The sequence below is a fragment of the Pyrus communis genome, chromosome 1 (assembly GCF_041283825.1).
Source record: "Pyrus communis isolate YQ-2024b chromosome 1, ASM4128382v1, whole genome shotgun sequence".
Taxonomy (NCBI): domain Eukaryota; kingdom Viridiplantae; phylum Streptophyta; class Magnoliopsida; order Rosales; family Rosaceae; genus Pyrus; species Pyrus communis.
In genome coordinates this window covers 19,407,004-19,479,092 of record NC_142565.1, presented here as the reverse complement: position 1 = coordinate 19,479,092, position 72,089 = coordinate 19,407,004, and the positions used below count along the sequence as shown (strand labels likewise).

The 72,089-nt window shown below is 39.2% G+C and overlaps 1 protein-coding gene, 1 long non-coding RNA gene and 1 pseudogene across 2 annotated transcripts; 2 read left to right on the top strand and 1 right to left on the bottom strand.

Moving 5' to 3' along the window:
* The first annotated feature begins 13,591 nt into the window (after positions 1-13,591).
* Positions 13,592-14,563, top strand: LOC137719381 (RING-H2 finger protein ATL78). The gene has a single exon (XM_068458424.2). It carries the CDS (start codon positions 13,690-13,692, stop codon positions 14,386-14,388), a length of 699 nt encoding a protein of 232 aa, XP_068314525.2. The 5' UTR covers positions 13,592-13,689; the 3' UTR covers positions 14,389-14,563.
* Positions 14,564-29,665: 15,102 nt separating this feature from the next.
* On the top strand, positions 29,666-31,591 carry LOC137743281 (uncharacterized). The gene is made up of 2 exons (XR_015966262.1): positions 29,666-30,106; positions 31,062-31,591. It is a non-coding gene; the product is annotated as an uncharacterized LOC137743281 (long non-coding RNA).
* Positions 31,592-36,644: 5,053 nt separating this feature from the next.
* Positions 36,645-69,463, bottom strand: LOC137719931 (uncharacterized; annotated as a pseudogene).
* Between the last annotated feature and the right edge of the window lie 2,626 nt (positions 69,464-72,089).

Below are 72,089 nucleotides of genomic sequence, written 5' to 3'. Positions count from 1 at the left end.
AGGTTTTAGGTTCGATTCTTACCAAAGGCAAATTTAGACTACAATATTATTACTAGTCTATTGTGAGACTAAACCCATTAAAGGTAGCTTAGAGTCGTTAGCTAGCTAGCTAAAAGCTAACCACTTGCCAAAAGGACTCTCAACTACCTTATTCCCAGCTACCATTAAGCTTAGCTCAGTTCAATCACATCTACGTCTGTGAGAGGCACAAACCTTGTTATTTTGTTTGACTGATATGATAAAGAAATAAGAGTAAACTGCCGATATGCCTCCTGAATTATCACCTAACTTTTGATTTCTTCCCTAAACATTTTAATTGGAAAATTAAGGACTTAAACTAATTTTTTTTGGCCGATTTACCCCCTGTTGTTAATTTTTCATTCATGCCATCCAAATTTCTGTTAAATGGAAGCATGTGTATAACAAGTGTGGATAGTTCGGTCGCTTCATTCTTTAAAATAATTGAAAACCTTATATTTCTAAAATATAAACCTATGTAAATATGTGTGATTCTATACCTTTTGTGTCTAAAGGTCTAGTGAAGTGACGCTTTTGTCCACAAAGGAGAGTTACGTGGTGTGCACATGATAATAGTTAACGTTAATTTGGATGAAATCTATGAAAAACTAATAGTAGGGGGGAAATCGGCCAAAAAAATTAGTTTAAGTCCTTAATTTTCCAATTAAAAAGTTCCCGGGGGGAGAGAATCGAAAATTGAGTGATAGTTCAAGGGGCAAATTGACAGTTTAGCCAAGAAATAATACGAATTTGAGACCTCTTTCAGATCGAAAAAGAGAAAGACAAAAGAAACACAATCAAGTTGGGGGATTTGAGAATCTCGGTGGAAGATTTCCCACATTAGCCTTAATTACTATTTTAAACTATCTCCAAATTGGTTAGTTAATTTACATGGGAAAAGAATATTCCTAGTGCTGCTTTAAGAGCTATAACGTGATTACACAGTGCATTAAAGTTCAAGTAGATTGCGGTCGGGCTACTTGCATGGCAAAAAAGATCATTCTTGATCCGGCCGGGGCCATTTTTTAGCAAGAGGATCCTCGTAGGATTCTCTTTATGAGGATTTCGGAGATTCTCAAATCACATCTGTTCATCGTACATCGTGCGGTCAGAACTTAGTAAAATTTTTTATATTTTAAATTGAATATAAACGGTACCTAACAAAAACTGGTTGCCCAATGTACAATGAACTGATGTGATTGGAAGATTCCTGGGATCCTCACAAAGAGAATCCGGCGAGGATCATCTCTCTCATTTTTTTTATTTAACTTCACACAGCACTCAGCAGCTGGCTCTTGATAGTCTGATTTCATAGTCAGACTAGCAGTGTACTACTAATTACATTGATACTGTCTCAATTTAATCACATGCACTACCTAACATGTGTTAGATTTTATCACAAAAGATCTAACCGACCAACATTCTTATACATGCACATGCAAAGTTTAGCTACTTCCACATGCAAGCTTAAGCAAAACTCAAAGACTTAAAGATAAGGTTGACAGTAGCAAATACATGCAAGGGCAAGCATCAACGAAAAACAGGGAAACATACCTCTGTATGTTTCCCTTCCACCTGAACATCATCATTCAAAAATCCATCGACTTCGTCAAGATCAACATTCTCTGCTGCTTTGCTGTCATCCTTGTTGCTTAGTTCTCTACCACTGTTTTCACCTTCCGTGTCCTTCTGTAAGGAAGCCTGAGGATGTCTTCCACACTTAGGGTCAAACTTGACGATTGTATTACTACTTTCCTCAGTGATCAAGCCTTCGCCAACTACCTCATCGTCGTGAGTTTCCCCAATGCTTTGTTCTTTCTCACTCGTAATAGTAATATCGAGGAACTCATGTGGCTTGGGAGTGCCAGAAGAAGCGGATACTCGAGCACTCCAGGTCTTATGAGCAGAGCCAATAGAAGCTACTTCTTTGGCTGTAACAAAAGCCATGTTTAGCATACAACCACAAAGCAATAGAAGCTAGGAATAAAGGAATAAGATCTATTACCAATCCTTGGCTTTGCTGAGGAACCTTCACTCTTAGTTTATTTGGAGTTGGGGAAGCATCAAGCTTGCTGCTGGGAAGAGCATCATTCACCACTCGAGGCATGAAATGCTTCATTGCATCATTTGAGGAGCAACATATAAAGCACTATGGAAAAGCATGCCAAGGGAAAATTAGCAAAAGAAGTTAAGCCAAGAAATGTACCCGAAGTTGCTTTCTTCCCTTGACCTGCAAGCTTTCCTTCACCAACATCTAATGCTTTACTCTTTTTGGTGTTCTGGGAAGAATCATACTAAGCATTTCTTTTTTCTGCTGTAGTAGGGCATCGGTGCTTCGAACCAGAAGCGGCAACTATAGGCTCTAACACCAGTCTAGGATGGCTTACAATGTTGGGGGATAACCACAGCTGCTTGTGACCATGGAACTTAGTGATGGCAATGAAACACTTCAACCAATAAGCAACGTAGCCTTTGGAGATACTACCTACCCGGGTCCGGCTCGTGACATAATGGAAAGGGCGAAGACATTCCAAAGGCGCATATATAGAACTCTAAAACAAATTATTAAAAGAAGCCTCAACTTCAGCTGGGGAAGATCAATGGGACCTCTTGGTCAAAGCCTAGCTAACGTCACACTCAGAAGGGGGAGTAAACAGCACTCATTTCCTCGCTATCCTTTCCTAGGAAGGGGACTGACGAAGCTAGTAAAGCCAACAATTTTTCAATAAGCGAAGGAAAATCTAGATTCTCAAATAGAGGAATTGATGTCACACTTGAATATCATCAAAGGCAACATCAGTAAAGAACATCACGGAGGCAAAACCTTTGGGGACTGACATGTACGAATGGAAAACAAAGCTATTCACATCATCTAAAAGCTCTAAGAAGTCCTGTTTCTTTGCCGAAATCTTCTCGAACCAATGTCAAGCTAGCGAGAGCTTTTTGGGCAAGTAAGAGGAGGAGTTAATAACATAATGGCACTTCGTTGCACCGGAAGAGAAATGGGTTATCTTCAAGCCCTTGACATGCTCCCACGTGAAGATTTGCAAAAAACTGGCATAAAGGAAGCTCTTCAGCGGAGCACTACTTGCAACATGCTCCTCAACAACAAAACCAGCTGGACCACATGGCCACACGTAATCCCCATGGCCTAGAGAATCACTTGGCGGCTGAAGGTGTCCTTGCTATTACAAAAGATGAAATGGCCCAACCACAAATACAACATGGCCTCAAACCGATAGTTTAGTTCTTGTTTCTTCTGCCAAAAATGCGAGCCTTACTTGAAGGGGCACTTTTTTCAAAATATTAAAAGTATCAGCGTCTGCATGAGGAATAACATAACGGAACAGATTCCATATTACCTGCAATTAGAAGATGCATAATATTGGCAACATCTTCCAGAGTGGGAGTAAACTCTCCCTATGCACAAATGAAGGTACGGGTCTCTATGCTTAACCTCCAAAACATTGGCCCTTGTCAGGGTCGCGCACTGGTCATAAAGACAACATCCAAAACATTGGCCCTTGTCAGGGTCGCGCACTGGTTTGCAAAGCCAAGCTCAGTATCCACCCAATCTACCCAACCAATGGCCTCACTACAGGAGAACTCAAAGTGGATCAGCATAGCAGGAAACAACCCACTCTCAATGCAACACCAGGAAATGCGTCTAGGATCAATATGAGGGACCAAGTTTAAGGAGGGATCATCCTCCTTGAAAGCCTTGTTCTGAGAACCGAAATGGGGCAGCAGCCTGCCTTATTGAAAACGGTCCTCAGTAGTGAAAGACCCATCCACTGCAGTTAAGCACTTGGGTGATTCCGTAGCCATAGCACACCTATGGAAAGCAAGCACTAAACCATAGATATTACAAGCCAGTGCAACATGCAAGAAGAAACATGCAAGCATACAAAGTAAAACACGACAAGGAATCTACCTTGGGAAAGCAAGCAAGCTCACCCTGGGAAAGGAAGCAAGTGCCCTCGGAAAAGCAAAAAAGTACATTCATAAAATTCAAAGCCTTTCATGAAAAAGTCTAAAACTTTAACATGGGACTATTTTCCCTACATGCTATCACACAAAACACATGCATCTTTCCCTATACATGCCACGCTATCAAAGCCTTACAAGATCTAGTCAAGGAAAGTATGTTATGTGCATATCTAAGCAAAAACAGGCTATATACAGTCAAGCTAATCATGCCAAGCAAATCAATACAATCAATCGATCGATCCCGCTTAAGCATGCATCAACATGTAAGCAAGCTAAGCTCGATAACAATTATACAGTATAGATGAAAAGCAGGAAAGAAATCACAGAAAGCAAACGCACGAGATTTCAAAGAAACAAGACTGTCCAAGGAGTGGAGTTCAATTTCCCGAAAGAAAAAGCTGCACCACTTGTGCGCCCATGCTAAAATCCAAAAATCTGTGGAACACATAATCACATAGAGATGACGCATGCCTAAGTTCATCACCAGGGAAAACGAAAAAGGCAAAAAGAAGAAGAAAATTTCAATAAAGAGTCAAGGGAAGAATTTCCTTACCTGAAGAAAACCTTGTCGCAGAGCATGGAAAAGCACAAACGAGATCAGAAATTTGAAAGAAAAGTAGTTATGGGAAATTTGAAAAAGAAGAAGAAGAAAAAGGGAAAACAAGGACAAATTAAATACTTGTCCTGGGGAGAAGAGCAGTTTGTAACGGTTACCAAGTGGAGGCCGGGGAAAACACAAGTTTTTCTATATGATGGGACGTGCATGGGAAATAAGGGAGCACAACGGCAGCGAGTTATCAACTGCCATGTAGGAAGAGGAAGAGTCTTATCAGGAAGCCCACGTTCAGAAAGGAATTCCTTGGGCATAGGGTTGATTATTCATCCTACTCAAGGTGTCTCATAGCCCAAATAATTAAGGGGGCTAATGTTAGGGCCCAAAAATGTCACACACCAATCCAACCAAGTCTCAAGGCCCAATTGTCATGCAAAGCCTACAGCCAAGCCCAAAAACATGACAAGGCACATGATCGATGAGGAATATATTTACCAACATGCCATGCCACGGTGATTAAGTCGGATATTCACGCCATGTTCATGCCTATTCATCACGCCATGTTTCCTTAGTCAATATCCATGCTAAGCCCAAGACACATATTCGAGGCTTATCAAGTGGATTGTGGTATGGATGATTATGGAACGTTATCAAGTTTACGTGGACTCGAGGTCATGGAAGACATTAGGTTACTTAAGGGCCCAAAAATCCAAGCCCATACCTATTTATTTCACACAGGCATCATTGAGAAAGAATTAGCCTAGTTTACCCCCTTCCCTAGCAAACCAACTCCCTTAGTTAGGACCAAACTAGTTTCTTGCATTAAATGCATGTTAAACCCAACAAGTTAGGCTTTTAATGCTGACTTTCCCTTCCCAGCTTGCACATACAACCAACGCATGAAAGCAATGAGGCGGTTTACCAAAAGTAGCACCTACGGAAGGCCGTCCTGGTAAAGCCGCGCCTTGGGAAGAAGCAGACTGTTGGTCTCAACAGTACATCTACCTTACACCAAAAGGGAAATAATAGGAAGGCTAAGGAGAAGGGAAGGGAAGACCAAGCCACAAGGGGAGATTCCCTTAAAGCATAAAGAAGAAAGCCATTACAGAGGAGGAAGAGGAACACACAGAGAGATAGGAGAAACGCAGAAAGAGAGAACCACCCAAGAAATAAGCCCAGAGAGTTCCAGTTAACCCAAAAGCATACTCCAAGCCTCAAGCATCACCATCTATGCAACCTTAGTAATTCCCACAGCCTTCAATCAAACATCTTAACCATAAGAAGACTTGTTATCACCCTAGGAAAGCCCAAATCATGTAGCTAAGAATGCCATACAACCATGCAAATCCCTTCGCTCTCATGTAAACTGATAATCTTCTAGCTTCCACACCACGCTCACTTGAGCAAGTCATTATCTTGATCAATCATGCTATCTTTGAGCCGTTCATATTACCGAGATATTTCATAAGACAAGTTAACTCTTTCGAGATATCCCATGACTTATTACTAATCCATACCAAGGCAGACAATAGGACATCCTCAAAGCCCAAGTCCACCTCAACCTAAAAGTCCCCTAACACCTTCCACCGATCATAAACACCACCAATTTCCTTTTGGCCTGTGTCAGAGTTTTCTTTGAACTTATCAACGATTTTACCAACAAAATCTTTTTATTTTGATTCGTGCCAAAGACACTATCTTCACTAATAGAAACCCATGCCAATCATAAAGCAACATCTTCCTCAAAGGACCAATTACGACCTCTAATATGATCTTTTGCCATCCTGAAAAATTGTGAAATGGGAAGAAATGGTTTTGGAAGATGGTAGAAAGAAAAATTGGAAGAATTGTAGGAGAAAAGTGAGTTTTATGTGGATGTTTGAATAAATACATAGGTATTTATAAAGTTTTTGGGTGAATTTGAGTTTAATAATTTTTCTTACTTATTTTAGCGTTGGATTTAAATTTCGTCCTTTTTTTACCGTGGGCCAAGGAACATGAGGCGGGCTATCACGTACGGGCCGTGCACACGTCTGGGCTGGGCAAGTCTAGTTCACTCCCCTTGTTCTACTCTCACATGTGGGCTCCACCTCTAATTTTGGGATAAATCTTGGCTGGAATTTGGTTTTTTTTTTTTTTTTTAGTTCTAACACTTAAACCCTTTTTAGCACAAGGGTCGGAATGAAGTGGGGTGGGAGAGGGGAATAGAAGGGAGATTTTAGGACTTATTCCTAGGGTTGAAGTTGGTCATAGGTAAATAAGGGAAACATATTAAGAAGAAAAACATATTAAAAGAGAGAGAGAGAGAGAGAGAGAGAGAGAGAGAGAGAGAGAGAGAGAGAGAGAACATATGTAGTCTATTTTGTGAGAAGAATTCTTGCAAAAATATATAAAATAAAGTTGAGTACGTACAAATTTTATAAAAAAGTAAAGCTACGTACAAATTATCTTGTTTAGACATCGAAAGCAATTTCTAAGTTTTAAGATTATTTTTAGTGTCATGTTATTTTGTAAGGAAAAATAATGCAAAGGGCTTGAAAACTTTGAGTTTTAATGATAAGGATAAAATAAAGGGTAAAGTGAATAGTACTAGGATTGACTTTTTAGTATAAAAATGTGGGTTTTCGTTAAAATGAACAATACCAAAAGCTTTTCGTTAAAGTTCCCTTTTTTGTATGGACATCAAATTATCAAATGCATTACATGATAAGTATTACAGGGAATACTTAAAAATTTCTCAAATTTCTCCAAATTTTTATTTTGTTAAGTAAATAATATATTAAAAGGGCAAAAGCCCAAAGAGAACAACAAATGAAAACTGGGCAAAGAAGAAAACTCTAGGCACCAGCAAACAAAAAGGAAAACCTAAACGCCAAAGCCAAAACCACATAGGGAAAGGCAATAAACAACTTAGAGACTAAGGAGCAACAACATTCCAGTTATAGAAAGCTCCTATGTTAATGGTGGAAGGCTTAACTTTCAAAGTACACATTCAACACCGAATCATATTGCTGATCAACTGAAGAACTGTAGCAGGAGGTTTCCTGCAATTGTTAAAGATGTGGTTATTCCGCTCACACCATATGTAGTAAACAGTGACTGCCAACAAAAGTTTCCTAACCACCATGGGAAGGGATTTCCCCACCATTGGGCTGCTACATACTCCACAAAAGAAGGCCATGAAGGGTGGAGCCAATGAACCACACACCTCATTAGCACATGTCGCCAAAGTCTTTCACTATAAAGGCACTCAAAGAAAAGGTGAGAGTGAGATTCCAACTTAGAGTCACACAACACACAATTAAGGTTGGCACGAGGAGCATATTGACCAATGCGATCAAGCGTAGTAAGCTTACTTGCATGTGGAATAGACACATTGTGCCACACCAAGTGGTTCCAAGAAATTTTAGGTGCCACAGGACAAATGCAATTCCACATAGAAAACGATGAGAACATACCGTCTTTGCTAGGAGCCCAAAAGAAAGAATCCAAGTTTTGAGAAGAAGGCATAATGTTGTAGGAATCTGATTGAATGTTTAAAAAAAAAAAAAAAAGTTTAGTTGGTAGTAAATGGCCAACTCCACTCAGATGCCCTAAGCACATAAGAAAGCTTGGAATTTATATGAAGACCAAAGGCCAACACAACCTCGTAGCCCCAAACATCTAAGAGAGAACCATAAGGGTGCCAGTTATCATGCCACATAAAAGTAGATGACACATCTCCCACTGAAACATGAATAAAGGGCTTAATAAGTTCCCGACGCTTTAAGAGTTTCCTCCAATTCCATGAGCAAGTAGACGGCACTTTTAGGCTCCAAAAGCACTTGTCTTGAAGGAAATATGCTTTGACCCATTTAGACCACACATTACCACCTCCATGACTGAACAAAAACCAAATATGGCGAGCCATAAAAACTAAATTCCAAGAGTGTAAACCTTTAATCCCCAATCCTCTTTCATCTTTGGGTCAACAGACCTCCCTCTAAGACATTTTAGCAAAATAATTCCCTGATGCCTTGCTGGACCATAGAAATCGATGAAAAAACTACTCAATGTCTTTCGTAATCTTTTTGGGCAAGAAAACGTGAGAAGCCCAAAAAACCTGGAGGCTACCTAAGATTGAAATCACCAATTGTAGACGACTAGCAAAAGACAATGTTTTATGCTCCCAGCTGCAAATACGATTATCAACATTCTCAAGTAAAGGCACACAATCTACATAGGTCAACTTAGAACTGATCAAAGGCACCCTAAGATACTTAAAAGGAAGACACCCCTCTTGAAACCCAAAGCAGCTTACCATTCTAGTCATGTCTTTAGTTTTGACTCTAGCAAGAAAAATATTACTCTTAGAAACATTAGGAGTTAAACCAGAAATGTGAGAGAAGTAATCCAAAGCTTCTTTTAAAACCCTTGCAGAGAGTAAGTCTCCATGGAAAAAAAACAAGCAAATCATCAGCAAAGGCCATATGAGTAAGTCTGATCTTATCACATAATGGAACAGAAAGTGAGGGGAAACAACCACTTTAGCATGCATAATTAAGGAAAAGACCTCCATGGCAATAACAAAAAGGAAAGGGGACAAAGGATCCCCTTATCTAAGACAACGCTTCCCCGAAAAGAAAAAAAAACCAACCAGTTCACCATTAACCGCGACGAAGAAATAAGCGGTGGAGATACAACATCGGATCCATTGAACAAACCTTGAATGAAAGTTAAAAGCTAACAAAACACCAAGCAAAAACTTCCAATCCAAAGTATCATTTGTGAATATCCACCTTGATTGCACACCTGGGAGTTCCATTATTCATATGGTAACCACGAAAAAGCTCTTGGACAAGAAGAATATTATCTCCGATACAACGACCTCCCACAAAGGCAGATTGCGTATCACTAATGATGGTAGGCAGAACACCTTTAATTCTATTAGCCATAATCTTAGAGATGATTTTATAAAGAGTGTTGCAACAAGAATTAGGCTGAAAATCCCCTGAGGGGTTAAGGATTTTAAGCACAAGGATAATTATAGTGGTGTTAAGCTCACGAAGTAACCGGTTGGAGTTGAAGAATTCCTGGACTGCAAGAATAATTTGAACACCAATAATAGGCCAAGGTTTTTGAAAGAAAATGGCATTAAAGCCATATGGGCCTGGGGCTTTATTAGGCTTCAAACTGAAACAAACTTTATGAATTTCTTCACCAAAAACCTCTTTTACCATAGCAGCGGCCATATCAGAAGAAATAGGACTTGTGACAAGGGTACAAGCAGCAAGATTGACTTCAGAGATCAGAATAGCAAAATCATTGCCAATAAGACTTTGGAAAAACCCCATAGCTTCATCTTTGATCTCCCTTTCAACAGTAGTAATAAACCCATCACTTCTACAAATAGAGGCAATACTGTTTCGATTAGCCCGCTTCTTAATAGAATTGTAGAAAAAATGGTGTTCCTATCGCCATTAGCCATCCATTGGACACAAGATTTCTGCTTGACAAAGCTCTCCTCCCTCAAAAGGCAATCAGAGTAGTTCTTTAATAAGGTGTTCTCCAGCTTAGCCAAAGACCAGTTAGTAGGCATAGACGCTAAACTAACTTGGCAGGAATCAAGAGCAGCTTTAACGTTCTTAACTGCAAGAAAGACATCAAGGGAGGGAGCACAATTTAACTTTTTCAACTCAAACGTAACAAGCTTTAGCTTCTTCGCTACTTGGAATTGATGGCAACCTTGAATATGAGTACTAAAAGCTTGTGCAACAATAGCTAAAAAATTCTCATGGTCAGCGTAGAAATTGAAGAATTTAAAAGGTGCCTTTCTTTGAGTTTGGTAAAAACCCCACAGAAACTACCCCTGGGCAGTGATCAGAGGCACCAGCAGGCAAAAAAAAAAATAGTAGAGCTATTAGGAAACATAGATAACCAACCACTGTTGAGAAGGACATGGTCCAACTTGCGATAGATAACTATGCCATTAAATTGCTTATTGCATCAAGTAACAAGTTGACCACAGAATCTCAAATCATCAAGGCCAACATCAAGTAAACAATCCCCAAACTCAATAATAGCATTAGACCTCAAATTAGAGCCCCCATCAGTTTCTCCAATGGATCGGACAACATTGAAGTCACCAAGGACAATCCAAGGGGCATCACCAATTGAGTGCTTAAAGGAGCAAAGGTGAGCCCAAAGAGCCTTGCACATATTTTCATCATTGGAGCCGTAAACAAAGGAAGCATAAAAACTTTGCCCCATTAGAAGAATTTGAATCTGACAATGGATAGCTTGATCAATCTCCACCAAGTGAGAAACATGAAGAATGGTGGAATTTTAACCCACCAAAATTCTGCCATTAACATGGCAATTGTAATTGTTGATGGTTATCCAATTACGAAAGACAGATTAAGCAACAACATCAATAATATTCACACGAACTCTGGTCTCAACCAGACCAACCAAACAAAGCTTATTTGTATCGATGAAATAATGAACCTTGAGCTACTTAGGAAGCCCATTTAACCCTCTGACATTCCAGCAAGCGAGATTAATCATTTGAGTTTGAACAAGATCAGTCTTGGGCACTACAACCCTTACCACCAGCCTTAGTTGTACCTTTACTTCTTCTTTTAATGAAATCTCTGGGATGGGAGAGCATCAATATCCTTACCCAAAATATGGTGATTTTTCAGTATTCGGAAAAGCAGTGGTTGAATTTCTAAGTCAGAGATATTCTCCAAAAAATCAGGTGCTTTTTCAGAGACATTCTCCAAAAATTCAAGGGCTTCAAACAGATTTGACACCGCCATAACAATCTTTGCAGGCAGGAGAGTTCCAACGGGACTAAAAGGGGAAGAAAAGGGTTGAATAGCAGAAGTATCGGCCAAGGCCTTCCCAATCCTACGCCATTTTTTTAACTTAGGGGTACTGAAAATTTCATGGTCAACAGTAGGCGATTTTTCAGATGTTGGAATGGTGGGAATTTCAATGGGAGTAGGTTTAGGTTTGTGGGGACAAGAGGGTTCCAAATGACCAAACGTTTTACAATGAAGACAAATACGGTGTTTACACTGAAACTCAACACTTACTTCCACAAAATAGGGAATTTCCCCTTCCTTATCAGGTTGGACCACAAGATCAAAGGAATCAATAAGAGGCTCAGAAGCATCAACTTCCACGCAGATTCTCATGAAGGAAATTTGTTTCTTCGATTCACTGAGAGAATCCACGTAAAGTGGTTTATCGACAGCACTATCAACATGACAAAAACCCTTATGGTTCCAGTGCTCAAGGGGAACATTGAAAAACTTAACCCATATAGGAACAGTAACAGGAAAAGCCATGGAGAGGACCATCCCAGGTCTCCAACGAGTAAGAAATAACATTCTCCCTAAGCGATGCCAAGGACCGGATTCAAGCACACTAACATAGCTTAAATCATCCCTAAACTTAAGGAAAAAGAAACCACTGTCATTAGCAAGAACATCCACCAAAACTTTTTTAGTCCACAACTTCTTAGTTAAAATGCATACTGCAGAGAATGAGAGTTGTTTATCAATAAAGTACCCAACGAGACAGTGGCACCATTCTCTAGCCGTTGCAACTACCGTGCTACAGGGATGACTCACCACTTTACGGCCACCCACCAGTTTTGGTTTGCAGTAATGGAGATTCAAAGATCCGGTTGAAGCACTACCGTTACCACTAACAGCGTTCAAATAGCTGCCTTTGAGATTTTCCACAGATGTATGAAGAGTCCTGATCGAACTAGTGACATGACTATGTTCATGGGAAGGAGAAGAACAATCAGGCCTGATTCATTGAACAATGGGATTATCATCCACTGGGACCGAGGTATATATCCCACTGTGAGAATGGGAATTATTTTGCTGCATATTGGAAGAGCTTTACACGTTTTACAGATTAAGGGAACTGCTCAACGTTTCAGCTGACACAAAGGGGCCCACCACTCGGGGTTGCTGCAAATCCAAACCAGAACCAAACAAAATATCTAGCGAGGGGCCCACTCTAAGAGAGCACATTTCGTTAGTAGACAGCAAACTACCGTTACATACCAAGCTCGACTCATGAGGTTGAATGACCAAGCTCGACTCCTGAGGTTGAACGATAGATGGGCATGCCGGAGCAACATCTTTGTGAAGAAAAATTCCATTCACTACATGGCCATTCACAAGTCTAGAACTATACTGCAAATTTTCCAAATGGGGACTGGAGTTTCTCAAAGCAAACAAAGCATTTGAAGAGGGTGGTGCGAGTGAGGAAGGTTGAATATGGGACGATGGGGTTGTGGATTTAGTGTGAGGAAGGGGAATTAGGGATTTTGGGGCAGCAATTTTGGGATTAAGGGAAGGTGATCGAAGAGTGGGGTTGGAATGGCCATGGGGTCTAAGATTGAGGGTTTGATTGGGGGCGAGTGCAGGAGATGCAGCGGGTGCAAGAGATTGGGGACGGGTGCATGGAATCATTGGTGGCGGAGGCGGTTAAATAACAAAGAGGTAAGGGGGGGGAAGCTTTTTGACCCTTTTGTTATTTGGGGTTGTGGGTCCCAAGTATAACTTTGTTTTCCTTTTAATTTCTAGGTTAGGGTCCCTGAAATTGGACTAGGATTCTCTTCCCTCCTCTTTCTATCCCATTTTATTCCCTCCTCTCACACTCTTTATTTTGTCTTTCTGTTTTTATAAAAAATTAATATAAGATGTTGACGTGGCTTAACCGTGACTTTTCAAATAAAAAGGAAAAAAAGGGAAGGAAAAAAAAAAAAAAAAAGAGGGGAATAATCCTTGTCTCCCAAAATTTTACTTGAAGATATGATTCATGCAGACCTAGTAGCCACGTGGTATCTCAAGTGCCTAGAAAGTGGGGTGGGGTCATCTTGATTAGAAAGCCCATTAATCTACAAGATGTTTAAGTAAAGGATCCATAATGTTGAAATCTATTATCTACAAGTTTTTATGCGGGTTATAACCCTCGGAATATTCTCACTAAATAATACAGTGACTAATTATACAATTTAGAAAGAAAAACAAAGAATAGGCACCACTTTATGACTAAAATTTTCATATATATACGATCCGTTTGAGCAGCCATTTGAGCACTCGGAACAATTTCAGAGAAACATGCCTGCTTCTACTTCCTCTACTCATCAGCTCCTTCAGGACGTCCTTGGAGGCTTCAATTCCAGAAGATTACTCCTACAAAACCCACTTTACCAATCACCAAACACCGCCACTTCTCCAGTTTCCACAAACAGAATCGACTCACCGTCAGCAGACCAATACCCTGGAGACAACAGCTTCGATGCTAACGTTGTTATGGTCCTCTCAGTCCTCCTGTGTGCCCTAATTTGCTCGCTAGGGTTGAACTCCATCATCAAGTGTGCTTTGAGGTGCTCAAGTTTTGGATCCTCCTCAGAGTCCAGATCATTGGGCAACAACAACGCCACCTTAGCTAGGTTAGCCAACACAGGAGTCAAGAAAAAAGCCCTAAAAACTTTCCCGACAGTGAATTACTCAGCTGAGTTAAAACTGCCTGGGTTGGAGACAGAGTGTGCGATCTGTCTATCGGAGTTTACGACCGACGAGCGCGTACGCCTTCTGCCAAAGTGTAACCATGGATTCCATGTACGCTGCATTGATAAGTGGTTGAGTTCGCACTCTTCATGCCCAATATGCAGGCACAACTTGATCAAGACGTGTCAGAAGATTGTAGGCTACAGTACTCAAGCTAGCTCATCGGAACCAGTTCGAGAAACCATTGTAAGCATTGCACCACTTGAACCCGAAGGTTTCTTGCGTAGTTATAGGGGTATTAGCTAGCTGAGTTTATGATCTTTTGTTAATTCGTTGTTATTTAGTTAATATTAATATGCTTAACTTTCTGGGTTTGAGCTTTGTGCCTCGGGGTTTTGAGCCTTCATTTCACTTAGCCAACCCAACAGCCAATACAAAGTGTAGTTGTTGCTTCTTGTGAATTTGTGTAGTGTTTGCAATTTGTGAATTGTTCAATTCTTTACAATAATAAATTGTTCAATCCATTTTTAATTAGGTTAAAAAAAAAAACCAAGTTCTACCAACTAGCTTTTAATTTAATAGTACTTCATCTCAACGCTAAAAAATATCTCAAATTCGAATATATCTTTCTCCATCAATTAAAGAAAAAACATGGGCTGACTCAACATGGCTAGAAGATTTGTCCAAAGTGTCTGGCTACAGGATTTCTGTTAATGGAATCACTTGATACCCCAGCTAGATTTGAAATCTTGAAAGGGAATCCCCCAATCAGCGGGGACAACTAATCAATTTCTTTTAATTTTTTATTTCAATCAACATTCTAAAAGCAATTCTTTTAACCTTTCCCAATAATATGCTACTATACATTACGAAAGGCATCGCTAGTACCATATTAAAAACGCTCAAAGAAATAATTGTCAAGGGGTGCGCTTGGCTGTGACAAATAATTAAGTTCAATCATCTAGAATTCGTGGCCTATAGATAGGCCTGACAATTTCTTAAACGACCGGTTAACCTGACTCAAAATCACATGAAATTAACAAGTTTTGAATCGACACAATAACGAATCGGGTCGTTATCGAGTAACCTAATAAGCACCTTTTAAGATAATAGATCGGTCTAGGTATACACGCAGTGTAACGACCCATCCCCAATTATTATGATTTTTATAATTTTAAAAAGTGAATTTACAAAGATGTCCTTCGAGACAAAGCGTTGACTTTTGTTAACTGCCGTGCCGTGTCATGTAAGGTTTATTTTCTTGGTACTACGGACGCGTGGGTGCAAACGGAATGCAATTTGGAGTTATACCGAAGGAGAAATTAATCTTTAAAGCTGGGGGCATTTTAGTAAATTGGTTATCTTCTGGAATGCTCCAGATTTCTAGAGCCAAATCATGAAGGCCACGTGTGTGGCCCATATTAAAAGGAAGAAAGTTAGGCGGTGGAGATGGAGGATAAAGGAGAGAAAGGAGGGAGAGGTGAGGCGAATCAGAAGAGGAGAGATGTGAGGGTGACCAATTAGGGAAGAGAGAAAGGAGAGAAAGGAGAGAAGAAGAAAAGGAGGAGGACCGCCGGGTTCACCATGACCCGTACCTAACTCGGCAGAAATACATGAAATCCGATGCTTTCTCTGGTCAAATTCGCACGAATTGCACCGGCCCACTACTTGGGAACTTCTCATCGATCATTCCTCTTTGATTTTCTGCACAAATTAGACAAGATTTGGTCTTGGTTTCATGGCAAGAGCGTCGGCGGCACCGTGGTGTTCTTAGTGGCAATCCGCCATTTCTGTAAAGATTTCTCTCGATTGCCACCATCAGTATACTTCCCTTGAGCCTAGAAACAATGCCCAATCATTGGTTGGAGCGTCAGAGTCGATTTGAGGACGAATCAAGAGACACCCTTTTATAGGGTTTCCAACGGATCGAGGGGAATTTGAGATGTTTTCCGGCCAAATTAGCATTAGTCACAGGTATGAAAGTTGCTCCACTCACTGAGATCTTCATTTCTGTGAAGTTTGAGAATTTTTAGAAATAGTTGAATTTTCCAGTGAGACGAGGGCGGCCGACCACCACCGACGGTGGCACGTGTGGCAGCACGTGGCCAATGGGCCGCCAATACTATTTGACACTAAATTGATATGATGATCTCATATTTGATATCCATATGATGTTATTTGCGTATTGTGAATCTAGTTTGATTAAGGTGCGTTACTTGATAATTATATGAATCAACGATCCGACTGTTAGATCGTCATCAAACTTTGATACATTATAACACGTAATATTTGAGGATATTAGAAACTAACTGATCGGGAATCTGGCGTACGGATCTTCCCAATTAGGACATGTAAGTTATATGTTCTATCGATAAGAATTCTAAGATATGATTTGATAATTGTTCTAGGTGGAAATCGTTCGTGACGCCTTGATATTTGTGCTAGGGAGTTGTGGCGCGAACTCCAGGTGAGTGGGCTTTTCGGTTTTCTATATATACGTATATATGTTTCCCATTTTTCCCAGAAATGGTTTTAAGTGAAGTTTCATTTAAAATGCCATGTCATGGTTGCTTCACATTTTAGCCTATCCATTAGTATAGCTTTGCATAATGTTGCATGATGTCGCGGAACCCAGGTAAGCTACAAGTGAGTACATTATGATGTGAGTGGTTGTGATGTATATGGTTATGCCTAGATGCATTTGGTTCTCATTATCCTGCACCCTGGTGTCAGTACTCCGCCTGAGGTCAGGGCCTAGCCTTCACGTGATTGTTCACCTCCGGCACCACTCGCTCACCTTGGATCCAAGGCAGGTGCCATCCTGTCATACATACCACATTAGGTGGTTCCGACTCGTAAGTGACTTGCGATACTTCGCACAGCCTTCACATGATCGTAGCACCTAAGCGTACTTATTTACACCCAGCCTGTCATACATACCACATTAGGTGGTTCCGACTCGTGTGCGCGTTTAAAGCCGTATATGTCACCTTAGGTGACTCCGGCTGGCATAACATTTTACATTGATTTATTTCACCTGGCTTACTTATTTCATTGCTGAGATACTTCACATGGCATATACTTGGTTTTCACTACTCTCAAGCAGGATTTCTATATACGTATGTATTATTATTTTTTGGGAAATTATATGGGTTTTACGGCGAGGGGTTATAACGTTTTCAAAAGGTTTTTATTAAAAACTTTATTTTCAGGCCCACTCACCCTTGTTTTTGCACCTTCCAGGTTTTAGTTGCTGAAAGTCTGTATTGACGAGGATTTGTGGTGGATCTCAGTATAGGTAGCTACCTCTGAGGGTATGATCCTTACCCACACTACGGTACTTTACTTATGCTCTGACGTCACATGTGAAATCGGTTCATTCCCGTTCACAGCGCACTCTTGTCTTTAGGTACTTTTAGGTTTAAATTTATTCATATTTTCCACATCAATATACTTTATGGCTTCATCACCTTCCAGGTGTCGGCCAACACAGCTCAATTCGGAGTCCTAGTGAACATTCCGAGTCGGGGTGTGTCACGCAGGTAACTCGAAACATGATAACAAAATATTAATTTTATAATTTTATACCAATAAAAAAAAATACTATAATTAAGAGCACTAGGATTTAATTCCAATTAACCCAGCAGTACAGACACACAACTTAATTCTTAGTCACAATTTTCACCTTCTATTCTATCTCCCAATTCGATTCTATATCTTCGCCTTCTCCCTGCCTCGATCGAGTTCTTTTCCTTCATGGATTCCATTACTACCAAAACTCAAAACCTAATTCCCTATTTGGAAAAGGAGGTAATATATTTTTATGTGATATAGTTAACACACCCAGACCTGGAATGTCAATTAGGACTCCAAATCAAGTTGTCTTGGCTGACACCAAGAAGGTGATGAAGCCATAAAGTGTAGTGTTGTGGAAAGTGTGAATAAATTTAAACCTAAAAGTGCCTAAATACAATAGTGCGTTGTGAGCGGGAATGAACCCAATTCACACATGATGACAGAGTATAAGTACAATACAGTAAAATACGGTGAGAATTATACCATCAATGATAATCGTCTACACCAAGATTTGCCAATAATCCTCGTCGGTACAAAAACTCTACTACTAACACCTGAAGGAGTTGAAAAATAAGGGTGAGTGGGCTTGAAAATAAAGTTTTAACAAAAAAACTTTTGAAAGCGTTATAACCCCTCCTCGTAAAACCCGTATAGTTTCTAGAAAATAATACTACATAAGTACAAAGACAAATGCATGAGTGATGTGAAAATAGAAGCATGCCATGCCTCAATATCTCAGCAATACTAGGTGTAAGCCAAGTGTGAAACCAATATAAAATAATATGTCAGTCGGAATCACCTAATGTGACCTGTACGACTGGACCTATAACTCATCAATCTAGGCTAGCACACGAGTCGGAGTCACCTACTGTGACCTATACGACAGGCTGGGTATAAATATGCACGTTCAGGTGCTACAATTGCTTGAAGGCTGTGCGATAATTCACGGGTCACCTACAAGTCGGAACCACCTATTATTGTCTATACGACAGGCTAGCACAAGACTTGGATCCAAGGTGAGCGTGCGATGCGGGAGGTGAATAATCACGTGAAGGTTGGTCCTAGCCGCAGGCGGGAGCACTAATACCGGGGTGCAACCATGATAAGCTCTAAATAAATGTGTCCATACCAATGCAATACAACCCATTCATTCACATAATACTCACCTGAAGCTTACCTGAGTCTCCACAGCATAACACAATACAATTCACAAGTGTAACAATGCAATATTTAAAATATAACTTATTTATGACATGGCAAGCAAAGCATAGTTCCATATAAAAACGTTTCTGGAAACTGTATAAATATATATATATATATATATATATATATATATATAGAAAATAAACGCCCACTCACCTGAGGTCCGTGTTATAACTCCCTAGCACGAATATCTAGGCATCACGAACGATCGTCGCCTAGAACAAATATTCAGTCACGTCTCAAAATTCTTATCGATATAACACGTAACTTACATAAAACACATCGCCAAGGATGTTCTAGAATGATTTAAGACCCATTGACCAAATGTCAACCGTCGGTCAAAGATCAACAGTAGGGTCCACAACCCTAGGTAACTCGATCCGGAAGATCCGCATCATAAATTTCTGATCCATAACTTCCAAAGATCCACATTATGCTTCTAAAATATCATACTAAAGTTTCATTACGATCCAACGGTCGGATCTCTGCCAATTGTAAATTCAAGTGGCGGTCAACATTTTATTTTACGAACTTAGGAATCCAATTCGGGAAGATCAGCATGTCGGATTCCTGATCCGTTAGTTCCTATTGTCCTCAAATATTATGAATAATAACCAACTAAAGTTTGGTAACGATCGAACAGTTGGATCGTCGATTCAAATAAGGATCAAGTGGCAGACCTTAGCGAAATTGTACCCAAAAAATGGAATTTCGTTAATCAGACTTCACCTATGCAATTGGAGTATCAGACTTAGCATAGGAAGGTTAGGTTGGATCTTGGTCCACATGCCGTCGCACACGGCAGTCGACCGCCCCGACTCGCCGGAAAAATCAAATATTTCTAAAAATTCTCAAATTACACGAAAATGAAGATCTCAATGAGTAGAGCAAATTTCATACCTGTGGCCAAGTCCAATTTGATCGGTAAAAGCCTCAAGTTGCCACGAACCTGTCGAAAACCCTAGAAATTGGTGGTTTTGATTTGACTCCAAACAAGCTCTGACGCCCTCAACCAATGCATGGGCCTTGTTCCTAAGGTTAAGAAAAGTCTATTGGTGGTGGTGGTTGGCTGAGTTTGCTTCAGGAATGGCAGATCACCACCATGAGACCTTTCGCACCTACTGGTGCTATTCTCCACCGAATGAAACCAAATCTCATCGAGTTTGGGGTGGAATTCATAGCAAGGATATCGTAGTGATGTTTACAGGTGATGGTTGGCCGTGAAAAGCTAGGAAAACACAGTGAAAGGCGTCAGAAAAGCCGTGGAATACCAGGTCAGAGGCCGAGCCGTGACATGGAAACGGGTCGGGGGTCTGATCGGCTACCCCCTCAACTCTCTCCTTTCTTTTCCTTTTTCTCCTCTCCCATTGGTGCTCTCATTTTCTCCCTTTCTTAATTGGTTTGGTTCCCCTTTCCTTTCTCTCCTTTATCTTCCATCTCCACTGCCCATCTTTTCTTTCCTTTAATCTGGGCCACACACGTGGCTTTCCAGATTTTGCTCAAAAAATATGGAGCATTCCAGAAAATAATAAATTTACAATTTTTCCCTCGATTTCATTTCTTAATAGCTCCTTCATTATAACTCCAAATTACTTTCCGTTTGTGCCCATGCATTCGTAGCGACAAGTACTATGAGGATACGCCAAGAAAATAGATCTTACGTGACTCGACAAAGCGGTCAACAAAAGTCAATGCATTTGCCTTGAAGGACATTTTCGAAATTTCACATTTTAAAATTATAAAAACTATAGTTTTTTGGGACAAGTCGCTACAATCTACCCTCTTTAAGAAAATTTCGTCCCTAAAATTTAAAATAACTTGTTATACAAGAAAAGTGAAAAGACAATAGAAAAACAGCTATGTAAAGAAGATATCAAGTTAGAGTGGTTCAAGTTCTAAGAAAGATTCCACAACCTTAAAAAGAAAAACTCTTTTATTCTACATATCCTTGCACATTTCATATTTTGGAGGGACGCAAAACAGAAAGCGTGAGTGGGCAAAAACAAAGCTTTTCAAAAATCATTTCATAAACAAAGTTCTAACCCCTCGCTGTAAAACCTGTATACTTCCCAGAAAAATATAATATATACATATATATAAATCATGCTCAGAAATATGCCATGCCAAATGCCTCTAAATAAGATGCAAGTACTCAGGTAATGCCAATCCATGCCATATAATCTTTCAGCCGGAGTCACCTAACTTGACCTGTACGGCTGAAACTAGAGCTCAAATCTCCATCTCACTAACTACACCTGCACACGAGTCGGAACCACCTAAAGTGGTCTTTACGACAGGACTGGGTGTAAAAGAAGTACGCTCAAGTGCTACGATCACGTGAAGACTAGGCAAATAATCGCGTGTCACCTACGAGTCGGAACCACCTAAAGTGGTCTGTACGACAGGACTGTGCACCTAACTTGGATCCAAGATGAGCGTGTGGTGCGGGAGGTGAACATCATGTGAAGGGCTGTGCCCAACTCTAGGCGGGAGCACTAACACCGGGGGTGCAGGTTATGAGCTCTCTATGCATCTCAAATCACTACTAAACGTAAAGATAAACCATAACTTACCTGATACTTACCTGTGCGTCTGCAGCACCAAACATATATATATATATATATATATATGCAACTAATAATGCATAACTAAACAGGCAAACATAATGCATGGCATATAAAACATATAAACGTTTCATTTCACTTTCTGGGAAAAACACAAGTATATAGGTATATATGGAAAACCAAAAGCCCACTCACTGGTATGTAGAAGGGTCATAACCCCCTTACCTCGAGTGACCACGCTCGTCCTTGGGATAGGTCTCACCTATATGCAAAACAACTATAAAAACATAAATTTTAAAGCACATAACCAACATTACGAAATAACTTCTCATACAATGCTCAAATGGGGTGTATGAATACACCAACGTGATCTACTCAACCTCACGAACATCCCCATATTTTTAAAATAATTTTCTGACACCGCACGTGCCTGGCACACTGACGGCGTCAATTAACACCGTCAGGAATATTTCATTAAGTCTAACTGATTCCGTTAACGCCGTTAGGAATATTCCGTCATCTTCTCCATATTTTTAAAATAATTTTCAAAACTTGATATTTCCTTCGTTTTTCATCCAAATTTCACAAAATTGGTACCAAAATGAAGCTTACAACAAGAGGAACAAATCCTTACCACTTTCAAGCACTAAAACCAACGGAATCTCACCGGGAAAACACCACCAACTCCTGCCAAACCTGCAACTCACGATCCCGACGTCCAAAACCTTTAAACGAACCACCCCAAGCCTCCTAAGAACCTCACCAAGCTTCCTACAAGCTTGAAATTCCCAAAAACATAAGAATTAACGTGTGCATAAACGGTACCTTGATTTACACCTCTCGGGTTCGACGTGAAAATGAAGGTTCCCTTACCTGAAATGGGTATGGTTGAACTCCTAAGGACTTCACGAGCACAAATATGTAGTTTGTTTCCTCAGTCTGTGACGATTCCAAGGGTTTTGGGTGTTGTCCGTACGAAGAAGATAGGAAAGGGAGAGAGAGAGGGTCTCGGGACAGGGCAGAGAGAGAGAAATGAGTGTGGGTGTGTGTGTGGTCCAAAATCAACCAACCAAAACCCAAAAACGACCACACAACGAAACAAACATACTAGGGGTAAAACCGTCATTTCACCCCTACGTTACGAAAAGTTTGGGACGGGCTGTCACAATATCTCATGTGCAAATTTAAAAAAAATATATATATATATATATATATATTTTTTTTTTCCGTAACGGGTTAAACGGGTCAAGTCATTTTATCAGTTAATTTTAACAGGTGAAGTGACCCGACCAGTTAATAACCCGTTAAGATAATGGGTGTGACATGACACAACTCATTAAGATAACATGTGTTACATGAAAACCACACGAACACGACTCATTTGCCCATAACGCGATGACATAAAAATTGGAGCATTTTTGTTCACCACCCATAACTATAGGGTATATTATGACATCCCACATCGCCCAGGGGAGCGATCCTTAAATGTATATTCCAATCCCTACCTAGCACGAGGCCTTTTGGGAGCTCACTGGCTTCGGGTTCCGTAGGAACTCTGAAGTTAAGCGAGAAGGGGGCTAGAGCAATCCCATGATGGGTGACCCACTGGGAAGTTGCTCGTGAGTTCCCAAAAACAAAACCGTGAGGGAATAGTAAGCCCAAAGCGGACAATATCGTGCTATGGTGGTGGAGCGGGCCCGGGAAGTGATCCGCCCCGGGCCGGGATGTGACAAATTGGTATCAGAGCCAATCCCTGGCCGGAAATGTGCCGACGAGGACGTCGGCCCCTAAGGGGGGTGGATTATGACATTCCACATCGCCCAGGGGAGCGATCCTTAAATGTATATTCCAATCCCTACCTAGCACGAGGCCTTTTGGGAGCTCACTGGCTTCGGGTTCCGTAGGAACTCCGAAGTTAAACGAGAAGGGGGCTAGAGCAATCCCATGATGGGTGACCCACTGGGAAGTTGCTCGTGAGTTCCCAAAAACAAAACCGTGAGGGAATGGTAAGCCCAAAGCGGACAATATCGTGCTACAGTGGTGGAGCGGGCCTGGGAAGTGATCCGCCCCGGGCCGGGATGTGGCATATATTCACCACCCATTTTATAGTTTGTCATGTGTTCCCACTAACTAACCAAAGTTAATTTTTTAATTTACTAGTACATGCCCACACACAAATCATGTGCAAAATTTTAGTTTTGTTTCTAAAATTGAAGAAGAGAGGAAGAGAGTGAGAAAGAACGTGGGAGTAAGGAGAGAATGAGAGGGGTTTGCTTTTTATTTTATTTTATTTTTTAAAATTAGAGATGATAAAATCACCTATAGGTGAGGTTTAAACTAAAAACAACAAAATTTTGTTTTATAAAATTTACGTTACTGTTCTTAACTTTTTTGTTGTGATAGAAGATAAAAATGTCTTCTCACCTTCTTTTGATTGACAAAAAGGGTTTCATTAATATGTAGGTTAGATTACTATATTTTAATTTAAAACGTATTTAAAATTTAAAACAAAACATAAAATAATTAAAAAAAAATAGGAATTTTAACGAAAAGCTTCCGGTACTGTTCATTTTAATGAAAAATCACATTTTTACACTAAAAAGTCAATCCTGGTACTATTCATTTTACCCTTTATTTTATCATTATCGTTAAAATTCAAAGTTTTCAAGTCTTTTTCATTAGTTTTCCTTAAAAAAAATTCATATTGTGGACCACACCTCTACCAACCCATCACCCTTCTTCACCCTCATCCCCCACCCCTTCCCCACCCCCAACTCTTCCTTCTTCCTCCTTCGGAATGTTTTAATTTTTCACTGGGCAAGCTTTAAATTTCCCACTCTATTTCTGATAGAAGTTGGGTAGTTCACATGATCGAAAACGGATGTCGTTAGACTATCGATCACAATATGGTGTGAAGGATATAAACAGAGAGTGAGTATGAAATTAAATGAATGACAGAAAGGGATTTGACAAATATATAGAGATGGAAGTAACCTTTCTGGAGGAGTTGTGTTCTTCAGGAGAAGTTATAACTTCTCATGTTGAAATACAACTGTTCATATCCTTTAATTAAATAAATAAATAAATAATTATATTATTTCCTTTATTAATTAATTAACTTATTTCACTACAATCATATGTACATTAGTACACCAATGTTATAGTGTACATTCACACATGATTACACATATTGTGAAAATCATGTTATCATAATCATATTCCAACATCTCCCACTTGATTATGATGACATAAATGGTTTCCTATTCTAATTTGTTTTTGTTAAGAGTATTACTCATAAACAAATTGACTGTAACATCAGATATGTGGCTTCTTTACCTGGTGCACACCATTTCACTTAATCTGATAACATTTTACTCTTTAGTAAAATGGCATCATGTCCAAGTAACTAGGAAAAACAATCCATACCCGGTTACAAATGATGACTTAGCACCGCACTATACACCACATTGTAGTCACATGCTCTCTGAATTTTTTTAGAGACAATCCCTTGGTCATCGGATCGGCCACCATCTCTTCGGGGGGTATGTAGTCGACCTTTACCTCTCATTTCTCCACTATATCTTATATATAGTGATATTTAATATCAATGTGTTTTCCCTTGGAACTATTTTCTCCACTCTTTATCAGAAAGATGGCGGACTTATTATCACAAAACACATTGATGTGCTCCTTAGGTATACCTATATTTAAACTATCAATAAATCGTTTAGCCCATACTGTAGTACTTACCACTGTGCTACAAGATATATATTCTGCTTCCATGGTAGACTTTGCAATATAGCCTTGTTTCTTACTTAACCAAGAAACAGCCATTCCACCAAATAAGACAATGTTACCACTTATTGACTTTCTGTCATCCAAGTCGCTTGCGAAATCTGCATCGTAATAACAAACTAAAACCAGATCATTTAATCCGAAACAAAGTCTCATACCTTGGGTGCCTTTTAGATATCTAATAATTCTTTTTACTGCCATCCAATGTTCTTTTCCGGGGTTGGATTGATATCTTCTTACCAATCCAACTGCATGACATATGTCAGGTCTTGTGCTAGTCATAACATACATCAAACTTCCAACTGCTTGGGCATACGGAACATTTTGCATAGCAATGATGTCTTGCTTCTGTACCGGACACATATTTTTGAAAAGCATCATTCCTTTACAAACAGGTATACTAACTGGCTTGCAATCTTGCATATTAAATCTTTTAAATATTTTATCCAGATAATTTTGCTGATCCAAATAAAGTATTTTGGCATCTCTATCCCTAGTAGTTTTAATTCCTAGAACAATAGATGCTTCTCCCATATCTTTCATTTCAAATTTGGATCCCAGATATGACTTAGTCTTTTCAATCATATCTATAGAGTTACCTGCAAGTAAGATGTCATCGACATATAGTGACAACATACAAAAATTATCTTGGCACTTTTAAAAGTAAACACAATGATCCAATAGATTTATTTTGTAGCCCATTTCCATAATGGCTTGGTGGAACTTTAAATACCATTGTCTTGATGATTGTTTAAGGCCGTACAACGACTTTCTTAATTTATAGACTTTGTTTTCATGTCCCTTGACATGATATCCTTCGGGTTGAATCAAATAGATGTCTTCCTTCAAATCTCCATTTAAGAATGCTGCTTTGACATCTAACTGATGGAGTTCTGAATCCATTCTAGCAACAATTGCCATAAGAATACGAATGAATGTAAACTTTGCAACTGGAGAGTAAGTGTCCACAAAATCTATACCGGGTTTCTGAGTATAACTCTTAGCTACAAGTCGAGCCTTAAACTTATCTAGGGTACCATCTGATTTGTACTTCTTACGAAGTACCCACTTACAACCGATGGGCTTTCTTCCATTAGGTAGATCAACCAATTCCTAAACTTCATTTTTCTTTATGGAATCTAGTTCTTCATTCATTGCTTGTTGCCATTGTTCAAACTCAAAACTATCCATTGCTTCTTTATAATTCCTTGGGTCAGGATCTCCCACTGAATGATCTACCTCCTCAAGATTGAAAACAAAGTGATCTTTCAATCTTCTAGATGGTTCCCTTTTTCTTTTACTCCCACTGATTTGATCATTTCTCCCACTATTTATATCTTCCATGATAATATCTTGATCATCTTCCATGTGTGTGTCATGATCAACATTGTTATGATCACCCATATTCATGTCTCCCACTTGATCATTGTCAATGTCATGGTCATGAGACAAGTCTAAATCAAGATGGAATCTTGATCATTCATAGGAGAATTTTCTTCTCCCAAAGATTCCAATTCTTGTATTAGATTAATCAAATTAGTAGTTTCAATAAAAGTAGCATCTCTACTTTCAATCAATCCTTTCTCAGGATGATAAAACCTATATCCATTACTATTATCAGGATATCCAATGAATTTTATTCCAAAGTTTTTGCTTGTAATTTATTTCTTAATGGCTTTGGAATGAGGACATGCGCTTTACAACCCCAAACTTTTAAGTTTGAAAGTTTTCGCCCATGCCATAATTCATAAGGAGTCAGTGGCTTTGCCTTTGTATGAACTTTATTCTATATATATGTTGCAGCAACCAAAGCTTCACCCCAAAAATGTAGAGGTAAGTCAGCATAAGACATCATAGATCGCATCATATCCATTAGAGTTCGATTTCTTCTTTCTGCAGTACCATTTTGTTGCGGTGTATAAGACATAGTATAATTATGCCTTATACCATTCTCTTTGCAGAAATCATCAAAGGCTTCAAATTCTCCACCTCTATCACTATTAAGGGTCTTTATGGATCTTCCTAATTGGTTCTCTATTTCTTCTTTAAACTCTTTAAATTTGTCTAAGGCTTCATTTTTATGCTGTCAGAAGTAGACATGTCCATAACGGGAATAATCATCGATGAAAGTCACAAAATATTGCATTCCTCTATGGGTTTTAGTTCTCATTGGTCCACATAAATCTGTATGCACTATCTCAAGTAAATTTGTAGAAGTCCAATGCTGAGAAAATGATTTTCAAGTCATTTTTCCTTTAAGACATGATTCACATGTATCAAAATCATGTGCATTTACTTGAGGCAACATTCCATTTTTACTCATGCGTATCATTTTATTTTTATTTATGTGACCTAATTGTAAATGCCATAAATATGACAAATTTTGAACAATAGAGACAAAGGCATACTCGGAAGAAATACTTTTATTAATACAAACTGAGTACATATCATCGAATCTTATTCCCTTTACATAAATATAACCCTTTTTTCCCAATAATGACAGCACCATTCATGAACCTTGTCTCAAAACCTTTCTTTTCTAGGACAGAGACAGAGACAAGATTCCTCCTTATATTTAGTGCAAACAGAACATTTTTAAGCACAATGGTAGATTTACTATTGTTGATCTTGCAATCTCCTTCACCCAAAATATCGACATAAGTATTATTGCCCATGTAGAAACGATGTTCACCTAGTACTTTCTCCTTGAAATTGATGTAGCAACTTTTGTCCTTGCATACATGACTAGTTGCTCCTGAGTCTATCCACCGTTATCCTTGATCTTCAACAATGAGTGCTTCGGAGATAGTCAAAATAAGTTCTTTAGGATTTTTGTTGTTCTTGTGTCGTTTTGGGCACTTATACCTATAATGACTAGTCTCTCCACAATTGTAACATGCACTCTCCTTTCCTTTAAATTTGTTCTGCTTGCGGTGTCCAAACTTTTTGAAGTTCAGGCGCTTGTTACTACTATGTGGCTTGTGCATATGTTGCTTGTTTTTCTAAGAATCTTCCGTTATGAGGAGGTTGGCTCTGCCCTGTCCAATTTCTTTTTTCCTATAATTTTTATGAACTTCTTCAATGGCCAACATTGCAGGCAATGTATCCATCATTAATTCAACTTGACCATAAATCATGGACGTAACTACATTTTCCCAAGAATTTGGGAGGCTACCAAGAAGAACACTAACTTGCATTTTATTAGAAACTGGATTGCCAACATTGGCTAAGTCTTTTGCCATTACTTCCATTTTAGTAATATGATCGACCACAGAATCAGTTTCCTCCATTTTTGTCCCATTGTATTTCTCAAGCAATAATTGAATGTACATTTGAGATTTAGGAATCCATGATTTCTTTGGCTAAATCATATTCTTTATAGAGATGTATTAATTTATCTTCCTTGTACTTGAGAATTGTAACCTTAGCCAACTCATTATCTTCCACCCATTTATTATAAACTCAAGAGGGCCCAAGGGGTCTCTCCTCTTTGATAGTGTACAAAGTCTTGTCATGGGTTAAAAGATAGGTGATCATTCTCTTCCATATTCGATAATTAATGTTATTCAACATCTCTATTTTAAAAACTTCAGATTTGGAAGATTTAGTTGCCATAGCTCAGAAAATTACAAAACAAACACAACACTTAATACCAACTGAAATACAAATACAAATACTACTAGTGTACTTTTAATTATTACAAGTCACAAATGCTAAATGTTCTTAATAAATTAAAGTCTAAAAAAAAAAACAAAATAAAATAAAAATAGAGACTTATTTATTCTTAGTAGCAGATACCGCACACACTCACAAAGGCTTTGTCCAATCAGTGAAAGACGAATACTTGTTCAGGCGATCACGTCGATAGAAGGCTTGTGAATTTCTTACTTGTCTACTTGGCCAGGTGTGATCAATTCTTCCTCTATTTTCGTGCACAAAAGCAGCCTCTTCTTGACTATTGGCTTCTCTTTCAATTCTTAGGGATCTTGGCCCCCTTAAATTTTTTGCAGTCTAAATTTCTCTTTATGCCAAATCAAGATATATAAAACTGTAACGGGTATTATGTTGATCCAAATAATTAAGCACGTTTACTCTAGAATTCCAAAAATTAAACCCTTACTTCCACTTTTGATCTTTCTTATTATTATTCAAAGTACTCTACAAATCAACTTCATGAGTGAAATTGTTAGGGTAAACCGGATTAATAAAACCTGGGTTTGAATTGAAGGGAGCTGTCAAGGTTGTAGGAAAAGGTTGCAGGTGGCTCTTCGATTTCGGCTCGCGTGAAGATGAGCCCACCTCTAATCGTATATTGTCCAGACCCAATGAATCTTGAATAATGGAGGAGGTCCTTTTTTGATCGTGACTTTGTGATGGACACCAACAGTTTTCCTCTTCACGTACACTGTCACTGTGCAAAGAACCAAAAGTACTGTTGCCTTCGATTTCGTCCCCACGTGATGCCTTTGAAATATCACCAAAACTTTTGACTTTTGTGTAGTCTCCACGTGAAGTCTCCCCCAAACTAAATTCAACTTTTTTTTTTATTTTCAGAACAATCTTCTTCTCATTTATTTTCAAAACAATTCCTCTGAGAGAAAACCGGTTCCACTGTCTGCTTTCTCTGGAAAAATTTTGTTCCGCAGCCTGGCGGATAATCTCGAACGGCTGAGACAATTCTCCTTGGCGGATAATGGTGTCGTCGGTATTGTGTATTACCGCGAGAGGACGAGATCACGGGGAAAGAACATTACCACGCTGCTGCCTGCTATGGTTCAGTGGGTTGCTGTGGCGAGTCCACGGTGGAGGAAGGCGCGAAAATCGCGGGTTCAGTCTCAGATTTGCAGTAGTTAGCGAAGGACTACGAATCAATCGCGATGTTGCGGGTAAGCCTTTTGGGTTTTGTGACCAAATTGCAGAAAAGGGTTCTGAAATTATGGGTCTAAAAGGACGCTACAGGTCTTCAATTTTCTGTGCAAGTTTCATCTTTGCAGCCAGAAACCCCGATTGAAATGGGTTGTCTGAGGGCCTAATGGGACTGTAAAAACTTTCTGAATTCTGATAATTGTTGGATGAATCTGTATGATAAAATGGTTTATTTTCAGAAAGAATTTTGTTCTCTGTAGAATGAAACGGTGTAGGGGAATAAAGTTCAAATTGTTGGGTTAATTCAGGCCTAGGTTCAAATGGGTTGTAGGATGGGATTTCGAACGATTGGGTATTTTTGTGAGTTTTGGATTATACAGGAAAATTCTCAAATGACGATTTCGAACTTTCGATCAAAATCGGTTCAATATTTTCCTTGGTCACCAACGCCCTCTTCTCTGCAAGTTGAAACTTAGAAGGAACGTTGTTGGATTCGTTACTTGACGAAGAAAAAGTCTCGGATGTAGTTCAAGACATCTTCGGATGAAAAATGGGCAAATTGTTTTGATTCATGAAAACCTGGCTCTGATGCCAATGATAGAAATTGGGAAGTATCGTTCACATGAACAGAGGGTGAGTATGAAATTAAATGAGAGGGTGAGTATGAAATTGAATGAGGATTTGATAAATATATAAAGATGGAAGTAACTTTTCTGGAAGAGTTGTGTTCTTCAATAAAAGTTATAACTTCTAATGTTGAAATACAACTGTTTATATTCTTTCACTAATTAAATAAATAAATAACTATATTATTTCTTTTATTAATTAATTAACTTATTTTATTACAATCATATATATATTAGTAGTTATAATGTACCTTCGCACATGATTATCAATATTGTGAAAATCATGTTATCATAATCATATTCCAACAAATTCTTCTTCTTCCTTCTACTGGTTTCCCATCGGGAAAAGATTCAACGATGACGACAATTGTTCAACTCTACAGCTCCGACGGGGCGAAGCATGAGGATTGGTCTGGGTTTTTTTTCTTTCTTGTTTTGTTGAATTTCTGGGATTGGCAACACGAAATAAGGCATGGAGGAGGGCAACGACGGCGCTGGCATGGAGGGTAGTGGTGGCGGTGGCGACGGCGCCGGTACAGTGCGTGTTAGTTGGGAACTTTGATTGATGTTTACCGTAAAAGCGAGTTTAATTAAAGGGATAGCACTGATAAATTCGACTTATGTAAATTTTTTATTTTTTCACTGCCCGGCAGCACTTTTCCTTCGTCATCTCCATTCCCAAAGCTTTAACCTCCATCTCATCGTATGTTGGGGTTTTTTTTGTTTTTTTATTATGTTTAATTATTTTTTTAAATAGACAACTAACGAAAGATCTCTTAGAGCATTTCCAAATAAGATGTCAAATATAGTATGTCAAAATTTTATTTGATGGCTGATATAGCAAATTAAATACAAGTGCTAAATTCTCTTTTTTTCCAATAGATGTGTCAAATATTTATTTTATTATTTTATTGGGTCTAGTATTACATTAACTATTAAAAAATAATCGAAGTTTGTTTTTGTTTTTATTCTATTGGTTGTTAATGGGACCCATGTACTAAAAATTAAATTAAATATATTTGACTTCTTCTTTGTTTACTGTAAAAAAGGCAATTAGAAAGTAAGGAGTCAAATGACTCACATGCCACATCATATATGACATATCCATTGGAGAACACTTAAATGTCTTTTAATCATATTTGACATATTTGACATCTCCTTTGAAGATGGTCTTAAAACTTTGAGTTTAATCATCAAGACAAAAGATTGTTATAATAATTAAAATAGGCATAAGGAAAAGAAGACAAGTGTAGGCTCCATGGACACAAGGTATGCAACAAGTTCACATGGCCATTATCAAAACAAAAGCAAAAGGAGACAAAGAAAAAAAAAAGACAATAATTTAGTGCACGTTTCAAAAACAGTGTTGACAATTCCAACAGATTCAGAAACAGTTGAAGCAAAGTGACAAATTAAGAAAAAGTTGACAATTACCCAAAGTGACATATACACCATTTATTTTGAAAAGATTTTTTGTACAATCATATTCTCATTCATGTATACAAGAGAGGCTTTCCCTCATTGTAAACACCACACCACACCTCAATCTGCAAACACTTAAGCATAGAGCATATGAAGCTTTCCTAGCATCCTTTGTAAACACTTCTCCTTGTAGACATTTTATATATCAATAAAAGTTTAAGTGTACAGATTCAAGTAATCTCCAAGTCTTAAGTAAGTTTTCTTTCTTTCTTTAGTGTGTTTGTTTAATTAGAATTTCAATCCAAAATAGGAAAACAATATTGTAGTTATATTATTAACTTGTTAAACTGACGATCATACTTTGTTCGAGCACTCTTTCATAATTGAATACTTGCCATGCAAATAACTAGACATTAACCAAGGTACCTCTGAGTTCTTTGTACCTTTGAGTTCAGCCTTTAAGGCCTTATACCTGCATTGTGAGTGGTCGTCATGTTGAAACATGTCGAGTTCCATGTGCAAGGTTTTATGTCTAATTGTTATAATGGTCATCCAACTATTTAACTGGGTTTTTGCTATGAATTTGGTATCATAGCCGAATTTAGCATTTTAATAGTATAATTCTAATAGTAAAGTACCTTGAGAATGGAAGTCATTCACACAACTAATATTACACACTTGCTTAATTTTGTATGAACACTAGATATTATTGTCCTTGTAGACTTTGTCAACCACAACCACCAGATATTTATTCTCCTAGACACCTAACTATAACTAGCATAAATAGAAGATTAGCATATATCTCCAATAGAATTAGCAAGACTTTGAAGAATCAGAAGTTTTATCTTGGTTACCTTGAACACCCTTCATTTATTAGTAAATATAATAACACAGAAGTGCATCATAACTTATTGCAATAAAACGAGCAACATATCATACTTTAGAGACCCTAAGAGAAGAAAGAGAGTTAAAAAAAAACCAATTAGCTGTAACTTTAGAGAAAGGTAGACTATAGTTTATGATAGATTACCTTAATTTAGAAATTAGTGAACCACAAAAAAGAAAAATCAATCTAGATCAAAATAGTTTAGTTTGTTATTTTCCACTGAGAAAGCGTAATCATATTTTGCATAGTGAAGAAAATCCACAAGCTAATAGTATTGTAGATCTTATTATTAGTCAAGTAGAAAATATAAAATTAGAAAATAATAAGCATAATCTTGCTGTGACAGCCCGTCCCGGACATTTCGTACCGTAGGGGTGCAATGACGGTTTTGCCCCTAGTATGTTTGTCTCGTTGTGTGGTCGTTTTTGGGCTTTGGTTGGTTGAATTTGGACAACACACACTCACCCTCATTTCTCTCTCTCTCTGCCCTATCCCGAGACCCTCTCTCTCTCTCTCATTTTTCTTATCCTTTTCGTACGGACAACACCACAAACTCTTGAAATCGTCACGGATTGAGGGAAAAAACTACATATTTGTGTTCGTGAGGTCCTTAGGAGTTCAAGCATACCCATTTTAGGTAAGGATACCTTCGTTTTCACGTCGAACTAGGGATCCCCGATTTGGTCACTGTTCATGCACACGTTAATTCTTGTGTTTTTGGGAATTTTAAGCTTGTAGGAAGCTTGGTGAGGTACTTAGGAGGCACGTGGTGGTTCGTTTGAAGGTTTTGGACGTAGGAATCGTGAGTTGTAGGTTTGGCCGGAGTTGGTGGTGTTTTCCCGGCGAGATTCCGTGGGTTTTAGTGCTTGAAAGTGGTATGGATTTGTTCCTCTTGTTGTAAGCTTCATTTTGGTACCAATTTTGTGAAATTTGGTTGAAAAACAAGTGAGATATCAAGTTTAGAAAGAGTTTGGCCGAAGAAGATGACGGAATATTCCGTCAGTTTGGACGGAATATTCTTAACGGCGTTAACGGAATCAGTTAGATTTAACGGAATATTCCTGACGACGTTAATTAACGCCGTCAGTGTGCCAGGCACGTGCCTGCGTGTGGGCGGCGCGTGTGGCCGCGCCTTGGCTGGCGTGTGCGGTGTCGGAAAATTATTTTAAAAATATGGGGATGCTCGTGAGGTTGAGTAGATCACGTTGGTGTATTCATACACCCCATTTGAGCATTGTATGAGAAATTATTTCGTAATGTTGGTTGTGCTTTAAAATTAACGTATTTATAGTTGTTTCGCATATAGGTGAGACCTATCCGGAGGACGAGCGCGGTCACTCGACGTAAGGGGGTTACGACCCTTCTACATACCAGTGAGTGGGCTTTTGATTTTCCGTATATACTTATATAGTTGTGTTTTTCCCAAAAAGTGAAATGAAACGTTTATACGTTTATATGCCATGCATTATGTTTGCCGTTTATTTATGCATTATTAGTTGCACATATATATATGTTTGGTGCTGCAGACGCACATGTAAATGCTAGGTAAGTTATGGTTTATGTTTATATTCAGTAGTGATTTGAGATGCATAGAGAGCTCATAACCTGCACCCCCGATGTTAGTGCTCCTGCCCAGAGTTGGGCACAGTCCTTCACGTGATGTTCACCTCCCACACCCTATGCTCATCTTGGATCCAAGTTAGGTGCACAGTCCTGTCGTACAGATCACTTTAGGTGGTTCCAACTTGTAGGTGACCCACGATCATTCGCCCAGTCTTCACGTGATCGTAGCACTTGAGCATACTTATTATACACCCAGTCCTATCGTACAGACTACTTTAGGTGGTTCCGACTCGTGTGCAGGTATAGTTAGTGAGTTGGAGATTTGAGCTCTAGATTCAGCCATACAGGTCACGTTAGGTGACTTCGGCTGACAGATTACATGGCATTGTTTAGCATTACTTGAGTACTTGCATTTTATTTCGAGGCATTTGGCATGGCATATTTTCCGAGCATGATTTACATATATGTATATATTCTATTTTCTGGGAAGTATACAGGTTTTACGGCGAGGGGTTAGAACTTTGTTTATGAAATGATTTTTGAAAAGCTTTGTTTTTGCCCACTCACGCTTTCTGTTTTGCGCCCCTCCAGGTTCTAGTTTGGCTAGCGCTTTTGGTGGCTCCCCAGAGGATTTTCCCGGCTTATCTGACAGATTATCACCAGTGTAGGACCACCTTTGGGTGTGTTTAATTAGTGTTGTTTCTCTCGGACTGCACTAGGCCTTCCGTGCTCTGAAATTTATTTTTCACACTTACGCTTGCACATGTATGTTATTTACTTTGTGTATAGCTAGGTTTGTTTTTATTCGTACTTTTATTATTATTTTTTAGCTTCTGCACTGTGCACATGGTTACGTCACTTAGTGACGGCCAGCATGCCCTTATCTCGGTCGAGGTGTGTCAGTTTGGTATCAGAGCCTAGGTTTGGCATTCCTGTACTTTTGTGAGTATTCTAATGGTTTTTGGTGTCTTTTCTCAGAATTATGCCGCCTCGTAGAGAACCCCCTCACTCTGCTGAGGGAAGTTATCGCTACAGCTATTCAGTCAATGCTCCGCCCTCCCCAGAAGACTCATCTGGAGACTATGTACAATTTGAAGTTGGATAAATTTGAGGGCCACGAGGGCTTTGAGGGAGCGGAGCGATGGCTAGAACCTATTGAGAAGACCTTTCGTGTATTGCGTAATAAGGGGAATCTCCTTGTTAAGAAGTGGGTTGAGATGACATCGTGGTTTTTGGGTAAGGATTCTGCATTCTGGTGGGAGCAGAAGGTTCGTCGTTTATCCCCAGAGGAGAGGACTGATTGGGAGGTATTCATAGAGCTGTTCAGGAGAAGATTTGTGCCTCTTGAGTATATTGATCGCAAAAAGCAGGAATTTACTGAGCTGAGACAGGGGAAGTTGACGGCAAACGAGTACTACTGGAGGTTTATTGATCTGTTTCGCTATCATCCAGATGTTGCTGGCAATCCGGCAGAGATGCTTCGTCGTTTCCGTTTGGGCACTAAGAAGAAGTGGCGTTCGATGGTGACCACTACCCCTTGTGATACTTACCAGGAGTTTTATGAGATTCTGTTGAGAATTGAGGATTCCGAGAAATGCCCAGCGAGAGTGACGATGAAGAAAAATATGGTAACCAGAGAAAAGATGACAAGGGCAAGGTTAGGCAACGCTCGGACCTCGCAAGACCCAGAGCTTCAAGAGGGGTGACACTTGTTCTAGCTCTTCTAGAGGTGGTTTTAGCGCCACTGGTCAGGGTTGTGGTGGTAGGTTTGCTGGTGGTGCTAGAGGCTAGAGGCAGGGTGATACTGGTAGAGGTAGGGCCTCAGTTTGACGCAGGTGTAATAATCAACATTTTGGTGAGTGCAGGCGAGGCAGCGGCGGTTGCTTTACTTGTGGGCAGATGGGACATCGGGCTGCAAATTGTCCCAAGAGTCAGCAGAGGCCCCATCAGACTTTCTTGCCACCACTTGCACCAATCCAGCAGGTTCCTGGTCCTGGTAGTTACGGGCAGACAGGTCGAGGTGGTGCCTATTACTTTCAGGGCCATGCTGTTTCTTATGCCTCAGGACAGTATCCATATCCCCAGGATCCATATTCTTAGGGTGGTTATCCCAGTATTATGGTGGCTATATGTCGTATCCTCCAGTTCCAGCAGGCGGGTCTCAGTGGTTTCAGTGATGACATTCTCAGCAGCGGGAGATTGCTGCGAGTAGTGCGGGGTCTTCGACGCAGTCTGGTCAGCCCAGTCAGGGGTGTGGTGCATAGAGTCGTGGTGGCCAGACGAGTAGAGGTTGTGGTGGATGGCAGCAGACCCAGGGGCGTATTCATAATATCTCTCTACAGGACGCTCAAAATAATCCAGACTTGATCATGGGTACGTTAAATATCCTTAGTTATTTTGCTAGAGTATTAATTGACTATGGTGCTACACATTCTGTGATTTCTCATACATTTGCTCAAGTGACGCAACCTCACCCTACACCTCTAGAGTATGATTTAGAGTTTGCTATGCCTAGAGGGAAAAGATGTATTGTAGATCGTGTGTACCCAAGATGTCCAGTGATGGTGGAGGATGTTATTATGCCAGCTGATCTTATCCCGTTGGATATTGTTGACTTTGATGTGATTCTAGGCACAGATTGGTTGCATTTCAATCGTGCCAATATTGATTGTTATGGGAAAATAGTTACTTTCCATCGTCCTGGATTACGTGTGGTTACTTTTGTGGGCAAGCAGAGTGGGCTGAGACATGGCGTTATTTCTGCTGTGCGAGCGAAAGGGTTGTTATCTAAAGGTTGCCAGGGGTACTTAGCTCATGTGGTGTTGGATGATGCTGCTCCTAGTAGTGTGGAGGATGTAAAGGTAGTCAGGCATTTTCCCGATGTTTTTCCTGAGGATTTACCTGGTTTGCCGCCAAACCGAGACTTGGAGTTCACCATTGATTTGCTTCCAGGTACTAATCCTATATCTTTGACTCCTTATCGTATGGCTCCTGCTGAGTTGAGGGAATTGAAAGTTCAGTTGCAGGAATTAGTGGATAAGGTTTTTATTCAGCCTAGTACTTCACCTTGGGGAGCTCCAGTATTGTTTGCGAGAAAGAAAGACGGAACTTTGAGGTTATGTATTGATTATCGGCAATTGAATCAGGTAACGATTAAGAATCGCTATCCATTGCGGCGTATTGATGATTTATTTGATCAGCTTAGAAGTGCTTGTGTATTCTCCAAGATTGACTTGAGGTCTGGATATTATCAGCTGAAGATTAGTAGGGATGATGTTCCTAAAACGGCTTTCAGGACTCGTTATGGCCATTACGAGTTTCTGGTTATGCCATTTAGATTGACGAATGCACCAGCTACTTTTATGGATTTGATGAACCGAGTATTCCAGCCATATTTGGATAGATTTGTTATTGTTTTAATTGACGACATTCTGGTGTACACTAAATCTAAATCGGAGCATGTTCGACATCTTACTTTGGTGTTGAAAAGGTTGAGGGAACACGAATTGTATGCTAAGTTTAGCAAGTGCCAGTTTTGGTTAGACCAAGTTGCATTTTTGGGGCACGTCATTTCAGCTCAGGGTATCTTGGTGGATCTTCAAAAGGTGGCAGTTGTGGAGAAATAGGAGCAACCGCAAACCGTCACTGAGGTGAGGAGTTTCCTTGGTTTAGCAGGGTATTATCGACGGTTTGTTAAGGATTTTCTGTGATTGCTTTACCACTGACGAGATTAACGAGGAAAGATGTTAAATTTGAGTGGGATGATAAGTGTGAGTAGAGTTTCGAGCAGTTGAAGTATTGTCTCACTCATGCACCTGTTTTGGCACTCCTGGACGATAGTGGTGAGGTCTATAGTGATGCTTCTTTGAATGGTATGGGATGTGTGTTGATGCAGCATGGTAGGGTAATTGCTTATGCTTCACGACAATTGAAACCTCATGAGTTGAATTACCCTACGCATGATTTGGAGTTAGCTGCCATTATTTTTGCATTGAAGTTATGGAGACATTACCTTTATGGAGAGAAATGCAAGATCTTTACATATCATAAGAGTCTTCAGTATCTTTTCACGCAGAGGGATCTTAATCTTCGTCAGCGGAAGTGGTTGGAACTGCTTAGTGATTATGACTGCACGATTGATTATCACCCTGGTCATGCAAATGTGGTAGCTGATGCATTTAGCAGGAAGTCTCAGGGCTGTATCAATGCGTTGTACGCTAGTCGCGTTCCTCTTCTGGCAGACTTAAGATCCACGGGAGTGAGGTTGGAGGCAGAAGATCGAGAGGTGGCTTTACTTGCTAATTTTCAAGTTAGGCCAATTTTAGTTGATCGGGTGCTTAAAGCTCAAGTAGCTGATGAGGAAACTCAAGAAATAATCCAAGCTCGAGATCAAGGGAGGAGGAGAGACCTCAGAGTTTGTGAATCGGATGGCATGCTGATGCAGGAGGGTAGGATGTTTGCGCCTAATAATTTGGATTTAAAGAAAGCAATTCTTGATGAAGCACATATCTCGGCTTATGTTATGCATCCAGGAGCTACTAAAATGTATCATACCATTCGACCATTTTATTATTAGCCAGATATGAAGAGGGAAATAGCTGAGTATGTGAGTAGGTATGCTGTTTGCCAGCAAGTTAAAGCGGAAAGGAAGAAGCCGTTTGGGTTGTTGCAGCCGCTTCCCGTTCTAGAGTGGAAATGGGAAAACATTACTATGGATTTTGTGTACAAGCTTCCGCGTCCACATAATGGTTTTGACGGCATTTGGGTGATTGTTGATCGGCTTACTAAGTTAGCACATTTCATTCCAGTGAGGGAGAAGTATTCTTTGGGGCCGATTAACTGAGTTGTTCATCTCGAAGTTCGTGAAGTACCATGGTGTCCCTGTGAGTATTGTCTAGGATTGTGACCCAAGATTTACGTCTAAATTTTGGGTAGCTTTTCAGGAAGCTTTGGGTACGAGACTACTTTATAGTATGGCATATCATCCTCAGACAGACGGATAGTCAAAGAGAACCATTCAGACTTTGGAGGATATGTTGTGATCTTCGGTGTTGCAGTTTGGCGATGCTTGGCACAAGCGGTTGGATTTAATGGAATTTGCCTACAACAACAACTTTCATTCGAGTATCAGCATGGCACCATTTGAGGCGTTGTATGGTAGATCTTGTTGCACACCCTTGTGTTGGTCAGAGGTCGGAGAAAGAGTTTTGGTGGGCCGAAGATTGTTGAGGAGACTACTCAAAATGTTTAGGTAATCAAGTCTAACCTGAAGGCAGCCTAGGATCGGCAAAAGAGTTTAGCAGATCGGCATGCTACTGACAGAGTGTATAAGGTTGGTGATTAGGTATTTCTGAAGCTTTCATCGTGGAGAGACGTTGTATGATTTGGAAAGAAAGGTAAGCTGAGTCCCAGGTATATCGGACCATACATGATCACGGAGCGAGTTGGTGAGGTGGCTTACAGGCTGGAGTTACCTCCTGAGCTAGCTAAAGTACATAACGTTTTTCACGTGTTTATGCTTCAACATTATGTTGCGGATCCATCTCATATGATACCTCCTCAACCTTTGGAAATTAATCCGGATTTGACTTATGATGAGGAACCAGTGACGATTCTAGATTGGAAAGAAAAGGTTCTGAGGAACAAGATTGTGAATTTGGTGAAAGTTTTGTGGAGGAATCATTCTGCGGAGGAGGCTACTTGGGAAATTGAAGATCGGATGAGAGATTTGTATCCTCGGTTGTTCTTTGATCGTTAGTGGTTGCTATGAGTGGTTGTTTTGAATTTCGGGATGAAATTTATTAAGGTGGGTAGGTTGTGACAGCCCGTCCCGGACTTTTCGTATTGTAGGGGTGAAATGACGGTTTTGCCCCTAGTATGTTTGTCTCGTTGTGTGGTCATTTTTGGGCTTTGGTTGGTTGATTTTGGACCACACACACTCACCCTCATTTCTCTCTCTCTCTGCCCTGTCCCAAGACCCTCTCTCTCTGTCTCCCTTTCCTATCCTTTTTGTATGGACAACACCACAAACCCTTGAAATCGTCACGGATCGAAGAAACAAACGACATATTTGTGCTCGTGAGGTCCTTAGGAGTTCAACCATACCCATTTCAGGTAAGGATACCTTCGTTTTCACGTCGAACTCGGGATCCCTGACTAGGTCACTGTTCATGCACACGTTAATGTTGGAAATGTGCCTTAAAACCAATCATATGATAATACTTTACGGACATTTCACAATAGTAAACTAATGTAGTTTAAATGTAAAGGGCAAAGATTATTGTTTGAGCCGTCTCATATAAATGTTATATGCTTAAACGATAAGTCCAAGGAATATGTGATTGGAAGAATGCGATCTAAAGAAGTTAGATTCATGAGACCATTCTTTCGTTGACACATCCTAAACGTTCCTGATCATAGGATTGTCAATTGGGCATTGACATTCCGTTAAGATCAGTACGTGTTATGTCTTCTCTCAGGGAGAGTGACTAGTCTCGAGTCATTGGTGTGTGTGACATCAAGACAAGTACGTAGGTGCTCAATAGAGAATGAGTTCACTGAACACGATCAACGAAGAGTTCTCATATTCATGTCACATGAGAACTCATGGTTGGGATAATGCAAATTAGTCTTTTGACCTGAGGCATCACAGTTGTCTTGTGGTTAGGTCCTTAATCTTTGATTATGTCAAAGTCACTCCATCAGGAGGGTGTCCACGGCATCGTTGGGGTTAAGCCACTTAGCCATGGAGGCAAGTGAATGCGCAACAAGGGATCTCTAACCTTCAAACTGTTTGAAGGAGAATACTCTATGATATGATTAAGAATCTTTGGCCAAAGTATGAATGAGATTTAGGAATGTGTTCCAAATCACATTCAAGGTAATCATATAAGCACAAGACTCACATTGGATAGTAGACATGAATAAACTATCAAACCAAACAATGTGGTCAAGAGTATTGTATTAGAGAAAGACCGTATTGCATTTGTAACCTAAAACTGAATAGGTTCTCCACCTCTTCTGATTAGCTTGGGTAACCATGACATGCTGCTAGGCGTCAACCATGGTTTGTGGAAGCCCTAAAAGTGTATTATCACTAACGGGAGAATTGAAAGTAAGTTTCAATTCACAATCGATTTGAAAGAGTTTGAATCGCCCACTGCCTCGCTAAAAGGAACCTAATGGATCGTACACCGTGTAAGGTAGAGATTGAAGATTCAACGGAGATGAGTAAGAATAATTAAATGGTTTAATTATTTATGGCAAGGATTAATTAATATGATTATTAATCAAACGAATAAGTTCGTTAAAAGACCTCGGGATAGTTTTGGACCTTAAGGCCCAATGGGCTTCGAACGTCAAGTCCATTGACTTAAGTTGTGTGACAACTTAATGAATAATGATTCACAAAGGCCCAAATAGCCCAATGAATACCCTAAGGCCGGCCATTTAGAGAAAGAGTGGGTTTTGGACTTATTTACAAGTTTGCCACTCAAATGAATTAAGGTATAAGTGTGACTTTAGAGCCAAAATTCATTAGGGGTTGTTTTTTGGGGAAATTGGAGAAACACAAACTCTCCTTTCTCTCTAGAAATGGCCGACCACCCTTGAGGAAAACATCTAGCAATCTTACTTCCTCAAGGTCACTCATTTCTTCTCCAATCTTACCTTGGTGTGGAGACTTAGAGGTTCTCAATTTTGGGAACTTGGAGAAACCTTTTCATCCATCCAAATCCATGGATCTAAGATGCAAGGAATGAAGGCCCTCTCTTTGGGTGATTAGCCTTTGCTTATGCAAAGAGGAATCTACAAAGGTATTGATTTCTCAACTCACTTTGTTTTGAGTTGAGTCTTGGTTCACCTATCTACTAGGCTTTGAAGTTCATGGGTTAAGTTTTGTTTTTGAGTGCATATAAACATGATTCCGCCTTTTAATTGTTAATTGCATGTTGTTGATGTTGCTCAAATGAACTTGTTTTTCACAAATATTCCTTCAAGTGGTATCAAGAGCCTAGGTCTAGTAGTTGGTGAATCCTTTTGGGTTTTGTAGTTCATAGTTTGTGATTTGAATGTTGTAATTGTTACAAGCTTTATTCTTGCTTTTTTGAATGTAAATTTTGTTAGAAAATTTGCCATCTCAAATGTTGTAGATGTAGTTCATATGAGCATGAATTTTGGAGCTAAAATTTGGTGCCATGTTTTTTAGGGAAATTCGGCCAAATCCAAAGGGTGGATTTTTGGGTTCTTGTTTGACTTGTTAAAAGTGTTTTAAAGTGACTTTTGGAACCCCTATATACCCTAGTATGGTTGTATGTTATTTCCCTTAAGTTTGAGTGGTTTTGGGATGTTTTTGGGTGAAGAATGTTCATGGAGCTCTTATGGGTTTTTCATGAATGTTCTTCATTGTTCTTGATATGTTCTTGCCAAGAACAAAAGGTTTGGTGTTTTGATTCAAAGTTTTGATTTATTTCATAAAGTTTTTGTTTTGAAATATTTCTTATGTTTAAATATATTAGATATTTATTTTGAAAAATTAAAGAAATTTTAGTGGGTAGGTGTGTAATGATTTATTCCATTTCACACACCCCACTTACAAAAACTTTGAAATTTTTTTTATTACTTTGCTTCAAAACCGGCCACCCTATTCAATTAGGGTCCTTGTGGGGCTTTTATGCAATTACATAAAGTTTTGATACTTTTGTGTATTTGTACTTTGACCGAAAAGTTTACGTTTTTACGTAAAGGTCCAAAATCACTAAAAGGACAAATTGTTTTGCTCCTTTAATGAAGTTTTAGCTTTTGTGGAAATTTTTGGGTTCTAGTTGTAATTACATGAAGTAGTGGACTTTTGTGTTTTTACAAAGTGACCCCAAAAGTTTAAGTTTTTGCAAAATGGCCCAAATTAGGTAGAGAACAAAATTGTTTTGTCTCTTTAAATGAGAATTGGATTTTCATTTCATTTAGCTCCATTTAAATCAATTCTATGGATACAAAAACCAAATGAAAATGTTGCATTCAAGTTTAATTAGTTAAAGCGTTAATTAATTAAAGAAAGGGTGATTATGAACCTAAGCCTACTATAATTGAGCTATGTGAAAGGCCGTTTCAAATTTGTTTGAACCATGGGAATGTGTAGATTAAATTTTGGTTGTAATTTGATATGATCAATTGTTGTAAAAGAGCATAAGCTCTTCTTTACTTTAAAGTAATTTGATTTGATCAATTGTTGTAAAAGAGCATAAGCTCTTATTTACTTTGAAGTACTCCTTTCTTGTTTTATTCGATATGCATGAAATTGGAGTAGTTGGGTCCAACGCCCAATAAGACAACACGCCTTAATGTGATTAAACGCGTAACTAAAATCAATCACCATCCCTAGACCGAGATTCAACACTAGGCTCGTGTTGAATCGAATCAAAGGTTCATAGTCATCCTAAGGCCCTAAGGCAACTATATAGTCCATCAATGAATGCAAATCTTATGTTAGTAGTACCATATAGTCTTGCTTTAAAAACTGTTTTAAAAGCATAGTGGGAGTATTATATACTACTAAATCAATCATATGGACCAATAGTTGTAATAGGACCAAAATGTTTTAATTGGATTAAAATGTATGTTTATATGTGATGAGATTTGGTTGAAAAACGAGTGAGATATCAAGTTTAGAAAATTTTCCGGTTTTCCGGCGCCTGAGTTTGGCCGGAGAAGATGACGGAATATTCCATCAGTTTGGACGGAATATTCCTAACGGCGTTAACGGAATTAGTTAGTTTTAACGGAATATTCCTGACGGCGTTAACTGACGCCGTCAGTGTGCCAAGCACGTGCCTGCGCGTGGGTGGCGCATGTGGCCATGCCTTGGCCTGTGTGTGGGGGCGCATGAGGTGCCGGAAAATTATTTTAAAAATATGGGGATACTCGTGAGGTTGAGTAGATCACGTTGGTGTATTCATACACCCCATTTGAGCATGAGAAGTTATTTCGGAATGTTGGTTATGTGCTTTAAAATTAACGTATTTATAGTTGTTTCGCATATAGGTGAGACCTATCCCGAGGACGAGTGCGGTCACTCGAGGTAATGGGGTTACAACCCTTCTATATACCAGTGAGTGGGCTTTTGGTTTTCCGTATATACCTATATACTTGTGTTTTTCCCAGAAAGTGAAATGAAACGTTTATATGTTTATATGCCATGCATTATGTTTGCCGTTTATTTATGCATTATTAGTTGCACATATATATATGTTTGGTGCTACGGACGCACAGGTAAATGCCAGGTAAGTTATGGTTTATGTTTATGTTCAGTAGTGATTTGAGATGCATAGAGAGCTCATAACCTGCACTCCCAGTGTTAGTGTTCCCGCCCAGGGTTGGGCACAGTCCTTCACGTGATGTTCGCCTCCCGCACCTTACACTCATCTTGGATCCAAGTTAGGTGCACAGTCCTGTCGTACAGACCACTTTAGGTGGTTTCGACTCGTAGGTGACCCGCAATCATTCGCCCAGTCTTCACGTGATAATAGCACTTGAGCATACTTATTATACACCCAGTCCTGTCGTATAGACCACTTTAGGTGGTTCCGACTCGTGTGCAGGTGTAGTTAGTGAGTTGGAGAGTTGAGCTCTAGATTCAGACGTACAGGTCACGTTAGCATTACCTGAGTACTTGCATTTTATTTCGAGGCATTTGACATGGCATATTTTCCGAGCATGATTTACATATATGTATATATTCTATTTTCTGGGAAGTATACAGGTTTTACGGCGAGGGGTTAGAACTTTGTTTATGAAATGATTTTTGAAAAGCTTTGTTTTTGCCCACTCACGCTTTCTGTTTTGCGCCCCTCCAGGTTCTAGTTTGGCTAGCACTTTTGGTGGCTCCCCAGGGGATTTTCCCAGCTCATATGACAGATTATCACCAGTGTAGGACCACCTTTGGGTGTGTTTAATTAGTGTTGTTTCTCCCGGACTGCATTAGGTCTTCCGTGCTCTGAACTTTGTTTTTCACACTTACGCTTGCACATGTATGTTATTTACTTTGTGTATAGCTAGATTTGTTTTTATTCGTACTTTTATTATTATTTTTTAGCTTCCGCACTGTGCACATGGTTACGTCACTTCCATGTGACGGCCAGCATGCCCTAATCTCGGTCGGGATGTGTCACTTGCAGTCCTATTAGATTAGGAATGTGATTGTGTAAATCCTAGTGTATCTAGGGATATCTTGGAATATTCTCTATGGTTAGATACTATCCTATTAGAGTTGTAATCCTATTAGGGTAAGGATTTAACCTTCCCTACTACTATAAATAAAGGCACAATAGGATGGTACAACACACACCTCACAATTACATATCTATATCTTCTCTCTATGTGCCGCACCCCTTCTCTCTTTATGGCCTCCATAATTGTTCAGTAAATTATGCCTACAACACGTTATCTGCACACTCTTAACGCTGCGCTAGAAAGAATTTATTCTTCAATCAGGAGAGTATGACATTTTAATCATTCTTTTTATGATTAGTTTATTCTTTTATTAAATTGATCTACATGTTATTCATTCAATTAATTTTTTATTTGTTGAAAGTGATACAATGCATGGCTTTCTGAGAATGATCTTTTACAAATTCAAAGGCTTTTGTAGTTTGTTGCCAATCAGGTACATTTAAAATAAAGGAAGATATTTGAAATGACCACGAAGCATGAAAACATTCCCCATGATGCATGAACCCCCTACATTTCTATTTTCCTTTCAACATATATATATATATATATATATAAATAATTTTTTATTTTTTTTGTTCATGCAATACGCAATTATGCTATGTGGAATTTGTAAGTCAAAGCATTGAAATTAATTTAGAAGCAATTAGGGTTTTTTAACCCTAGAATTACAAAAAAATCTGAGATTTTTCGCAATTGAGCAGCGGCTCCACACTGCACCGCCAAGCCATGCTGGCTAGCCTGCAGCCACGCCACTGCTAGGACGGCGTCGTTTCGATACCATGGACCTCTCGCAGTAGCCCCATGAGCTTGCTACCACTGCACTACAACCAGGCCTCGCCTTGGGTTGTTTTATGCACGGGCCTAAAGCCTTGAGTCCACTCTAGTAGGCCAGCAAGCCTTTGTTGGGCTCTGTCCTTGTCTCGGCTCATTAAGCCAGCAAGCTTTCCTTGCTGGGCTTTGCCTGCACTCGACCTAGCCCTTCTTAGCAAGCTTTGTGGCTGGGCTTGCCTAGAACCGGCCCACAACGAAGCCAACTCTTGCTGGGCTTCACGCTCACCCTTCCCAAGCTAGCTCCGTCCTGGGCCTGTGCACCTACCCTTTTTGTGGCCTGCAAACCAGCAGCTTTGTTGCTGGGCCTATCCCAGACACACGGCCCATGTCTTGCAACCATGATTGGGCTGCTCCGTAGCCGTGACCATTAAACCCCTTTTGGGGCCTTGCCCCACACACAGCACCCAAGCCCACCGAGATTGGGCTATAATTTGAACCCGCATGTTATTATTATTTTTCCTTCTACGATCGAACCTGAATGGTTACGATCTATTGAATTAATTAAAGTGACCAGCAGTCCATTAATCTGATAATTAATTCAAAATTATTGACCTGAAGTTCAATTTTTGGCAATTAACTATTCAATAAATTATTTCTTTTCTTTGAACCATTGACTCCCTTTCGTTGTCCCGAAGCACTCACACTTGAGTTCCTGAAGCAACCCAAATCCACTACACTTAGTTGTACATTGTATTCTTTGTTCTTACAGGTACCTCCTTTGTATGAACCAAAAGTTCATAACTAGACTCGAACCTATAGTTTCTAATTTAGTGCCTTTGAAAACTGAAGTTTTCATAAAACAATACACCCATGAAAATTCGATTTTTTCATGTAAACCATGTCTTAGAACCCGAATGTTCTAACTTTGATGCTTATAGATATTTTATTTTCTATAGCACCAAGCACAATCTTGTTCCCTCTATTCGGTGGATTATTGTACCATAACAAGTTCGATTTCACTGATTTGGACGTTTCTTGACCCAAACCACTTTATGTGGGGTACAAGATGTGAATCTCCACTTGACTATCAAGAAGCTAAGTAATCATTGAAGCCAACAATGGCATGGAAGAGCTGAATAAGCCTCCACCATGATCTTCATTCGAAGACTTATGCCCGAAGCACTACAAATGGAAGTACCTCCTGAATGAGGATTCCATGGCTCTTTGGTTCACTCCTATGAACTGTCTAATCATGAAAGACATTGCCTGAAGCACACCATGATTATGTTCATGAATGAGTACAATTCTGAAGTTTATAAATCCTATCGAATTTTGACTGAAGAATATTTTTCTCGTCTTTCCATGTTTCTAACTTGGCCCTGAAGCAGCAGTGTAGAAAGCGAAAGTTTACCAAATTCTTGGATCTAATTACTACCATAAATGTGAAAGAAAGGTATAGACCCAGCTTCAGCTGAAGTCTATCGAGCGATATAGACCCAATTTAGCTCAGTTAAGGCCTACCGAATGATGATTCCCAGTTTCAGTTGGGGCCCACCAAATGGTATTGCTCTGCTTTGGCAGAGGTCTACCAAACAAACCCCTCTAACTTCAGCTAGAGCTTACCGAGCCCAAGTCTGGGTCTATCTTTCTCACAATCCAAATTCAAGTTTGTTTTTTACAATGTATGGTAGAATCAGGGCCAGCCAAGGTGTGGCATCATGCCTGAAGCATGATACTTGGCACCTAAGACCTAAAACTTTGAATAAGGGATAGTATTCCTGAACCTCAACCCTGCAGAATCTACTTCTATCTCAATAAAATAGATCATTGGTTATGCACCTGTTTGTGTCCCTACCAATGTCGTTAAAGAGTACTATTCTAGTAGTCAATATGTGAGACAAATTTTGCTCCATCGAATACCGTTGGAAGAGCAGACTTTTGACATGAATGGTCTTATTAGCCGAATCCCCTTAGTAAACCATTTACTTTGTGAACATTTTCCCATGTTTTTTGGATTCAAGTTTGGCATTTGTTTTAGTTATGGATAATCTTATCGATATTATCCTCGAATACAAGTTAATTGAATCATGTTCCTTGTATACATGTGACCGAATTCAATTAAACATGTGATTAGGTACGAATGTGGGAAAGTTAGTTGTCTAGATGAATACGATACTTTATACCTAAATCACATCTCTAGCAACGACTTCAGGTCTATCCAACCTGATTAAGAGCATTAGCACACTCCTTGTTGTATGAATGGTACTAAATTACCATTTAAGAGACCTTATACTCTCCCCGTTTTGGAAGAATGTCATTGAGTCTTAAGGATTTCTAAAGAACCATGATCATGAATGAAACCATTGAAGAAAATAGAGTGTAATATATTTGCACCACCCCCAAAAAGGAGCTTGAAGCTTTGCTTTGGGGCCAATGGGTTGTCTCCCAACTAGGGAACATGCCATATGTGGCTGGATTAGAGCCTAGTGATTCAAGCAGTTTACTTGCCTTTGCATAACCTTTTAGGATACTTAGGTCAAACAATGATGCTACAAGCACACTTTGCCAAGCCCGCTCGTTGGGGGAATATGATTTTCTAAATCATCCCTAGCAAAGATACGAAAAGACCCACTTTTCACAATGGATTCAAGGGAATATATGTGGATTAATCCAACCAAAATGCGGACCATATAAATACTTATGGTTTTGGTTGGTGAATCGACACACTGGTCACATGTGTGTCCACTCACATTGCAAAGTCTGGAAGACTGGATAATGCTAGAGAGTTTATATCGAAGGTTTTCAATAAGTATTGCATTTCTTTTGGGTTTATAATTGAACATCGAATTCCCGGACCTTGAATCATAAAGTGTAATTTAAATTCCCGGGCCTTGTTCATGCCACATAGCCTTACATAGTGATCATAAAGCGTAATTTAAATGCCCGGACCTTAGTGAACGCACCAAGCTTTCAGTTTCTGCCTAGGGCTATGCAATCTTGTACGCAGTTATGTTGGTTCACCCTGAGGCCCATTGCCACCCAACCATTTCGACGTTACAGTTGGTTACTGGGTACGAACCTGACGTTTCATATTTACGCATTTGGGTGTGCATTCCATGTGCCAAGTTGCGCTACCACAATATACCAATATGGGTCCTCACAGAAGGTTGTGAATCTTTGTCGATTATGATTCTCCTTCACACTAGCTCCCTTAGAGCCCTTGCATGCAGTATCTTTACCGCGCATTTGTGGATTATCACTTCAATGAGACAATCTTCCCACCATTGGGAAAGCCGCGCCTCGGGAAGAAGCAAATTGCAGGTTTCAATAATGCAGCTATCTTACATCAAAATGGGAATAATAGGAGGGCTAGGGAGAAAGAAGGGGAAGACCAAGCCACAAAGGAAGATTCCCTTGAAGCCTAAAGGAAACCCTTCACTTATATAAGGAGGCAGAAGCCATTACAGAGTAGGGTGATTTTTAGAGTAACACAGAGAGAGATAGGAGAAACGCAGGAAGAGAGAACCACCTAGAAAATAAGCCTAGAGAGTTCCAATTAGCCTAGAAGCATACTCCAAGCCTCAAGCATCACCATCCATGCAACCTTAGTAATTTGCACAGCCTTCCATTAAGCATCTCAACCATTAGAAGCCTTATTATCACCCTTTAATCTACTCATTTCTTACAAATCAAACTCAACTGTTACTCAAAAAAAAAAATTGGAAATTCAGACGCAGAAATTGAAACAATAAAGTTGAAATTACCGTAAGGCGAAGACGAAGACGATCGAGGCAATGCGAAAAAGACCAAGCTAAACACGAAGACGTTGAAAAAATAAACTCGTTTATTAACTAACATGAAAGCCATATAAAAAAGACCAAGCCGAAGACGGAGATGAAGAAATTGAAAAAGTAAACTCATTTATAAACTAAAATGAAAGCCATATAAATAATATGGTTACGAAAAGGCCACGCCGAAGACGAAGGCTTGGATGTCGCTGTGTTTCTTCAAGGCTGAGTGGTATGATCTGTGATGTACTTAATCACTTAGATTAAGGATTTTAAAATGTAATTTGTTATTTTGTCATGTTCTGAGTTTGTTAGAAGTGTCCAAATTATCAATTAGCCCATGTGGCTAGTTTGTTAGAAGTGTCCCAATTGTCAATTTTAAAATGTAATTTTTTATTTTGGCTACTTCTCCTTCGTCTCGTTCATACCTTCATTGTTGTGGTTAAGGTTGAATCAGACCAGTAAATTGAATACTTATCATTGTTATCATCCATTACAGTCCTAGTTTCCGTTCTGTGCATGCCCCGCCACACTACCACCACTCATTTTTCAACTATGAATGCTCGTGTACTGTCTCCTCTAGAAACCTCTGGCCAATTTGCTGGTCTCCTTCTCCGATACACTTAACGCCAAGATGGCAGTGTATTTTGAGCAATTCCAGCGTGAATTGGCTTATGGAAATGGCTTGGGATGGCAACGGTTTGGTTTTGGGACGGAAATGCTATATTATCCTCATAACCATAAAAATTAACCATATCCGTAACCGCAAATAACCATTGGGGATTATCCATAACCATACCTGTGTAGCGAAAAAAAAATCAAGAAAAATATGGAAGCGACATATGAACTATTGGGTTAAAAAGACAAAATTACCATTGAGGCATACCAGGACTCCCACTCGCATGCAACAGACAATAACGGCTCAATCGAGGTCAAAGATGATTAAAAAGGTATTCTTTTAAACTCTCTCATCACTCCTCATCAAATCTTCACCCACAAAATTAATTACCTAAATTAATTAATTAATTAATTATCTAATTAATAGATTAATTGCCTAAAGTAATTGCAAGATATTATTTCCATAATATCTTGCAATCAATCCCACAATACAACCAAATGTGGCCGGTCCCAATTCTCCTAATAAGGCCGGCCACACCCTTATATACAGCCCCTCATTTTCTCCAAAACCTAAGTCCATTCTTCTCCTAAAATTCTCTAAACATTTTCTCTCTCAAATTCTAACTTTGGCATCAGAGGTTCTTCAGCCAAAACCCCCCAAATTCATCGTGGGCACGTGAGGCCCTTAGCCTTAACCATAAGTGTTAATTATTTTGCATGTGCATTTTCGTCCAAGAAGAAGAAGGCAGAAATTGGCCTTGAGCCCAATGTTCAAATCTTGCCACCTCGTCGAGCACGAAAAATGTGCTAGCTTTTTCTAAGTTTTGAGTGACTTAATCGACTTAATGACCTTTCAGAGGATCGTTTTGGCAGCCACCTCTAAATTTTAAATGAAGAATCTCCCTGCCAAGGAAAAATCCCGAATTGAGACAAGTTAATGGCCCTGAAGCAGGGCTAATGTATTGATAATTGTGTGCCACTAGAGTTTTACCAATCAATCCCACTACCATCTAGTCATTTATACCAACCATTCCAAGTTAGGAACCAAGAATAGTTTTGATTCCTAGGCAGCATCCGATATCACACCATCGGTTAGAATCCCTACGAAGTTTACTTCGTCAAGATTCTAGAATTGCCTTGAGCGACAACTTGGTACGAAAGTGGTAGCACTCAATGAGGGGAACATTTGAGGGAAAATCACTTTTGGTCCCCGATATCACTAATCTTCTCAAGCACACTAGTTATAATTTCGAGTCTTCAGGACGAAGATCGACATATGTTTAAGCCCGTCCTAAAGTAGATTATTAGCAAATTCCTTTTCCAGCCTTAGGACGTACCAACAAATACTAGTTTCCAGAATTTCTTTTGGTGATGTACTCGTCACTTCGACGAGCATATGCACAGGTGTACGAGTTGTTATACCTACAGGCAATAGAAATCCTTGAAGTAGTAAGTTTTTTTTCCTAGAATTAATGAAACCACCTCACTGGACCAGTTCCTTACCAATTGTCCAAAACCATCCACCCGAGTAGACTACACTAGCACTACTAATTAACGACATTAGCCGATATTCTGGAATTGTCAACCGGTATTCAGGCGGTATGATTTCTGATACCAAGCACATGTACTAGTATCTGGGAGTGGTACCCTTATCCCAGAATGCTGGTTTACAATTTCAGGGTAACGAACAATATCAAAATATCATAATTGTGTTAATTAGCGACGCAATTGATACACTGATTAGCAGTGACAACATGAGCTAAAAAAAGTAAAATTGTGCAAACTTAGCAACAAGCCTTGTAGGAGGACCGTAAACTTGTAGTTGTTTTTAACCATAGTTTCCCACTTAGGTAACCAAAACCACTTCAGTCCGCCATCTTTCCGATCACTTCCACAAGCAAATTTTAGTTGAAACACGAATTAGTTTCCACTGTAAAAGCGAATTGAATATATAGAAAGCTGTGAAGATCTATTAGCACGTGGCGTAGTGAAAGGAAATAGTATGGTACGTTTCAAGGATGTACATCTTTGGCATCATTTCTTCAAATTTTACCTGAGATATCACCAAATGTGAAGTGAAGTACACTATCTATCCACTTTCTCGTACCACACCAATTTTCCTTGTATCTTTCAAACAACTCCAACATCATTGAGAGAGCTTAGTTACAAAAGCTTATTGATTAGGAATTTTCCAACCCAACACTTCACCTTAGGGAACCTCAAACCTAACCACGAAGGAGAAAGGCCGAATCTTAGGGTTGTACCTAGATTCTAGCAACTACATCGGGTGACGTTTAAAAACCATTAACCCATACTTCAAAATGATGGTCTACCCAACCACTTTTGGAACTCGAGTTTTCTTCCATAGCTTGTTGAATTCGTTGTAGTCTTACAGAGGACTTTTCCACCTACTTCAGCAACGAGATCAAACTTCCTAAATACCGACAGTTAGCTTTATACCAAATTTCTCAAATGTTAGTTGTTCAAATTGGTACTTTTCCTGGGAGACATGATCTTAGTAGATGATATTCTTTTCTTTTTCCCAAAAGGTTGTAGCGGAAGAAAGTTCAAATTCTCACAAAGTGTTGTGAAATTCGAGATATCTTTGATCTTGTCGATTTTATCGACAATTTGTTAGCGATCTTTCGGCTATAGTGCTTTTCCTCACTCATAGACTGAGGGAAGTTAGCTTGGTTTGGGATGTTGGATATGAATAAAGTTTTTGACAATTGAATTGTTGTCTTATCTCGCCTTTGTTTTACACCTTTCATTGGCATTGATCATTTTCGAAATCCATGATGACGTTTTCTTTGAATGTTTCAGCTGTGTAGGGGTAGCATGACAGAGTATCGCTTATATTTTCCAACAGTTAGAACCATTCAAAATGAACCATCATATACATGACCTAGAGTCAATAGTCATCTTCTTCATTCGAAAACCAGATAACATTTCTCTGTGGAGAAAAATGTCCAGAACCTTCACCAATCTCACAAACTTCTCAAATGCACTTTCTCTTAAAAAGTGTTAAACTTCTAACAGCAATGATGGAAGAACCAAATCAACGACTACGATTGTATGATCATATATTACCCTAGTTGTGCAAACGAAATTGCGGATTATCGCAGCAAAAGACATATCTACCCTTGAATATCATTAGCTTGTCCCATCCCACTCTAGTTGGGATTCAAGAGTATCAATTTTGACGTTACTTCCAAATTTTCAAGAAATAGTTTGAGTGTTTATAATCACTTCTTGTATCCAAATTGAGATGGGGAAATGTCATCATAAACTCTCGGTATGAGACATCTTATACATGTGGAGATTGTGATGATGTTTCAATATTTTTAGGTCGACTTGACAAGTCAACTCACTTTCTGTTGGTCCAGATGACAACATTTTTTATCTCTTGGTAAAATTGCTCATTCTTGAATTTATCGGATTTTTTGGCGTTTCGGTCAACATTTACTCTGACTATGATTCCATATTTACCCCTCTGTGCTGGAAGGCATTCCAATTAACCTTGGGTATGTGTCTACCCTACTACACTTCGTATTATTCTTGAAAAAGAGAAGCCGTCTAAAAGAATTGCTCGAATATTGTGATCAGTAATTCTTCAATCACCTAACAAATACACTACTAAGCGAATTTTTACCGTTGGTGATTGAATATTTTGGAAACTACGTTTGTAGTGAGGTGTTATGCATTCAATCTAGTTATCTTGTACTTTAGATTTGATAGACTTGTTTTCACCCTCATATTCTTGACTGTTCTTTTAGCCTTCTTGACTCAGTTTTTCGCTAAATTCGAGAGGAATTCAAAATAAAGGTGCTCACTAAGGCATTGTGAACTACATTGTTTGACTACTTGGTGTGCTTGTCACTATTGTAACATGCCACATCACCCAGGAGAGTAAATCCTGTAAGCCTTATATGTATATTCCTATCTATACCTAGCATGAGGCCTTTTGGGAGCTCACTGGCTTTAGGTTCTGTAGGAACTCCGAAGTTAAGCGAGTAGCGCGCGAAAGCAATCCCATGATGGGTGACCCACTAGGAAGTTCTTGTGTGAGTTCTCAGAAACAATATCGTGCTACGGTGGAGTCGAGCCCGATTTATGGTGGGGGCCTGGGTGGGGATGTGACAACTATAGTATCTCCCTATAACACTTGTTTTATTTCCAAGTCTTGGGAAGCCTTTTTAAAGGTTATAAGTACTAAGTTTTTGTCCAGTATCATATTTTTTTACGCTCAGACTAACGACCAGTCTGAACGAACTATCCAGACCTTAATGAACGTATTGCATTTTATCCGTTCTACAATTAGCATGGTTATAAAATATAGTTATCTTTATTTTAGTTGCTTGTAACTACGGTTACAATTTTTTATTTTGGGTATGACACTGTTGAGACGTAGTGTGGAGATTTTATGTATAACATATGTTTCATAGAGGAGTATTATGAACAAGCATTCGAATGATCGAGATTATGATATAGAAAATTTTATAATATTGATGATGTTGCCCGAGAGGGTAGTGCATAAGCTCGGTTGAGGCTTTGATCAGGCGTTGTATGCGTATTTCCCAATGGGGGGGCATGCTGGTAATATTGCAGCCTCGGGAATTTGTTGCTTGTTTTTCAAGAAAACAATGAGTTGTCAGTATTGCGGGCTGCAGACCGTAGTATCAATAACTTATTTGTTGGATTCGTTAAGCAAGTGGACAATTAGACTGTTTACGTTAGTTTACTTATTTGTTGTTTAGGCTTAACCCAAAGTTACTACATACATATCTTCGGAGTACGTGACCCGAAGCGTGCTTTGGTGAAATTTTTCTATGTTCAGTTTGGATTTCAGTACAACTAATTTTAAATTTTTCACGATATTATATATGTATTTCGACAACTTGTTATTATATATATATATGACCTTATGCTTTACTAAAGATATTATATTATAGTTTTGTGCTGAAGGAGAAGGAAAGTAGAGTTTGGGGGCATGAAAGATGAATCATTGCACTCCAATCGCGACAAAATGATATTCTCTTTTATGCAACCGCTCTATCTTGATTTCTTCTTTATGTATTTTCCTTCTATTTTGAATATTTTATGTATAGCAAATTATTTCAAATTTCGGGGATGAAATATTTTTAAGGTGGGTAGATTGTGACAACCCGTCCTTAATTTTACGATAATATAAATTTTAAAAGTGTGAATTGATGAAAATGCCCCTAGAGGCAAGGATTTTGACTTCTATTGACCATTGTTTAGAGAGACGTATGACTCATTCTTTTAGCCCATTTGCGTAGTACTCGTCGATACGAGCGAGTGAGCGTAAACAAAACGTAATTTGGAGCTATAATGAAGGAGTTACTAATGTTTAAAGTCGGGGGCATTCTAGTAAATTTAACCTTCACTCTAGAAGGCTCCAGATTTTCTGGAGCTATGTGATGTTCCACGTTTGTGGCTGGGATGAAAGGAAATAAGAGAAAGGAGAGAGATGGATGGCTGGATGAAAGGGAGATGAGAGAAAATGAGGGATTAGGGGGCTACCCAATCATAAACAAGAGAATGGAGGGGAAAGGAGAGAAAAGAAAAAGAAAAAGAAAAAAAAGGCAATCGGATCCCTTTGAAGACCCGCGACCCGATCCGAGTTCCGGTGACTTTCTCGACGGTTTTCCATGCATTTTTCCGGCTTTCCTCTACCTCCCATCACCACCAAACCTCATCACAACATCCCATCATCCCATTCTAGCCAAAATCGACAAGAATTTGTAACGATTTCAAGAAGTTTGAACTTGTGGGTGCCGTGATGCGAGATTTATACGCACACAAATTAAACCCTCTTTTCGTCAAATTGTAGTATATGTATAAGTAGGGATCGTTCTGGACCGGGGATTAGGAGGGATTGTTAATCACTTGGATTTGACTCAAAAACGTAAAATAACAATATGAAACACTATACTAGACTCAAAGAATGCAAAACTAAACTTTAAAACACTAAACCAAACCAAAAGACTCAAACAGTACCCAAAGCACTCGAAACTGCCTTAAAAACACAATCTGGGCAGTTTTGAGCACCTTGAGTACTTTGGACGAATTTGGGAAACAAAATGAATCAAAACACTTATAAACACAAACTAAATGTATTTCTAACTAATCTAACACTTTAAAATAAATGGGGGATTGGTTTTGGATGAATTTAAACTAAAACAGAAACTTGGAATTAAAACAGATTCTAAAAACGAAATTGATGAAATTGAATGATGATAAACTAGTTAGAGGGTTCCTTATCCACACATGAACATAAGCATATAATTTGACTCCCAATTATGACTTCAACAAACGATGAATGACAATGCTCCAAGTTAATTAGGTTCGCTTAAACTAACCTTCAGATTTCCCTAGATTCATTGGATTGAATGGAATACGCATTACAACCAAATTATTCCTAATCAAAGTCCCTAACCATGGAATACGCATGATAGAGACATTCAACAAAGATCATTAAGTTCAACGGAAATCATAAACATCGACTAGGCATTCATAACTATGGAATACGCATGTTAATCCAGCCTAGGGTTTACTAAACACAATCGTGACTAGCGATCTTTACTACTCATGAATATAAGTTCATAACAATTAGGTGAAATTCCCTTATATCCTAGCATCAAGTTTTAGGCATGCAAATTAAGTGTCGACCCTCAACCCACATACATAAACAAGTTCTTAATCAAAACAGAAAAGTAACCCACATCTAAAGTTCATGAATTCATAACTGGAGTAAATCAAATCATAACCAACATATGTCCATGGCTTCAAATTCACCTCTAACTAAAAAATGAAATTAGTTTCACATGTTTAACATAATTGAACAACAAGTTAAATTAAACATGAAAACAGAAACAAGAAAAGAAAGAACAAATTGAATGGATGGAAAGTTAGCTACGGGGTTCATCTCCACATATGTTATACTTGCATAATAAAACGATTTCCAATTGCATTTCAACAAATCATTAATTCTCAACGCTCCAAGTTAATTAGGTCCGCTTAAATTAACCTTCAAATCTTCCTAACGTTATTGAATTGGATGATTGCATACGACAACCCAAAACATTCCCCACAAGTCCCCTACATGATTGCATAATAGAGATACAAGCAAGAATCATTACGCTCTATGAAAATTATAAGTATTGACGAGGCATTCGTTACTATGATTGCATGAAACTTATGCCAAGAATTCGTTTAACGCGATTGTTTATAAGCAACCTCCACTACTTGTGAATATAAGTTCATAACGATTAGGTGAAACTCACTCATATTCTAGCGTCATATTCATGCATGAAAATTAAGCGCGCATTCTCAATAAACATACATAAATAAGTTATCAATCAAACGGTTAAACAAATTGAACCCACAACTTATGAAACGCAATTAGAAGTAATCAAATCAAAATGCAAGCATAAACATATATTTCGAATTACCCCCTAACCAAGGGGGATTTAGTTCCTCATGGTACAAAACAAAGAGAATCAAAGAAACACCTAAACATTCCAACAACTCAAACTTGAATTGTATGAACGTTTAGGTCCTCTTCTCTTCCATTCCTCATTCGTACAAAACAAAGAGTATTGAAATTAAACATTGAAATCAAAGAAACACCTAAACATTCCAACAACTCAAACTTGAATTGTATGAACGTTTAGGCACTCTTCTCTTCCTCTTCGTTGTAGCACAAGGTCTAAGGATAGTTTTATGGTGTGAATGGTTTGGGGAGTGGTGAAAATGGAAGGATGGTGTTTGGATTGTAAGGGAGGGCACGGCACAAGGGAGTTTTGATGTCTACATTCTGAAATGTGGAAGGATGATTGAGAATGAATGCAATGGATGCTTATTTATAGGTGAAATGGGGGGAACATGACAGCTAGGAGGGAATGTGGCTGCATGTTTGAATGATTAAAGGATGCATGTGGGTTGGAATTGCATGTGCAATGAATATGTGGCTGCATGTGCAAGGGGACAATCTGAAAATGCATGTGAAAGCATGTGTTGGCTGCAATGATGAAATGGATGGGAGTGCATGTGGCTTAATTAATTAAAGGGAGTGCATGTGCAATGTTTTAAAGGATGGAATGCATGTGACTTATTTGTGGTGCAATGATGAAGGAATAATCTGGAAATGCAAAGTGAAATGAAGTGGAATGACAATGGCATGTGGAATGGCTAGAAAGTGGAATGGGATCTCACGGCATTGATGGTGTTTGTGTGAATGATGGCAGATTGTGTGGGTGAGTGATTAGGTTGGAAATGCATGTGGAGTGCATGGTTGTGTTGGTTGAATTAAAGAATGGGAATGCAATCTGAAATGCATGTGAATTATGTTGGAAAGAAGGGGAAGTCACGGCACAAAGGTGAATGGGTGATGTGTGAATGTGGTTGAATGATTAAAGTGTAAATGTGGGTTGGAAATGATGAATGAAATGCATGTGAATGACAGCTAGATATGTTGATGAATGCATGTGGCTGATTTAATTGAATAGGAAAGCATGTGGATTTAATGGTTTAAAGGGTGAATGCATGTGGATGCATGTGTTGATGAATGGGATTGTGGAGATGCACGGTTTTGGGAGAGAATGGTGTGAATGCATGGCATGATTGGGATTAAGAAAGGTTTAAATGTCCTAAAACTAAAGGGAACAAGGTTCCAACACTTTGGTCTTCAATTAGGTCTTCAATTTCGTCCAACACTTTGGCTCCAAGCATAAGCTATCCATCCTTAGCCCAAAAGTGCTCCAAAAGTCTCCAAAATGCATCTTTTTGCTCCTTTAGCCCTTTGGACCTACAAACACACGAAAATAGCTTAAAGTACTAAAATAACTAAAGAAACATAACGTAAATGCACGAGAACAAGCCATTTAAGTCGCATGAATATGCTCCTATCATGCCGCGAAAACCCTTGCCCAAGATCCACCAATTTTGAAACAATTTCATTCAATTACCACCACCAAAACACTCCTTTAGAGGTCAAGAACAAAGCCCAAACAAGTTTGAGTGTGGCGGAGCACCAAAGGTGACGGATCGAAGCCACCCATTTCTAGGGTTTCCGGCGAGTTCGAGTTAATTGGGAATTTTCCCGGCGAAATTGGACTTGGCCACAGGTATGAAACTTGCTCTACTCATTGAGATCTTCATTATGTGAAATTTGGTAATTTTTGGAAAGCGAGTCGAGGCGACGCGTGGGCCAAGACCCCACTTGACCATCCTAGGCTAATTTGATGCCCTGATTCCATAATTGACATCCATTTAGTGAAATTCTGATGTTTTAATATAGTTTTGTAGTGGACCGCCTAGTTGGCCGCCACTTGGTTATTATATGAGTGGACGATCCGACTATTGGATCAACACCAAACTTTAATACGTGATAGTACATAATATTTGTGGACATTAGGAACTTATAGATTGGGAATCCGATGTACAAATCTTCCCGAATTGAATTTCTAAAGTTTGTAAAATCCAAAGTTGACTGCCACTTGAATTTTCCATTGGCGGAGATCCAACCGTTGAATTGTAAAGAAGTTTTAGTATGTTGTTCCAGAAGCATAGTGTGGACTTTGAAAAGTTACGGATTGGGAATCCATGGGCGGATGTTCCAGATTGACTTGTGTAGGGTTGTGGACCTCACCTTTGATAGAGACTTGACTTTTGGACAATGTGCTACGAATTGATCTTAAATATTAAAATCAATATTACTAGAGACTATGTAGGGCTTAGTGGGCCTATATTGATTAGTGAGTTGTCCCAGAAAATATATACATCGGTTGACTTTTACGGTTAACCGTTGACTTTTTGTAAAATTTGACGGGAACCCTCCTTAGCGTATTTCGATGCGCTGATTCCGAATCCGCCGTCCGTTTTCCAAAATTCAACAATTTTAGGATAGTTCATTTATTAGCCGTACTTTATATAAAAACGCGTAATTTCATTAGCACGCTATATTTACCTAAATGGTTTCGTTTCTAGGCGCATCGCTAGGTCTCTTGATGCTACTTGGCGACATGAACTGTGAGTGGATCTTTTCTTTATATACACTAGCATTTGCCTACACACTTTGTGTGTATGAACACATTTTTTTAGAAAATAAGGAGAGAAGGAGAGAGGGAAATGAATGGGGGAGTTGGAGGTTTTTGTTTTTGGTTTTTTTTTTTTTTGTTTTTTTTTTTAAAAAAAAAAAATTGGAGGTATTTTAACATCACCTGTAGGCAAGGTTTCAATAAAAAATAGTAAAATTTGGACTTGTGAAATTACATTATTGCCCATTATTTTTTTTGTGTGGTAGAAGACTAATTTGTGTTTTCACCATTTTTGGTTGACAAAGAGGGTTTTATTAGTCAGTAGATATATATATATATATATATATATATATATATATAGGTTAGTTTCCATATATACAAGCAGTGATAAATTCTTTATGAGATTACCATGATTAAATTAATGTTTATAAGAAATACCTTATTGTTGAGAAATGATGAAATAATCCTACGAGATGCACAAGTAAGCTTACTATAAGGAGATGCCTTGATTATATTTATGGTCATGAATAGTACGATATTGATTAGAATTGTTGACTAGATATGGCATGGCCATATTGATGTTATCTGCTCATCGTTTGCTGCACTAGTGTTGGTACTCACTCGGGCCAGGGCCAGTATTTCACGTATATGTGCACATCGCACCGTACACTCACTTTGGATCCATTGTATGTGCCAATCCTATCGTACAGGCTGCCATAGGCAACTCTGACTCGTATGTGCTGCATATAATGTCAGTCTTCACGTGATTGTAGTACTAGAGCATATATTATTATTACACCCAGTCATGTTCATGTCAAAATGCCTCTGCATGAACTTGTGTGTCAGCATGTGTCGATGAGCACCCGATATGATATGCTGCTTATGTGAGATTTTGTGATTATGGATGTCATGCCCTTATTTAGGAGATAGTGTGCTATAATGAATTCTTGAGATTTTGCAGGCTACGGTAAGTATTTTCTTACCATATACGTAGTATATATATTTTGGAAACTATACTGGTTTTACAACGAGGGGTTATTATGTTTTCGAAAATGATTTTTGCAAAGATTGTTTCTAGGCCCACTCCCCCTTGTTTTTGGCCCTTACAGCTTTTATTGCGAAGCATGCATATCGACGATGATTCTTGACAAATCTTGGTGTAGACGATTTGTCACATCCCAGCCCGGGCCCCCACCACATCCCGGACTCGACTTTACCATAGCAAAATTTTGTCCGCTTTGGGCCCCGACCACGCCCTCACGGTTTTGTTTCTGCGAACTCATGCGAGAACTTCCCAGTGGGTCACCCATCATGGGATTGCTCTCGCATGCTACTCGCTTAACTTCGGAGTTTCTACGGAACCCAAAGCCAGTGATCTCCCAAAAGGCCTCATGCTAGGTAGAGATGAGAATATACATATAAGGCTTACAGGATCTACTCCCCTGGGCGTTGTGGGATGTTACACGATTACCTTCGATAGTATAATTCTCACCCTATCTTACTGTACTGTACTTATGCTTTGATATCACATGTGAAATGGGTTCATTCCTGCTCACCACGCACTCTATTACTTAGGCACTTTTAGGTTTAAGTTTATACACATTTTCCACATCACTACACTTTATGGCTTTGTCATCTTCCAAGGGTCGGTCAGCACAGTTCGGTTCGGAGTTCAAGTGGATATTCCGGGTCGGAATGTGTCAAAAATCTCGATTGGTAATTAATGAAAACCAAAACATGAAAACTATTAAATTGGCATTCGATTTTTTGTTATAAAAATAAAAAAAATAAAACACGAAATGGTTTTCAAATCGCTTCTTAGTTTGTGAGCATCTGAATTTTTGAACTAACAGACTCTGTGTAGTGTGTACCTTAGCAATGTTAATATTCTGGAAGAAATCACCCAAGGAGATGAAGGCCCTCAATCTCAGCCTTGTCCTTTTTGAACCTAAAATAGTAATTGTGCTGTACACAAGTTTCTAGCATCCACCCGCCTTCCAATTAAACAAACCAATCAAAATACAAAAATTGTTGTAAAATCGACGATGTGTGTACAGTGGAATAAATAAAACAAGACACAAAATTTACGAGGTTCCTCTACAGTCAGTGTGACTGGAGTACGTCCTCGGGCAGTAGTGGTGCTTTCATTATAATTGGAATAATAGGAGTACAAAGATAACTCTATGTATTCTCTCCTCTCCTCTTCCTCTCTTTCTTTTTCTGCTCTCTTTCTTTTTTCTCTTTTATCTTTTCTGTTACATGAAAACATATGGAGTGCTTTATTTATAGAGCAACTCCATACTGATGCATTAACTGCATGTTGAAATTTGTAACGCGTCTTCTGACAGCACAATTCATTTTCCACTTTCATTTTCTACGAAATGGAACTGTGGGCATTCATTGCCCATGAGACTTTTCAACACTCCCCCTTGGATGCCCACATATCAACATGAGTTGCCTCGTTAAGATCTCGATCTATTTTTGGATGCTCCCCCTTGATGAGTATCTCCCCCTGATTTCAAATTATTTAGGCTGATCATTCATCCTGCTGCTTTAGTCTTTTAGCGGTGATAGTTGCCGAATAAGGTGTTTCACTTGTTGTTAACTTTCCACATACTTGTTCTTGAACTGGGTTGGAGGGCCTTCTGCTAGACTTCCTCCAAAGGTCTGAATTTACCTGTTTTATCTGGAGCTGAATTTGATTCAAGGGTGGTGGACACTTAATCTTGAATCGGACTTGTGATTTCTTCAAAGACCGTCTAGGCTTGATCTTGAATGAAATTGAACCATGAGGAGCTGCATGTGACAAGTGATCTTAGACTTTGTCGGGGATGAACTGACATGTGTTTGTTGTGGTTGTCTCCACATGCTTCAATGTATCATTTTCACTTGCCTTACTTGCTCCCCTTGCAGAAGTGGTATTTTCCTTATGCAGGTTTGGCATCTTCTCGTGTAGTATTTGTCCTCTGATACAGGAGTGGGATGCAAACCTTGTATTTGAATGGACCATCACTTCTTGGTGGCAGCGAAAGTTTGAGTGGAGGTTCCGACATATTGCTTTCTTTATCCTTGTCTTGGCAGGTAAGAACAAGGACAAAGGAAAGGACAGGGAGATTGCATGATATGAGATACTCTTGCTCTCATCCCTGATGATATGAGATACTCTTACTCTGGTGTGACTTGTTTGTAGATGTATTTTCAGAGAGGAAGAAAACTGAGTATTTCGAGATACTTTGTGAAAGATGCATTCTCGGAGATGAGGAAGAGTTAGATATTTTTCAGTTCTGCCTTGCCATGGAGGACAGAGGTTGACATATATATGGATTTCCCAATAGCAGGTAGTAGTGCTGTGCCTTTACTCTTATCAGCAACTGTGGTGTAATTAGAACAGTAAGATTCACGCGTTTTCAACTTTATCAGAGATCTTTGACAAAGTTGCACGTGATATCCAAGAGCTGAGATTGCGTTTGAGAAATGTTGACAGACGTCATGCAGGGAAATCCGGCTTTTGAAATTCGAAAATCGGTGTCTCTTCGATTTTTGAATAAGTGGTCCTGTTGCCCCTCCTTTTATAGAGATATCAATTTTTGTTCAGAAACACTCAGAAAATTGTTGCCTACAGAAATTTCCCTTTCTTGCACTTCTGAGATTTTATCTGACTTCCTTCATCATTTTTGAAAATGGCTTGCCCATCTAACATTTGCTTAGATTTGAGTCTCAGGATTGATACAGACGAGCAGCGTCAGGATAACATATGGCGCCCGTCCTTCTCATCTTCTAATGGTCCTCTTACGGTTGGGGACTCTGTGATGAAGGATAACATAACTGCTACAGTGGTAGCCAGGAATCTTCTCACTCCAAAGGACAACAGAATCCTTTCAAACCGGTCTGATGAGGCAGCCGTTCAAGACTCATTGGCTCTCAGTGTTCAATGTGCGGGCTCTGTATCCAATATGGGCCAGCGCTTACTTGCTCGAACTCACCAAGTTGAATCATTAATGGTTGAGGTGGCAAGTCTTAAACAAGAGATTAGAGGGCTTAAGCATGAGAATAAAGTGTTACACATGCTTGCAAATAATTACTCTACGAGCATGAAAAGAAAGCTCAACCAGCTACTGGAATCCGAAGGTCGGACTCAAAATGACAATCGGGGGTTCGAGTCTTTATTCCAAAGACATTCATTGTCTTAGCTGTCTAGAGTTTCACCAAGTATTAAGACTCCAAATAATCAACTTCTGGTGTCTTCCCCTTCTGGGGTACTTCCGAGTACTGAGGCTTCACATGAGTAACCTTTGTGAAGGTTCCTTTCTGTTTGCTTGTTTTAACTCATGTGTATGTAATTTCTCGGAGATATTAATATATAAGCTTTATTTCATTCAGTGTATTGTGTTAAATACAATAAAGCATATATTTCACTAAGATGTGGTACTTCTGGACCAAATATCAATTTATCTTTACCCCTCGCGAAGATAAATGATCATTCTTAGTGTATTAATTATTTGAGTATTCAACTCATAATCTTCAATCCATATGATTCTTTAATGTCGTAAACATCATGGATAAGATTCGTGTTGGCATATTGTTCGATTCTGCAGTTCGAGACAATATTTCTCTCAACACTTTATAATCTTTCTTGACTCTTCAGGAGTCCCAATTTAACATCATCAACTCTTGCAAGAGATTTTAGTTTGTTGCAACAATACCATAATGGAAGTACTTACTAAGGCAATTTATACCATTCATTGGTATTGAGTACATATTTCATGCTTGACCCTTCCGGGGCTTTCTTCAAGCAATTTGAATCCTTCAGGGATTTTCTACATTTCATGACACATTTTCCTCTAGAATTTATACAGAGCAATTTGCTTCCATGTATATTTGAAGGATTTATTTATGGAGATATTATGTGGGCGACTCATAACCCTTCATATATAATTCTCCATTCATATGAACTCGTTTCCAACCTTGTGTCTTATCATATGAGTGTATTTCACGGTATTACAAATGCCCATATGTAACCTTCTAGGTTCAACATCTTTTGGCTATTTGTATTGTATCCAAGTATATAGGTCTATTTTTCTACGTTCTTACAAAATTATAATGGAATTTGCCTTTCTCCATCTTTAGCCCATAATTTTGTTGATGGAAAAAAACGGGACTCAATATCACCACAGCTCATTGATGAATTTAGTAGCTACTGGTAAAAACCAAAATTACCATTGGTTAGTTTAAATCTGTGATCCCACATTCTCATGTGCATGCGCATGCATAAAAGTTTTTCATTTCTTTTGGGATATCCATTGCCTCTTCAAGGGCATTACACTATCTCTTCCAGGATAGTTATAATTTAGAGAATGCGGATCATAACCTCCTTTTGAGCGTTATAGAGCTTGGATTTTAATCTCCACTTCGGGAGTTGAGTCATTAGAACCTATACGTCTATCATGCTTCATGCATGAGACATCAATACTCTCATGTCTGCGGATTGACCTTTCCGGGACAAGTATCCTTGCAACAACTGTCATGCTTCTGGCATGCGACAGTTATGCAATAGTTCAGTAGTGCCATATTTTTCTTCTTTCGAAGGACTGAACCTTTTGAGTCTGAGGGTCTGCCACGCTTCAAGCGTGCAACAGATAAATCATTTGCTGCCATATTATTTTGTCCAACAGGGACATTAATTCTTGTAGGCACATTTGCAGCAAGTATATGTGATTTCATCACTTTCGTTGCATCATTAAATGCATCATTCAATTATTCTCACTTCGTTTGTATATTGATTGCTTCATGAATCAAAATAAGACAAATTCTCTTCGTTCTTCTGGAACGGTTTTTTCTTATCATTCTTCTGGAATGATATTTGTTCATCGTTCTTCTAAAACGAAGTTATTTTCTCCCCCTAACGGCGGGAAAATTGTCTTATCAAAATGACAGTCCGCAAACCACGCGGTAAATATATCCCCAGTCAAGGGTTTTAAATATTGAATGATAGATGATGTCCAACATCAATGCCTAATCCGCAATGATGCTTCATTTCAGTATGTTGTGGCAGTGCAATAGGCACATAGATAACACAACCAAAAACTCGTAAATGTATAATGTTTGGCTGGTTCCCAAACACGAGTTGTACTAAGAAGTATTGATGGTTATCAACAGGTCTCAACCAAATCAATAATGTATCATGTAAAATGACATGTACCCATGTAAAAACTGGCAATTTTATTTTCATCAGCAGAACGCGGGTAATCAATTTCATCCGCTTAATAAATGCTTCTGCTAAACCATTTTTGAGGATGGACATAAGGAACTTCTGGTCCTTATTTAATAGTCTGCAGACTGAGACTCTTATGACTTTTATTGCAATTAAGTTGAGGCACTGCGGCACTTCAAACTTAAGGTACTTATCAAGGAACTTCATGTCCTGATCTTTTTGTTTGATGGAACTTCAAGTCCAATCATTTTTATTTGATGAGGATCAAGAAACTACAGGTTCTGATCTGATCAAGGAACTTCGAGTCCAGTATGTACTCATCGTAACAAAAAAAAGTACAATAAATAAATTAAAGCAATAGGCGGTAATTCCAGCCATAATGAATAAATTGCATTTAAGTAAATAAAGCTTGTGACAAGGGCTTTAATTCAGCACCATTCACATAAATCAAAACTTAAAGCGGTAGGCGGTAAAACCGTCCATGATAAATAAATTGCTTTAAAGGAAATAGAACTTGTGAAAGGGTTTTAAACCAACACCAATTCACATAAATAACAAGAAGTATTATACCTCCTTTTATTTATTATTTTTCTTTATTTTTGTCAGCACTTATTCAAACCTTACTTTTCTTATTTCTGTAGCATGGTGCCATGCACCAACAGAAACCATTTATGTCATTTTGACTAAATGGTGTCATGCACCATTCTGCACCATTCAAATCCAAAATATATATATATATATATATATATTTTGTTAGGTTGCAGTCAACATCTCCTTTTTTTTTTCTTCTCTGTCTCTGCCAATCTCGAAACGCAGGACCTGCTGGGTAGTTATGGAGGTTGCTCAAAATTCAATTCAATCCAAAAAACGCTACCAGAGGCTGGCGTGGTTCTTGCATGACCCAGGGAACATGTCATCGTTAAGCAAGAACCTCCTTACAGAGACATATATGACAGTGGGGTTGACGAAGGCACAAGAGAGGGAGGTCTGTGTGGATTCATTCTTGCCATCACCATCTCAAACAACCAAGTATTCATGGGAGTTCTCAAGATCCGTCGAAAATAACGTGATCTGGGTTTCCAAGTCTGATGAGATTCTTCTGGATCTCTGGAAACCAGTTGTCAAGTACGAGCTTTCTCATCTCGTGACGACTTCAGGTCGTAAATTTCAATTTTTCACCGGAATTCGGTGGGGCGCTTCTGGCGCAGTGGGAGAGACGAAAAATGGACATACCTTTTATTCTGTGAGATTTTAGATGACTGAGGTGAGAGGTGGATAGTGCTTTACCGGATTTATGGCGTTATGCTTTCCACTGACATGAGAGCTTTTCGTGCTGATAACGTGTTGTAAAATCGACGATGTGTGTACAGTGGAATAAATAAAACAAGACACAAAATTTACGAGGTTCCTCTACAGTCAGTGTGACTGGAGTACGTCCTCGGGCAGTAGTGGTGCTTTCATTATAATTGGAATAATAGGAGTACAAAGATAACTCTATGTATTCTCTCCTCTCCTCTTCCTCTCTTTCTTTTTCTGCTCTCTTTCTTTTTTCTCTTTTATCTTTTCTGTTACATGAAAACATATGGAGTGCTCTATTTATAGAGCAACTCCATACTGATGCATTAACTGCATGTTGAAATTTGTAACGCGTCTTCTGACAGCACAATTCATTTTCCACTTTCATTTTCTACGAAATGGAACTGTGGGCATTCATTGCCCATGAGACTTTTCAACAAAAATAAAGAATATATATTTATATACGACTAACAGTAAGTAACTTAATACAGAGTTAGCAACTTCATACAGAAGTAACTACTCTGTTTGATACCTTTTGTAGATTAAGAACACGATCTGGAGTAGGATTCCGAGACTCGAGCTGGTTGACGGGAGCTTCAATCTGAGATTTCTTCGCAGACGGGACTCCGAAAATGCCTCTATTGATTCCTTTGATTGCTTCGAAAAGCTCTGTCTTAATAACCTCATCATCCCCAACGTCTAAGCTGGAGCTGGAGCTCGAACTTTCTTCTGCAACTGATCTCACTGTGTAAGTGGGCCGCCATAACCCACCAAAACTCGTGCTTTGATGCGCGGTGGAGATCAAAACACGAGCAGTGCCGACATGTTTGTGGGTCTAAGACTAGCTACTGGTGGAAATGTTATTGCATGGGAAGCTGGGATTAGTGGGTGAACAAGCACGGTGGCCATGAATCTTCCAATGACTCGTCGGCACAAGAGATGTTCACTGCTTCCTAGTACTCCCCAAGCGCATGGTCTATGGCAGTGAGAGAGAGGGGTATTGTTATAAAGACTAAATTTTGAGAAAAAATTTGAAAACTAAAAGATATGTCGCCAATATAAGTGAGCATATTTATCGACGCTTAAATAATAAATCAATCATCAACTCCTATATCCTTTAGTTTTCAAAATTTAATCTTCCTAATATTACCCGGGAGATGGACAGTGGAAAGCTTTTAGGCTGTCATTGTTTGTTTGTTTGTTGGTTTTTCTTATTTTAATTTGTTTGTGGACATTTTGGAACTTGAGAGATCATAAATGTATTCATTTTTAGGTCCTATATTTTATTTTAAGAAAAATTAGGTTCACACCTCTATTCTTCCTACTCCATTGATTAAAACTTTATTTCTCTTTAATTTTTTATCAAGGTCTTTAGATTTTAATAAATGTCATTAATTATTTTAATAATAAAATTTTTTATTTCTAAATATATTCATTTAGTATTAGAAACGTTACATTTGTTGTATTTATATTCATGGCTAAATTTTTTATCCTGTATTTTTACTTTTAGTTTGTATCCATTTTTAATTTGCAACCTTCTTTTTTAATTTGTACTAATTTTCCTTTCAGTTTTAATTTGTACCCATATATTAATTCCTTTTTGTGCCCATATTTTTTAAACTCTTATTTGTATTTGTATTTGTACCCATATTTTTTAATTATTTGTACCCATTTTTAATTTTGCTAAATGTACCCATGGACACACCCCGACCCGGAAAGTCCACTTGGACTCCGAAATCGAGTTGTGCTGGCCAACACCTGGAAGGTGACGAAGCCATAAAGTGTAGTGTAGTGGAAAAAAATGTGAATGAATTGAAACCTAAAAGTGCCTAAACAAAAGAGTGCGCGGGTGAGCAGGATTGCACCCATTTTTGTCACATCCCGGCCCAGGCCCTCACCACATCCCAGGCTCGACTCCACCATAGCACTATATTGTCCGCTTTAGGCCCCGGCCACGTCCTCACGGTTTTGTTTTTGGGAACTCACATGACAATTTTCCCAGAGGGTCACCCATCTTGGGATTGCTCTCGTGCGAACTTGCTTAACTTCGGAGTTCCTACGGAGCCCAAAGCCAGTGAGCTCCCAAAAGGCCTTGTGCAAGGTAGAGATGGGAATATACGTACAAGGCTTACAGAATCCTCACCCCTGGGCGATGTGGGATCTAACAATCCACCCCCCTTAGGGGCCCAACGTCCTCGTTGGCACACTTTTGGCCAGGGAGTGGCTCTTATACCAAATTGTCACATCTCGGCCTAGGCCTCCACCACATCCTAGGCTCGACTCCACCGTAGCACGATATTGTCCGCTTTAGGCCCCGGCCATGCCCTCACAGTTCCCTCACAGTTTTGTTTCTAAGAACTCACACAAGAATCTCCCATGTGGTCACCCATCCTAGGATTGCTCTCGTGCGAACTCGCTTAACTTCGGGGTTCCTACGGAACCCGAAAACAATGAGCTCCCAAAAGGCTTCGTGCTAGGTAGAGATGAGAATATACATATAAGGCTTACAAGATCCTCACCACTGGGCGATGTGGGATCTTACACCCATGCTAATTATATTATTTAATTTATGTTTTAAAATATATCAATAGTTATTTTTTAAAATATGTTAATAATTATGTGGGTACATTATTTGTGGCAGCCTGTCCCGAATTATTTGTACCGTAGGTGTGAAATGACGTTTTTGCCCTTGGTTGTTAGTTGCCGTTGTGGGATGTTGTTTTGTTGTTTCTTTTTGGTTGTTGACTCATCCAGGACCACACACCCACACACACACCCCCATGGACCTTTCTCCCTCTCTTCTTTCTCTCGGATTTTCTTCCATTTCCCTTGCAAGTGTACGGACGAACTTCAAAACCAACCTTTCACGCACGGATCAACGTCTAGAAGGTAAGATTCGAACTCCTTGCAAGCTCTTGAGTTCATCCATACTTTTTATAGAACTTGAAACCCTCGAAAACCCTAGAACCTGAGATCCCAGTTTTCATGCACTGTTCATGCACTCGTGATCGCGGAGGTTTCATCGAGTTTTGAGGTTATAGGGAGCTTTCGAACCTTCTCACGAAGCTCAGAGAAGCATTTTGGAAGAAATTAGATGTCAGGAAACTCGAGAATAGTGAGTTGCAGAGGTGACCGGAATATCATGATTTTTCCGATGATATTCCATCGTTTTTGGGTCTTCAAACAGGTAAGGGAATGTTCTACAAGTTATGAGCTTCAATTTGGTACTGATTTCATGAAATTTGGATGAAAAATGACTGAGATATAAAGGTTTAAAGTTTTTCCCAGTTTCCGGCGACGACGATGGAGTCCGGCGACTAGCCAGAGAAGAAAAGGGAATATTCCGTTAATCTTAACGGAATATTCATAATGGTAGTTAACGACGTCAGGTTAATTTTAACGGAATATGCTTGCTTTTGGACGGAATATTCCTAACGGCGTTAACCACCGCTGTCAGTGTGCCAGGCACGTGCCTGCCCGTGGGCGGCGTGTCTGGCGTGCCTTGGCAGGCACGTGGCGGTGCGTGGATGGTCAG

What these genes read in the sequence shown, in the direction of transcription:
- LOC137719381 (XM_068458424.2), top strand. Translation starts at nt 13,690, where the DNA reads ATGCCTGCTTCTACTTCCTCTACTCATCAGCTCCTTCAGGACGTCCTT.